Here is a 72,089-nt window from a genome sequence, read left to right as displayed (position 1 = left end):
TTTTGAATCATCTGGATCCAACTTAAAAAACTGCCAGACTCGGGAAGACCTAACATTTGTACAGGCACCTTGTGTCGTCGTGTTGTTCCGGGGAACGGTTGCCTGACTTCTGCCTGGGGCCACCACCCTGCTTCTTACTGCCTGTTGTGATGCTACGCCTCCCTCCCCCTGTGCACTGCTGTCCTCGCTCTGCATATCCTCCTGCCAGGTTGGGTCAGTTACTGGATCATCCACCACATCGTCTTCCTCTTCCGCACCCTGCTCCTCCTCCTGACTTCCTGACAATTGTGTCTCATCATCGTCCACCACTTGTTGGGACACGTTGCCAACTTCGTGAGAACGTGGCTGCTCAAATATTTGGCTATCTGTACAGACGATCTCCTCATGACCCACTTCAATATGAGCTGGCGAGAGGCCAGAATGTGTGAATGGAAACGTGAACAGCTCTTCCGAGTGTCCAAGTGTGGGATCATTAATGTCCGAGGAGGACGTGTACTCAGCCTGGTGGTAGGAAGGAGGATCAGGTTCAGAAATGTGCGGTGCAGTATCACGGCTACTGACACTTGACAGTGTGGAAGACAGAGTGTTTGTGGTGGTGCCAATCTGACTGGAAGCATTATCTGCTATCCAACTAACAACCTGTTGACACTGGTCTTGGTTCAAGAGCGGTGTACTGCTGCGGTCCCCAAGAATTTGGGACAGGACGTGCGAGCGACTAGATGTGGCCCTTTGTTGTGGCGAAATTAGAGCTTGCCCACGACCTCGGCCTCTGCCTGCACCACCATCACGTCCACTTCCTTGTTCCTTGCCAATGCCCTTGCGCATTTTGCAATGCTGTGCACTGCTGACGTGTATATTCACTACTTGTGCGTTATATCAAAGTTTGTGGAAATTGCACACAAGTGCACCTGTACGCTGCCACCAACAGGCACACACGTGCGGTTTTAAAAACCAAGCACGGACGCAATAAGAACCTAACAGGTTTTTTTGGGGAGCGACAATTACAGACAAGTCAGACACTATCTGGACTGTTTTACACTGTGTACACCAGCCCCAGATATGATGAAGGCTGGTATACGGTCACCACTACCCTGCCTGCCTGCCTGCCTGTATACTGGTACAATAGTCCTGACAAGGACTCTTTTGGTCACTAGCCTGTATTCAGACCTGGCTATACCCTGCCTGTATATAGCAACAATTGTCCTGAGAAGGACTCTGCTACTGTACTCCGACCTGGCTATACCCTGCCTGCCTGTATACAACTAGAATAGTCCTGAGAAGGACTTTTGGTCACACTGTTTGCAGCCCTGCAACTGAAAAAGCTATAAAGGGCCGCAAAGCTTTCCCTGAATCAGCGACACTCTCCCTGCACTGACAGTCTGGATAGCTGTGAGCAGAGCACAGCGCGCCGGCCGATATAAAGGCTCGGTCACGCTGTGCAGGCCGGCCAATCACTGCAATTCCACAACTAACAGGGCTGTGGCATTGCAGTGGTCTGCCAGCCAATCCCTGCATGAGGGCTGGCTCTCAAAAGAGCGCCAACATGCAGAAATGAAGACCACGAGTACAGCACGAGTATCGCGAGATTACTCGGTCCCCGCCGAGCAGCCCGAGTACAGCGATACTCGTGCGAGTACCGAGTAGTGACAAGCATGCTCGCTCATCACTACTTGACTATAAATTTGATAACACCTTTGTACTACAGCTGGTGTTAATATACTGATTTCTGAACACAAAAAAACACTTTAAGAAACTTGTCTTCAGTCTGAATATTTATCAAGCCCCATTCATTGTCTATAGGAGTAATGCAGGTTAAAGTTTGTTAGAGGTAAGTTATATTTTTTTAATGTCAGAAATGTTGTGGCAGGTGTGCAACTTTATAACACACTAAATAGTTCAAATGAAGGTGAAGCAAATTGGCTTGCGCAACTGTTCTAAGCCAGGTGGTAAAATATGTCATTAAGGATTTCACCAAGTAAAAAGAATTGTAAATCTAAGGAAGAATTACATTGGTCTAAGTTATTAAAAATATGTCCCAGATTCTTCTCAAGTAGATATGTTGCAAGAAATGTTAGTCATTCTTAGCTTTTAGCAAACATGCATACCTTTCTTTCTTCCTAAAGGAATTATAACCAGTCAGACCTTTATAAAGGTGGTAACATATTTTATTAATTAGTATTTCAAACCTACTTATGTAAAGCTTAGTAAAAAAGAAGGTTTTCTAAAGTTATCTTGAAACTGATCTTTCATTACAGTATAATGTCCTATGTATGGGGGCAGGTTCACAATCCTATAAGATAAAAGAACTGTAAAACATATTGTGCTATCTTCTAATGGGAGACATCATGGTTTATGAGACAAGTATATATATGAGGAAAATACCTCCTGCCCTCCTCACTGGGAAAAAAAGAGAAATGTGTAGGAGCGCTCCCATCATAAATGCAAAAAGTGAAGTGTATCAGCTGACCACCATATCTAGGAAATGTTCATGTGTTCCAAAGTAGATGGAAGGATCTTCATGGCCGGTGTCCACAAAATCTCACAGGATACGAAAAAGAAAGATGTATGATCCAGCTTCAAAATTGTTAAAAAATTGTTTCTGTATTGAAACATGAAATGGGAGGGGGGAGGAATCCAATGCCATGCATGTATATATTCCTTAGATTACTCAATCACATTGTACCTATGAATAAGGGCAAGTGTGTCCAAAATGCATAAGGTTGGCTGTCAATGATTTTTTTCATGGAGTTTTGCACTTTTAAATTGATCACCTTTTACTGTTTCAGCAATCAAGAATATTTTAACTATTTAGGTGATGGATCACACTATTTTATTATTATTAATATTTATATAAAGAGCACCATTGATTCCATGGTGCTGTACATGAGAAGGGGGTTACATAGAGAATACATATACAAATTACCATAGACAGACTAGTACAGAGGCAAGAGGACCTTACCCTTGCGGGCTTACATTCTATAGGATTTTGGAGAGGAGACAGTAGGTGGGGTGTAGGTTGGGCGGCAGCTCCGCACGGTGGTGAGGCAGTGGGGTCATCGAGGATTATAGACATTTCTGAACAGATGAGTTTTCAAGTTCCGTTTGAAGCTTGCAATTGTAGTAGTCTGACATGTTGAGGCAGTGAGTTCCAGAAGACTGGGGATGCTCGGGAGAAGTCTTGGAGGCGGTTGCATGAGGAGAAAATGAGAGAGGAGGAGAGAAGGAGATCTTGGGAGGACCGGAGATTACGTTTTAGAGTGTAGTGAGAGATTAGTTCAGAAATATACGGAGGAGACATTATGGCTGGCTTTGTAGGTCAGTGTTAGTAGTTTGAATTGGATGCGATGGAAGATTGGGAGACAATGGAGGGATTTGCAGAGAGGAGAAGTGGGGTGGTATCGAGGAGAGAGGTTGATCATTCAGGCAGCAGAATTAAGGATAGACTGGAGAGCGTGATAGCAGGGAGGCCAGAGAGGAGGATGTTGCAGTAGTCGAGGTGGGAGATTCTGAGAGCATGCACTACTTCCTTTCTACTTTCCTTTAGGCCTGCGCCACACATCCGTGCCTCCGGCACGTGTTTGTCATTTTTTACACGTACCGGCGGCACGGAGACATGTACAGCAATGCTACCCTATGGTAGCAGGCACACACACGTAAAACCACACGGAACGTGTGTCCGTGTGCGTTTGTACGTGTGTGCGATTTTCAAAGCGCTGACATGTCAGTGTTTTCTCCGGCAGCACGGGTGTTACACGGCCCGCACCCGTACCACACGGGTGTAGTGTGGATGCGGTCCCGTGTGACACGCGCCGGAGTAAACACACATGTCAGGGAAAAAAATAAAAAACATTAACTCACCTTCTCCAGCCCTCCTGTCTCTTCCGCTGCTGCCTCTTGCTGCCGACCGCCGCTCATTATTCTCATTGAATATTCACTTCACTGCCTGGCAGCAGCAGCAGCGGGGAGTCAGGAGGGCTGGAGACCGAGGATCAGCACCACGGACAGCAGCGCGGACATCAGGAAGGACCAGGTGAGTATAATAATTACCGGTTCTACGTGTGCTATCGCGGATAGCACACGTAGAACACACGTGTCACGCACGTACCAGAGACACGTACTTACCTGCACGCAACACGCAGGGGAAATACGTGTCTCTCGGCACGTGCGTGAAATTCACGTGAGTGTGGCAGAGGCCTTATCTTGTGAGATTTCATGGATACCGGCCATGAATGTCCTTGCATGTACTTTGGAAAACATGGACAATTCACAAATATGGTTGCTAGCTGGTACACTGTTTGTTTCACTTTTTGCTTATTTTACATACAGGTTTGATGTTGTGCAATCAAATAATTTCCACTTGCTTAGTGCTCTGAGAAAGTATTTTGATTGACATATTTGTAAACATATAAAAAGTGAACATATAAAAAGTCCAAACTTCTCCTATGCATGGATCTCACATTGTGCTCTCAACCTATTTCCAATGAATGCAGACTTAGAAAAGCAGCATCTCTTTTCACGCATAATAATCAGGAGCCAACCATAATCTCACATCGTAAAACATGTTGGGATTCTACTACCTTACAAAACACATTGATTATAATATGATCCCGATGTTGCCGATGTTCGATTTTGTTCATGAAGTTTTTCACTTTTCAATGGATCAGTTTTTAATGTTAAAATAAGGCAGGTATATTTTAACTATTTAGGTACTGGAGTACACTACCCCATCAGAAATGCACCATACTCAAACTATATACCCTTTCCATTCTTTACTTGTTCTTTTTAGTCAAAATGTACAATAGTTTTTATGCCACATAAAGGAGAGTGGGCTTGTTTCCATATTATGCATCCCTTTAATGGGTAGTCTAATGAAAGACCTACACATTAACAGCAAAAGTGCAAAAGAAAAATGTTTTTCAAGCTCATTAGTTCTGCAGTTGCAAGTATGGAGTAATCAGGATTCCAGTTCAATCCTGGTAGTGCCTAGAAGACTTGAAGATAAGCGAGTTGAAAATAGACAGCCAATAATGTGAAGTAAAATCCTATAGCACATACAAATTCAACCCTTTGGCCCCAATTTATGATGCTGTTTATACCAGTTTTCTGAGTATAAACACCTTCAAATGTCACTATATTTTTACACAAATCGGAAGTTGCACAAAATGTTGTTGTCGCGGACGGGTGCCGCCTCTGCTGCGGCAACTGGGGCTACTCGAGTGGCGCTCGGATCCGGGATCGTGTCCTGGGCTCAAGTGGTGACCGAACCCGGGGCTCGTGCAACTGCCCGTTCTTGCACACAGTGAAAAAAGGAGGTATTTACAGGTGAGATTGTCTGTGACGCCACCTGTGGGTTGCGGTGATGGGATGGTGACTAGAGTTGAGCGCGGTTCGTGGTTCGTGGTTCTCCAGTTCTAGGCTCGAGTGATTTTGGGGCATGTTCTAGATCGAACTAGAACTCGAGCTTTTTGCAAAAGCTCGATAGTTCTAGAAACGTTCGAGAACGGTTCTAGCAGCCAAAAAACAGCTAAATCTTAGCTTGGTTTCTGCTGTAATAGTGTAAGTCACTCTGTGAATCAAACTATTATCACATTTCAGTGTATAGTGTGCGTGAACAGCGCCTTCAGATCACTGCTGTTTCTATAATGGCGATCGCCATTTTTTTTTTTTTTTTCTTGTCTTCCTTCCCTAAGCGCGCGCGTCTTGTGGGGCTGGCCAGCATGTCAGCCAATCACAGACACACACACACCTAAGTGGACTTTGAGGCAGAGAAGCAACGGCATGTGTGATAGGATCTGCATGTCACATGTCCCTGCATTATAAAACCGGACATTTTCTTCACGATCGCCATTATCTGCCTTCTGCGTCTTTGGTGTCAGACATCACTGTCGCAGTTCCGTCCTTTGTCCTATTGCCGATACAGCTGTATGCGCTGCATACACAGCGTTAGACAGCTTAGGGAGAGCACATTCTAGCAGTCCTTTTAAGGGCTCGTACCGGCAGGGTCAGAGAGCCATAGGTGACAGGTCCTGCAAACAGCAACAGCGTCTGTGTAGCCCAGGTCAGGGATTTCCTCCCTGCATTTCACCATTAGGAGGGAATAGAAAGGCAGGCTTCCATTCCTCTACCCAGAGCACCACAATCCTGCCACTGTACCCTCTTGTCCTCTGCACACTCCAACTCATTCTAAGTAAGCCATTATACTAGCAAACACTCAGTGTACCTAGTGGCATCCTATCTGTGGCTATTGGACTTTGCTATAGTCCCACTAGTGCAAAGACATTTGCAGAGCACATCTGCCTGCATTGCACACTCCAAGTTTTTTAAACTAAGCAATTTTACTAGCAAACACTCAGTGTACCTAGTGGCATCCTATACGTGGCTATTGGACTTTGCTATAGTCCCACTAGTGCAAAGACATTAGCAGAGCACATCTGCCTGCATTGCACACTCCAAGTTTTTTAAACTCAGCCATTATACTAGCAAACACTCAGTGTACCTAGTGGCATCCTATACGTGGCTATTGGACTTTGCTATAGTCCCACTAGGGCCAAGACATTTGCAGAGCGCATCTGCCTGCGTTGCACACTCCAACAAATTATAACGAAGCCATTATACTAGCAAACACTCAGTGTACCTAGTGGCATCCTATACGTGGCTATTGGACTTTGCTATAGTCCCACTAGTGCCAAGACATTTGCAGCACGTCTGCCTGCGTTGCACTATCCAACGAATTATAACTAAGCCATTATACTAGCACACACTCATTGTACCTAGTGGCATCCTATACGTGGCTATTGGACTTTGCTATAGTCCCACTAGTGCAAAGACATTAGCAGAGCACATCTGCCTGCATTGCACACTCCAAGTTTTTTAAACTCAGCCATTATACTAGCAAACACTCAGTGTACCTAGTGGCATCCTATACGTGGCTATTGGACTTTGCTATAGTCCCACTAGTGCCAAGACATTTGCAGAGCACATCTGCCTGCATTGCACACTCCAAGTTTTTTAAACTCAGCCATTATACTAGCAAACACTCAGTGTACCTAGTGGCATCCTATACGTGGCTATTGGACTTTGCTATAGTCCCACTAGTGCCAAGACATTTGCAGCACGTCTGCCTGCGTTGCACTATCCAACGAATTATAACTAAGCCATTATACTAGCACTCAGTGTACCTAGTGGCATCCTATACGTGGCTATTGGACTTTGCTATAGTCCCACTAGTGCAAAGACATTAGCAGAGCACATCTGCCTGCATTGCACACTCCAAGTTTTTTAAACTCAGCCATTATACTAGCAAACACTCAGTGTACCTAGTGGCATCCTATACGTGGCTATTGGACTTTGCTATAGTCCCACTAGGGCCAAGACATTTGCAGAGCGCATCTGCCTGCGTTGCACACTCCAACAAATTATAACGAAGCCATTATACTAGCAAACACTCAGTGTACCTAGTGGCATCCTATACGTGGCTATTGGACTTTGCTATAGTCCCACTAGTGCCAAGACATTTGCAGCACGTCTGCCTGCGTTGCACTATCCAACGAATTATAACTAAGCCATTATACTAGCACACACTCATTGTACCTAGTGGCATCCTATACGTGGCTATTGGACTTTGCTATAGTCCCACTAGTGCAAAGACATTAGCAGAGCACATCTGCCTGCATTGCACACTCCAAGTTTTTTAAACTCAGCCATTATACTAGCAAACACTCAGTGTACCTAGTGGCATCCTATACGTGGCTATTGGACTTTGCTATAGTCCCACTAGTGCCAAGACATTTGCAGAGCACATCTGCCTGCATTGCACACTCCAAGTTTTTTAAACTCAGCCATTATACTAGCAAACACTCAGTGTACCTAGTGGCATCCTATACGTGGCTATTGGACTTTGCTATAGTCCCACTAGTGCCAAGACATTTGCAGCACGTCTGCCTGCGTTGCACTATCCAACGAATTATAACTAAGCCATTATACTAGCACTCAGTGTACCTAGTGGCATCCTATACGTGGCTATTGGACTTTGCTATAGTCCCACTAGTGCAAAGACATTAGCAGAGCACATCTGCCTGCATTGCACACTCCAAGTTTTTTAAACTCAGCCATTATACTAGCAAACACTCAGTGTACCTAGTGGCATCCTATACGTGGCTATTGGACTTTGCTATAGTCCCACTAGGGCCAAGACATTTGCAGAGCGCATCTGCCTGCGTTGCACACTCCAACAAATTATAACGAAGCCATTATACTAGCAAACACTCAGTGTACCTAGTGGCATCCTATACGTGGCTATTGGACTTTGCTATAGTCCCACTAGTGCCAAGACATTTGCAGCACGTCTGCCTGCGTTGCACTATCCAACGAATTATAACTAAGCCATTATACTAGCACACACTCAGTGTACCTAGTGGCATCCTATACGTGGCTATTGGACTTTGCTATAGTCCCACTAGTGCAAAGACATTAGCAGAGCACATCTGCCTGCATTGCACACTCCAAGTTTTTTAAACTCAGCCATTATACTAGCAAACACTCAGTGTACCTAGTGGCATCCTATACGTGGCTATTGGACTTTGCTATAGTCCCACTAGTGCCAAGACATTTGCAGAGCGCATCTGCCTGCGTTGCACACTCCAACTAATTATAACGAAGCCATTATACTAGCAAACACTCAGTGTACCTAGTGGCATCCTATACGTGGCTATTGGACTTTGCTATAGTCCCACTAGTGCCAAGACATTTGCAGAGCGCATCTGCCTGCGTTGCACACTCCAACAAATTATAACGAAGCCATTATACTAGCAAACACTCAGTGTACCTAGTGGCATCCTATACGTGGCTATTGGACTTTGCTATAGTCCCACTAGTGCCAAGACATTTGCAGAGCGCATCTGCCTGCGTTGCACACTCCAACTAATTATAACGAAGCCATTATACTAGCACACACTCAGTGTACCTAGTGGCATCCTATACGTGGCTATTGGACTTTGCTATAGTCCCACTAGTGCCAAGACATTTGCAGAGCACATCTGCCTGCATTGCACACTCCAAGTTTTTTAAACTCAGCCATTATACTAGCAAACAGTCAGTGTACCTAGTGGCATCCTAAACGTGGCTATTGTACTTTTGTCAATTCACAGTATTGGAACGTTATTTGCAGCACGTCTGCCTGCATTGCACACTCTAACTTTTTTAAACTCAGCCATTATACTAGCAAACAGTCAGTGTACCTAGTGGCATCCTAAACGTGGCTATTGTACTTTTGTCAATTCACAGTATTGGAACGTTATTTGCAGCACGTCTGCCTGCATTGCACACTCTAACTTTTTTAAACTCAGCCATTATACTAGCAAACACTCACTGTACCTAGTTGTATCCTAAACGTGGCTATTGTACTTTTGTCAATTCACAGTATTGGAACGTTATTTGCAGCACGTCTGCCTGCATTGCACACTCTAACTTTTTTAAAATCAGCCATTATACTAGCAAACACTCACTGTACCTAGTTGTATCCTAAACGTGGCTATTGTACTTTTGTCAATTCACAGTATTGGAACGTTATTTGCAGCACGTCTGCCTGCATTGCACACTCTAACTTTTTTAAACTCAGCCATTATACTACCAAACAGTCAGTGTACCTAGTGGCATCCTAAACGTGGCTATTGTACTTTTGTCAATTCACAGTATTGGAACGTTATTTGCAGCACGTCTGCCTGCATTGCACACTCTAACTTTTTTAAACTCAGCCATTATACTACCAAACAGTCAGTGTACCTAGTGGCATCCTAAACGTGGCTATTGTACTTTTGTCAATTCACAGTATTGGAACGTTATTTGCAGCACGTCTGCCTGCATTGCACACTCTAACTTTTTTAAACTCAGCCATTATACTAGCAAACAGTCAGTGTACCTAGTGGCATCCTATACGTGGCTATTGTACTTTTGTCAATTCACAGTATTGGAACGTTATTTGCAGCACGTCTGCCTGCATTGCACACTCTAACTTTTTTAAACTCAGCCATTATACTAGCAAACAGTCAGTGTACCTAGTGGCATCCTAAACGTGGCTATTGTACTTTTGTCAATTCACAGTATTGGAACGTTATTTGCAGCACGTCTGCCTGCATTGCACACTCTAACTTTTTTAAACTCAGCCATTATACTAGCAAACAGTCAGTGTACCTAGTGGCATCCTAAACGTGGCTATTGTACTTTTGTCAATTCACAGTATTGGAACGTTATTTGCAGCACGTCTGCCTGCATTGCACACTCTAACTTTTTTAAACTCAGCCATTATACTACCAAACAGTCAGTGTACCTAGTGGCATCCTATACGTGGCTATTGGACTTTGCTATAGTCCCACTAGTGCCAAGACATTTGCAGAGCGCATCTGCCTGCGTTGCACACTCCAACTAATTATAACGAAGCCATTATACTAGCAAACACTCACTGTACCTAGTTGTATCCTAAACGTGGCTATTGTACTTTTGTCAATTCACAGTATTGGAACGTTATTTGCAGCACGTCTGCCTGCATTGCACACTCTAACTTTTTTAAACTCAGCCATTATACTAGCAAACAGTCAGTGTACCTAGTGGCATCCTAAACGTGGCTATTGTACTTTTGTCAATTCACAGTATTGGAACGTTATTTGCAGCACGTCTGCCTGCATTGCACACTCTAACTTTTTTAAACTCAGCCATTATACTACCAAACAGTCAGTGTACCTAGTGGCATCCTATACGTGGCTATTGGACTTTGCTATAGTCCCACTAGTGCCAAGACATTTGCAGAGCGCATCTGCCTGCGTTGCACACTCCAACTAATTATAACGAAGCCATTATACTAGCAAACACTCACTGTACCTAGTTGTATCCTAAACGTGGCTATTGTACTTTTGTCAATTCACAGTATTGGAACGTTATTTGCAGCACGTCTGCCTGCATTGCACACTCTATCTTTTTTAAACTCATCCATTATACTAGCAAACACACAGTGTACCTAGTGGCATCCTATACGTGGCTATTGGACTTTGCTATAGTCCCACTAGTGCCAAGACATTTGCAGAGCGCATCTGCCTGCGTTGCACACTCCAACAAATTATAACGAAGCCATTATACTAGCACACACTCAGTGTACCTAGTGGCATCCTATACGTGGCTATTGGACTTTGCTATAGTCCCACTAGTGCAAAGACATTTGCATAGCACGTCTGCCTGCATTGCACACTACAACTTTTTTAAACTAAGCAATTTTACTAGCAAACACTCACTGTACCTAGTTGTATCCTAAACGTGGCTATTGTACTTTTGTCAATTCACACTACTGCAAATCTATGTGCAGCACCTCTGCATGACAACCTCGTGCTCTGTTTTTAATAAGCTATAATGATAGCACAAAATACTGCCATTTTGTGGCATCATAGAACTGGCTGTTGTATTCCATTAGTGCCCCACTGGTGACAAGCTATTTCTAGCACCTCTACATCACACCCTCATGCACATTTTGCTACGCTAATGTTATAGCAAACTCATGGAATTCATTGCTGCATTTCATAATTCGGAGGGATAGAAAGTCAGGCTTCCTTTAGCTTTTCCTTCTGTTCATAGACAGCATCTCCAAGACAAATTTCCCCTCCACGTCTAAGTGTGGAGAGGCAGCTAGTGCGCATGCGTGTGCCGATGTACCCCAGCTGCAGCATAATTACAGTGTTTCGCCTAGTGAGTATGCTCAGCCTGACTGTGCCATTCCTGACGCTAAGTTTTCATTTCGGGATACAGCGCATGCTCCCACACTAAGTGTGAAAAGCCTCTTTGCACAGGTGCTTGCATTCCGTGCCGGGTCTAAGTCCTGTTTTGGGCATAGACACCATGCTAAAGCTGATAGTCTTTTTTCAGAGACTGTATTTCATGCTACTGAGCATGCTCAGGCACTTCCTGCATCAGAGACTAGGTCCGGTAATGAACTCTTTGGCCCTGGCCCTGATGTGGGGGTCCCATATAGACCACAGGGCATCAGGTGTCCTCCCAAATGGCTTGCAGAGGCCCACACCTATGACTTGTCACCGCATTATTGATGCTCAGACGATGACTGGTGAGGTGTTTGGGTCATGGCAGCCATGAGGTCATCATTGAAGTTGCGTTTCCAAATAGGACGCTAGTTATGCCACTCATGACGTGTCACTCTACTTTTGTCTCCAGGAGGTGCATTGTGGTTCACCCTGGTTTGGGGCGGACCCAGGTTATAAAAGGGGCTGGAGCCAACAAGGAGGTGCGCAGTCTTCTATTATGCTCCGAAAGAGCACACCTCCATGTGTTGAACCCATTGCGGCTTTAGGCCAGAGGTAGGCAGGGATCGGGTGGTGGATGCAGGCCACCACCACAGTTGGTAACGCAGAACGGTTAAGACCAGCTCCTGTCCTAACAGTCCTGCTTGTGCAGCCCAGTGGCATTAACAGGCCTGCTGCTGCTGATGCGCCTGCTGTCCACAGGTGTGGCCCCTACGCACACGGTCAGCGTACTCAATGGCCCCTGTGTTGTTAACAGGGAGTTCCTGGGCTGGGTGGGCATGTGGACCCTGTGACGCTAACAGGGCTCACAGTCTCCAGATCCGAATGGCGTCTAACTCGGTTCAGGCTACTATTAGTTTCATAGCCACACAGCTCTGTATCCTCCACCAAACCTTCAAGTTGCCAACCTCTCCTTTTCCAACTGGGAGCACGGTGGACACTGACTGCTGATGGGGATATATACCTTTCTCTTTCTTTTCTTATTAATTTTCGTTATATAGCGGTCACAGATTATATACCACTTTATCCAAATCTGCCAGTCCCACTGTAACAGATGTTGTTTCTTCAGCAAATGTTACAGTTGCTTAACCACCAAATCCACGGACCAAAACTTTTTTCCCCTTTCCAACACACCTGTTCCCCTTTCCAACAGCATCTGTCCTTTTTCAACTCATTTTGGGATATGACCAAAAGTGCAACTGTGCAGGGACACCGTACTCAACGCCATCTCAGCACAGCAGCCATCCCTCGGTCCCTCCGATGTGGACAAGTAAAAGACCATTTCCTCCTATCCATGACAAAGCGTTGAGATTCACTCTGTGCAGCACTGGTGTTTAGTGGACAAGTAGATCTAAGATTGCGTACCACATTCTGCAGATACTCCTGTATACGTGCGTCTATTTCTATGGCAGGAATTAGTTCGCCAAATTTTGTCTTGTACCGGGGATCTAACAGTGTGGCAACCCAGTATTCAGGATTAGTTCAAATTCATACAATCCGAGGGTCATGTAGGTAGTGCAGCAAGAAGGCGCTCATGTGTCTTGTGCATCCAGGAGGACCAAGTCCTTGGTGTGTTGGTGGCAGAGAGGTGAGAATCGTGCATCCTTCCTCTGCCCTCTACCCACAACCTCGCACAACCGAAATGTGAGCAAGCTCTCACTCATCTGCTGAGTCTTCCATGCCCATCGCCAGTTCGTCCTCCATTTCTTCATGGGCTCCTGCACTTTCATCAACACTTTTTGCTGATACTATGCGCCCTTGTTAATCCCTCTCCCTCACCATGAATGCCGCATAGGTGCCGCTGACCATCTGGACCTCGTAGATCTTGTTATCCCTTCCGCATATGACTCCTCCTGTACTTCCTCCCCTTCCTCTTGTCCCAACACCTGACTCAGAATAATAATTACAGTGTGCTCCATCATGTAGATGACCAGAATTGTCACGCTGAGAATGACATTGCCAGTGCTAAACATCTTCGTCGACATTTCAAAACTGTGTAGCAGGGTGCATAGGTCCTTGATCTGACACCACTCCAGCAGCGTGATCTGCACCACCTCTGGATCAAGTTATCCCAGGCTATATGTCTTACCGTATTTCAGCAGGGCTCTGCGGTGCTGCCACACACGCTGCAACATGTGCAGATTCCAATTCCTGCGTGTCGAAACATCGCATTTACGGCGTTTAACTGCCAGACCCTAAGACTTCCGGAGTGATGAAAGTTGTTGAGCTGCTGTGTGCGCACGATGGAAGTGAGCACATAGCGAGCGTGCCCACTGCACAAGGCCATGTAGGCCGTGATGGTGTTTTAAAAATTGCTGGCGAATTCGGTTCAACACGTGAGCCCTAAAAGGCACGTGTGTCACATTGCCCTGAGGATGGCCCGCAGCCAGGTTTGCATCATTGCCGCACACGGCTGTTAAGTCACCAACGTAGTCCGCTCCGTCAATTTGTACTCCGGTTGCCAGGTGACAACGTGTTCCTTTCATGAATAGTGCTGATGATGTGAGAGTAGTCGATGCCAGCGGCGCAGGTGGACGCAGGTTATGCTCACCCACTGGGCTGCATTACCTTGACAGATGCAGAATCTCTGGCTGAATGTAGCTGGTGGGTATCTCACAGATGAAATACCATCATTCAGCTACAACCAATGGGAAGACACCACACCCTTTTTTATGCCCATCCTGTCTGCAGACCACTGCCAGACATAGCTATGAACCTCTGGTTAATTTTACCCCCAGTTCAGTTTTATGATTTTGTGTGCTTGTTACCTGACTACTTTTCCTGCTTGCTGTTTATGTACCTTGTTGGCCGATACGCATTTCAACTCTGCTTGTTTTCTGATTCTTTCCTGGCCGTCCCATTCTGTTCCTGTTCCTCAATTAATGTTTTGACCCTGCCTGACTACTATTCTCTGTAATAGCGGTGTGACTCACATTTCCCATACATTTCAAAGTAAAGCTTTGACCGCCTGATGGCATTGAGCTCTGCTGCCAGCATAGTAAGGAGGTGTGTGGTAGTCCTTGTGCGCAGTTGCAAGGAAGGGTGGCCTGACCACACAGGGTTTGCGCCAAGGTAGAGGACCCACACGAGGTTGAAGAGGCAGAAGCAGTGTATTAACTTCTACATACAGAACAAGGATTGAAACAACTCGTGGGGACGGCAAGACTTGTACAGCAGACCCTTCTCCATCTCTCACCATAGTTTGCCAGTGCCCAGTCAGTGACATGTAATGACCCTGTCTATGCTTACTGGTCCAAGTATCTGTGTTGAAATGCACCCTGTCGCACACAGATTTTCTCAAGGAAGTGGTGATGTTGTGTGCGACATGCTGGTGTAGCGCGGGCATGCTTTTCTTGGAGAAGCAGTGGTGATTGGGCATGTGGTACTGGGGCACAGCGACAGACATAAGGTCTGTAAAATCCTGTGTGTCCACTACGCGTAAAGGCAGCATTTCGGTAGCCAACAGCTTACAGAGGGATAGAGTCAACCACTTAGCTTTGTCATGGGTCGCAGTAAGTGGCCTTTTATTTGACCACATCTGAGGGAAAGAGATCTGGCTGCTGTCTGTAGACGGTGTTGAGTAGGGTGTCCCTGGAAAAATGCAGGTTTGTGAGAAAAGTGCAGGCGGAGACATGATGCTGCCTTCATCTTGCCTTCAGATCTGTTCATCTTGTATCATTTTTAAAAAACACATCAAGCAAGGGTTACTCCAAGCGGAGTCTACCTTTTTTCCCAACATTGGGCACACAGACACCCCATCAGTGGCAGCACTTGTGCCCTAGTTGCAAACAGGATGTTTTGATTTGCATCAAGCACATTCCAAATCCACAAGCATTTACTCTCCCCAGGATGACACAGGGGTAGTAAATTCCTTCTGGATCCATGACTTGTTCATTTTGATGAACGTCAGTGTGTCCACATTGTCACTGGACAGACGCGTGCGCTTATCTGTCAGCACACACCCAGCAGCACTGAAGAAGACACGGTCAGAGACAACGCTGGCAGCTGCACACGACAAAATCTCCAAGGCGTAACTGGAGAGCTCTGTCAATTTTTCTAGATTTGAAGCCCAAAAGGAGCAAGGCTCCATTTGCAAAGTCATTGCATCGATGTTCATTTGGAGATACTCCTGTATCATCCTCTCCATCCGTTGACTATGTGTCAGACTTGTTGTCTCTGGTGGCCTTGCAAAGGAGGGTCTAAAAAAATTATGAAAATATTCCATAAAATTGCTGTTACCAGCACCAGATACGGTCCTACTGGTACGGGTAGACTGTTGAAGATGACGATGCCGTCCCATGTTTGTCAAGTTACAACTGGGAGAATCACTCCCTTCACCTGCACGGTTGTTTGGTGTAAAAGCCGAGCTAAGATCGAGTAACAGCTTATGCTGATACTCCAGCATACGTGCGTCCCTTTCTATGGGTGGAATTATGTCACAAAATTTGGACTTGTCCCGGGGATCTAATAGTGTGGCAAGCCAGTAGTCATCATCACTTCTAATTTTGACAATCCGAGGGTCATGTTGGAGGTAGTGCAACAAGAAGGCACTCATGTGTCTTGCGCAGCCATGCGGACCAAGTCCACGCTGTGTTTGTGGCATAGAGGTGCTAACCGTTCTTTCTTCCTCTGACATCTCCCCCCAACCTCTTTCAACTGAATTTTGACCAAGGTCTCCCTCATCCGCTGAGTCTTCCATGTCCATGGACAGTTCGTCCTCCATATCTTCATGTCCTCCTGCACCTTCCTCAACATCTCGCCTGCTACCATGCGCCCTTGTTGATCCCTGTCCCCCATGGTCCCATGCCTGCCGCGTTGGTGATGATGAACGTCTGGACCTTGGTGATGTTGTTGTGTCTTGCGCATATGAATCCTCCTGTAGTTCCTCCCCTTCCTGTTGTCCCACCCCCTGACTCCGAATAGTGTTTAGCGTGTGCTCCAGCATGTAAATGACTGTAATCGTCATGCTGATAATGGCATTGTCAGCGCTAAACATATTCGTCGCCATGTCGAAACTGTGCAGAACGGTGCATAGGTCCTTGATCTGAGATCACTCCATCAGGGTGATCTGCCCCACATCTGCATCTCGTTGGCCCAGGCTATACATCATGACGTATTGCACCAGGGCTCGCCGGTGCTGCCACAGTCGCTGTAACATGTGGAGAGTTGAATTCCAGCGTGTCGCCACATCGCATTTCAGGCGATGAACCGGCAGGCCGAAAGACTTCTGGAGCGATGCAAGTCGCTCAGCTGCGGCGGTTGAACGGCGGAAGTGAGCACTGCAGACAGTTTACGTGCCCTGGTCAGAAGGCCATCTAGGCCGGGATAGTGTGTTAAAAATTGCTGGACAACAAGGTTCAACACGTGAGCCATACAAGGCACGTGTGTCACCTTGCCCAGGCGAAGGGCCGCACCCAGGTTTGCAGCATTGTCGCACACGGCCTTACCAGGCTGCAGGTTGAGTGGAGACAACCATTTATTAAACTCGGACCGCAGAGCTGACCACAACTCCTCAGCTGTGTGACTCTTATTCCCAAGACATGTCAAGCTAAAGACCGCCTGATGCCGTTGCGCTCTGCTGCCAGCATAGTAATGAGGGGTGCGTGATTCCTTCTGCGCAGTGAGAACGCTGGTGGCCTGACCAGGCAGGCTTGGGGCGGAGGTGGAGGACCCAGATGAGGTGGAGGATGCAGAAGCAGTGGCGGAACTTGGACAGACAGAGGATTGACACACAAGTCGTGGGGACGGCAAGACTTGTGCAGCAGACCCTTCACCATCTATCAACATAGTTACCCAGTGCCCAGTCAGCGACATGTAACGTCCCTGTCCATGCTTACTGGTCCAAGTATCGGTGGTGAAATGCACCCGTTCACACACAGAGTTTCTCAAGGAAGCGGTGATGTTGTGTGCGACATGCTGGTGTAGCGCGGGCACACCTTTCTTAGAGAAGTAGTGGCGACTAGGCATCTGGTACTGGGGCACAGCGACAGACATAAGGTCTCTAAAATCCTGTGTGTCCACTAGGCGGAAAGGCAGCATTTCGGTAGCCAACAGCTTACAGAGGGATAGAGTCAACCTCTTAGCTTTGTCATGGGTCGGAGGAAGTGGCCTTTTATTTGACCACATCTGAGGGACAGAGATCTGGCTGCTGTGTGTAGACGGTGTTGAGTAGGGTGTCCCTGGAAAAATGCAGGTTTGTGAGGAAAGTGCAGGCGGAGACATGATGTTGCCTTCATCCAACGTAGGTGCTATCGATGTCTGAGAGAGCTGTACACACTCACTTGTTTCCCCTTCCAAACCAACTGACGACCTACCAAGCAAACTGCCTGTTGCGGTTACAGTGGTGGAAGTTTTGCGTGGAAAAACAGGTGTGACAGCTGTCCCCACAGTCCTAGAAGATGAAGAGCGCGCGGATGCACTGGAAGGGGCGGGCGGTGGATGGTTCGCTCCGCTAGGCCGCATTGCAGCACAGTGAGCTTCCCACCGGGACCTATGATATTTATTCATGTGACGATTCATGGAAGAAGTTGTCAAACTGCTGAGGTTTTGACCTCTACTAAGAGAATCATGACAAATTTTACATATCACATGATTTGGGCGATCTTTTTCTATGTCAAAAAAGGAACAGGCTAGGCAAGGCTTAGAGGCCATGCGACCTGTTGATGCACCCCGAATAATGCTCATAGGCAGAGTGGTGGCTGAGGATGCAGTTGTAGACGTGCTACCAGTGCTCCGACTCTGTCCAGGAAGGCGCAAGGTAATTTCGTCGTCGGTTGCATCCTCCCCCACCGCCTCTGTTGACCTCCTCGAGTGCCTGACTGGGGGTTGACAGTAGGTGGGATCTAGAACTTCATCATCAATTGTTGTGTTTGCACTCCCCTCCCCCTCAGACCGAGCCTCTTCTTGCCCTGACCGAATATTTAAGTTGTCATCCCAATCGGGTATCTGCGTCTCATCTTCATCAGTATGTTCCTCATTGCCTATAACCACAGTTGTTGGAAAGGCAGCATTTTGGTAGCCAACAGTTTGCATTTTATGAAAGTCAACCTCCAAGCCATGTCATGCCCTTCTAAAAGCATGTATAACACAGCGAGGGGACTCCAACCACAGTCTCCCTCGTTTCCACTCACTGGGCCACACACACCCCACTTGACTGGCATCGGTTGAGCTCCCTTTTGAAAAAGAAAAAGATGCTTTGCATGAAGCACTCTCAAAAATACGCGTGCCTTTCCCGTCCCCTGGCTGACCCAGGGGAAGAAAAGTCCTCTGAGAGCCATGACTTGTTCATCTTGGTTCTTTTAGAGACACAGCGAGGGGACTCCAACCACAGTCTCCCTCGTTTCCACTCACTGGGCCACACACACCCCACTTGACTGGCATCGGTTGAGCTCCCTTTTGAAAAAGAAAAAGATGCTTTGCATGAAGCACTCTCAAAAATACGCGTGCCTTTCCCGTCCCCTGGCTGACCCAGGGGAAGAAAAGTCCTCTGAGAGCCATGACTTGTTCATCTTGGTTCTTTTAGAGACACAGCGAGGGGACTCCAACCACAGTCTCCCTCGTTGCCACTCACTGGGCCACACACACCCCACTTGACTGGCATCGGTTGAGCTCCCTTTTGAAAAAGAAAAAGATGCTTTGCATGAAGCACTCTCAAAAATACGCGTGCCTTTCCCGTCCCCTGGCTGACCCAGGGGAAGAAAAGTCCTCTGAGAGCCATGACTTGTTCATCTTGGTTCTTTTAGAGACACAGCGAGGGGACTCCAACCACAGTCTCCCTCGTTTCCACTCACTGGGCCACACACACCCCACTTGACTGGCATCGGTTGAGCTCCCTTTTGAAAAAGAAAAAGATGCTTTGCATGAAGCACTCTCAAAAATACGCGTGCCTTTCCCGTCCCCTGGCTGACCCAGGGGAAGAAAAGTCCTCTGAGAGCCATGACTTGTTCATCTTGGTTCTTTTAGAGACACAGCGAGGGGACTCCAACCACAGTCTCCCTCGTTTCCACTCACTGGGCCACACACACCCCACTTGACTGGCATCGGTTGAGCTCCCTTTTGAAAAAGAAAAAGATGCTTTGCATGAAGCACTCTCAAAAATACGCGTGCCTTTCCCGTCCCCTGGCTGACCCAGGGGAAGAAAAGTCCTCTGAGAGCCATGACTTGTTCATCTTGGTTCTTTTAGAGACACAGCGAGGGGACTCCAACCACAGTCTCCCTCGTTTCCACTCACTGGGCCACACACACCCCACTTGACTGGCATCGGTTGAGCTCCCTTTTGAAAAAGAAAAAGATGCTTTGCATGAAGCACTCTCAAAAATACGCGTGCCTTTCCCGTCCCCTGGCTGACCCAGGGGAAGAAAAGTCCTCTGAGAGCCATGACTTGTTCATCTTGGTTCTTTTAGAGACACAGCGAGGGGACTCCAACCACAGTCTCCCTGGTTGCCACTCACTGGGCCACACACACCCCACTTGACTGGCATCGGTTGAGCTCCCTTTTGAAAAAGAAAAAGATGCTTTGCATGAAGCACTCTCAAAAATACGCGTGCCTTTCCCGTCCCCTGGCTGACCCAGGGGAAGAAAAGTCCTCTGAGAGCCATGTCCACATTGTCAGTGGACAGACACGTGTGCTTATCTGCCAGCAGACCCACAGCAGCACTGAAGACAGGTTCCGAGAGAACGCTGGCTGCAGGACACGACAAGATCCCCAAGACGTACGTGGCGAGCTCAGGCAATTTATCAAGATTGGAAGCCAAGAATGAGCAGGGCTCAAGTTGCACATTAATGGAATCGATGTTTCCTTGCATATACTCATATATCTGTGTGTCCTCCTCTTTTTCCTTGTCCAGCTCTTTTGTTTTCGCATGAGTATATGTCCTTGTCACTTTCCCATGTGTTGTGAGTTGTTTGTGACCTTTTGGACACCTTTGAGGGTGTTTTCTAGGTGTTTTTCTGTGTTTGTGATTGCCTGCCATTGTTTCCTATGCAGTTCGAGTTCGGTTCGTCGAACGTTCGACGAACCGAACTCGAACGGGAGGTCCGTTCGGTGAACCAACCTCGAGCCGAACCGCGACCGGTTCGCTCATCTCTAATGGTGACACCGCCGCTGCCTCTTGGGGCCGGCGTCCGGGACCGATGACCGATGGTGTGAAGGCAGCAAGGTGGTATCCCCTCCACGGGTAGGGGGAAGTGTAGTCCCGGGGCCCAGGTGTAGGCAGGGAGCAGTGAAGGGGCTCCGTTGGCAGGTCGGACCGGATGACACCGGTGTACTCACAATTAGGAAGAATTTGCACAGAGTATGTCTTGTAAACCAAGGCCGGATGCCGGTTGCCTCTGGAGGGGTGTGCTGGTCCCGCACATGGGTTGGCAAGGTATGGACCCTTCCTCCTGCACTTGTGTCTTGCTGTGTGTTGATTAAACCCGCTTAGAATGGGAGAAATCTGCTCCCCTGCAGCTTTGTATGCAGAGGGAGCCGTTGCCTGCAAACTCTGACCCGTGGGATCTCAATGGGTTCGTGGCGGACACCCTATCCTTGCGTTGGGCTGCCGGTCTGCTCTATCTAGGTTCTCTCCTTGGAAACAAGGCCTGGTGCCTTGTCCCACTGGGCAATTAACAAGGGGCTTGAAGATTGCCTCGTCCTAGGGTCAGGTACCCAGCCTGTGCACGGTCTCCGGACTGGATTCCAGTTGTCAGTACCGGCGGGCTACAACCCTGCCCCGGTCCATTTCAGGTCTCCCGTGACCGGATCTCTATCACCTGTGGCCCTACAATGCCGTCTGCCACCTACTCGGTCCTCCCGTGGTCCAAGGGCTCCAACCCTGACCACACTGCATTTCAGTTCCTGTCACCGACTGCTCACTCTCCAAACTCCAACTCAAACTGAAACCTGAAACTTAAAACTGACTGGTTCCCACCCCTTGTCACCTCAAGACCCCTAGGTGGGCGTTCCCATCTGCCTGGTCCCGCCCACTGGTGTGTCCTGGCTGTCATGGGGGGCAACTAGGATTTGTGGCTGGTGTTCCTATGTGTGGGATGTGTGGTGTTAATTCCCAAGGAGGAGGCGATTCCTGTACCCTTGGTGGGGGGGTACAGTCATCTGTGACTACCTGGTTTTGCCAGGGCGTCACATTGTGACTTTTCTATTTTCACACCAGTGTCGGCTAGCTATGACAAAATGGGCAGAGCATGGGTAAGATAAGGTAGAGCCAAACCTTTCTAATTTATTAATGTATGAATAATTAAGCAAGTCTTGAATCAGGAGTTTTGTGTCTTCATCTGAAAAACACACTTAAACATGTGTGACACTCAGCAGTACCAAACTCATCAGTATTGATTTTAGTACAATCTCTAATTTTAAATATGAATAAAGGCAACTTGTCATGTCCCCAAATGTTACTGGTCTGCAGATAGAGGACTGCAGGTTATTAGCGTTAAAATGCTGTCCTACCACCCTTTATTCCTCCGGCTAAAGTCATCACTCACAGTATACTTAAGGTCCAGTCACACTAAGCAACTTACCAGCGATCCCAACAACGATAGGGATCACTGGTAAGTTGCTAGGAGGTTGCTGGTGAGATGTCACACTGCGACGCTCTAGCGATCCCACCAGCAACCTGACCTGGCAGGGATCGCTGGAGCGTCGCTACACGAGTTGCTGGTGAGCTCACCAGCAACCAGTGACCAGCCCCCAGCGCCGCGTGGAAGATGCTGCGCTTGGTAACTAAGGTAAATATCGGGTAACCAACCCGATATTTACCTTGGTTACCAGTGCACGGAGCTACAGAAAAGAGCAGAGAACAGGGAGCAGCGCACACTGAGCGCTGGCTCCCTGCTCTCCTAGTTACAGCACACATCGGGTTAATTACCCGATGTGTGCTGCAGCTAAATGTGCACAGAGCAGGGAGCAGTGCACAATGCTTAGCGCTGGCTCCCTGCTCTCCTAGCTACAGCACACATCGGGTTAATTAACCCGATGTGTCCTGCAGCTACATGTGCACAGAGCAGGAGCCGGCACTGACAGTGAGAGCGGCGGAGGCTGGTATCAAAGGTAAATATTGGGTAACCAAGGACAGGGCTTCTTGGTTACCCGATGTTTACATTGGTTACCAGCCTCTGCAGAAGCCGGCTCCTGCTGCCTGCACATTTAGTTGTTGCTGTCTCGCTGTCACACACAGCGATCTGTGCTTCACAGCGGGACAGCAACAACTAAAAAATGGCCCAGGACATTCAGCAACAACCAACGACCTCACAGCAGGGGCCGGGTTGTTGCTGGATGTCACACACAGCAACATCGCTAGCAACGTCACAAAAGTTGTTCGTTAGCAGCGATGTTGCTAGCGATGTTGCTTAGTGTGACGGGGCCTTTACTGAAGGTTGTAAGCACACCCCAGCACTTTGATTGACAGCTCCCCCTGCAGTGCATCTGTGCAGAACAAGCTGTTAATGAAAGTGTCAGGGTGCAATTCCAGCTGCAGCTTACAGTGCTATGAGTGGTGTTTGTAGTTGCTCCAGTCACACCTTATAACTGAAAGTCGGCAGTTTCCATTAGGTTAAATTTTCCAACTACCGCTACTTTCATCTAGGAGTCCGGACATTATTGTAGCAGTACTAACCTGCAGATTAACCCCTTTATCTGCAAGGAAATAATATTTGGGGACAAAATAGAGTCTCTTAAAGGGTTGTATTAACCAGAAATCAGGAATATGGAAGCCAGGTACTGCTGATTGTCACGTATGGTCAAGTGCATTTTTAAAATTTTTTTATATGATTTTATTTTTAGGTCAATGCTAACGCATAATCCACCATTAATATCCATAGTGACTACACTATTCTTCATATTTTTATCTAGTGCATTTTGCTCTGGAATTATATATATATATATATATATATATATATATATATATATATATATATATATATATATATATATATATATATATATATATATATATTTATCTGTATGCATATTTATCTGTCTTTATAAGTAAATATTTTTGAGAGATGTGGTGGTAGTTGTGAAGTAATATTTTAACTTTTTTATGCACCTCTCAACTTTTGGGCTGGGCTCCACTCCCTTCTCTTTGGACTGTTACTGATTTGTTAGCTGCATGTCAGGGTTTACAAGTTACCTCTATTATATCATCACTAAAGGCCTTTTAAGGTCCCATTAAAGACAAACCTGAGGTGTCAGAGTATTCAGACAGTGTAATGTTGAGTTTGTTTGTTGTGTCTTGGACCATCCACTATCCAGTTCATTCAGCTGCATCTTCACATAGCTGCTTCTCTGACCTTCTAGTTAACCAATATTTGCTGTAACCATTACAAACTGTTACCAGAAACTATTCACATTATGCAGAGATGCAATTAGGTTTTATGGCATACTGGGTAAGAGTTCCATTTGGCGCCCTCCCACCCACTCCTCATGTGGTTTGCATAGTTGTCATGTTATTTATATGCGATTTACACACTTAAGTGGGCTTTACACGCTACGATATCGTTAATGTTTTATCGTCGGGGTCACGTTGTTTGTGACGCACATCCAGCGTCATTAACGATATCTTAGCGTGTGACACTTATGTGCAACCTAAAACGATCGCAAAAGCGGCCAAGATCGTTTGCCGCGGAGAGGTCCTCCTAAAACAAAAAATCGTTTACTTCTCATTAGCGATGTTGTTCGTCGTTCCTGCGGCAGCACACATCGCTGTGTGTGACACCTCAGGAGCGAGGAACATCTCCTTACATGCCTCCACAGGCAATGCGGAAGGAGGAGGTGGGCAGGATGTTTACGTCACGCTCATCTCCGACCCTCCGCTTCTATTGGCCGCCTGCCATGTGACGTCGGTGTGATGCCACACGACCCGCCCCCTTAGAAAGGAGGCGGATCGCCGGCCAGAGCGACGTCGCAAGGCAGGTAAGCCGTGTGACGGGGGGAGCGCAATTTTGTGCGCGACAGGCAGCGATATGTCCGTGTCGCACAAACGATGGGGGCAGGTACGCACGCTAGTGATATCGGTATCGATATCCCTACCGTGTAAAGCTCCCTTTACAGTCACATGCCAAGAGCTACTCTTCCTAATTCTCTCGATGTTCAGTGTAAACTAGAAATTATGCTTCATTGAGGGAAGCAGGAAGAAAAGCTAGTTGTCACAGTTGTCACATGACCATAACCATGAAAATCGCATAAGTGTGCAGCAGCCATGTGATGACTGCTGGAAGAAAAACTGAATTCTGACAGTGAGTATATTACATACTGTTACTATTGGGCATGCAGAATTGCCTAATATTTTAATTAAATGTCAACGTAAAGTGCTGTTGAATATGTTGGTGCTATATAAATACAATTTTTATGATTATTAAAATGGTGTAAAATTTAAAAAAATACAAATTTTATCATTTGTGGTTGAATCTTTAAAAATATGATTTTCAATTAATGTATTTACAGCTATTAAAATTTTAGCACAAAGTCCCTAAAATAATTTTAATATATTCCAGAGCCACAGGTTGTTCTTTACAAGAACACTGTCATAGCATTTAAGCAAGTCTTCCGCATGCCCTGATCTATCATGATAACCAACAATCACCCAGTAATTGCATTGATGGAGGGATGGGTGGGGCAAATGGTGCATGGAGCTATGCGCCATCCATATTGCAAGACTGGCAGTTGCATTTAAAAGATTTATAGTATCACTTGCTGCTGTAAGAAGCAGATGTTGGTTGCACAATGCAGTCATCATCTGCCTGGAATAATGCAGGCTCAGCTTCCGAGCCTGCATCACAGACAAGGAATGAATATTTGACATACCAGTACTTCCAATGTCTGGAAGAGGTTAATTAGTAGTATGCACCATATCCAGTGACTCTGACAATTGTTTTATTGTTCTGTTCAAAAATATAAATGACAAATTATTGACTTTTAGTCTAGCTATAAGTTTGCTTGAGCACTGTTTTCATTGAATCATTGACATTGGTTTCCTCCTTAAGTACAAACAAAATCTATCAATGAACAATTTGCCTGTAGACATGACATTCCAGAACATACTTATGACTGAAACATTTTAGAGAGATCATAGAGCCCTTAGAGAGGTTTATTAGGACATGAAATGATGTGAAGAATGTATGCATCAACGTTTAGGTGTCAATCACTCAAATATAGTCATGCACTATCCAGTGGATAATTTTCTTGAAATTAAATTAAGAAAGGGAATAAACTCATGCAGATAACAGGGCTGAACATGCCATGAGGTAAGATGAGTATCTTGCCTCAGGTGGCAGTCTGCTGTAGCAGTGAAGGGTGGCACCAGAAGGACATCACTATTCTCAGATATTGAGTTGTAAATAGTCATACTACTGGTATATGCCCAACATCTGTGGAGAGCTAAACATTAGCTCCACCTCCCTCTTACTCTTTGGCTATGTTGGTCCAACCTGTGGAGGAGAAAATTCAGCAGACTTTACAATAAGTAAAGTAGGGGTGCATAGAGAGTGATGTAGTGACATGCATGTAATGTGTAAGTGATATGTGCCCCATATACAATGTGTAAGTGATGTGTGCCACATTCATCTAAATTATAAGTGATTTGTGTCATATGTATGTAATCTGTAAGTGATATGTGCCACATGCATGTATTATGTAAGTGATTTGTGTCATATGTATGTAATGTGTGACACAAATAATTGAGCAATGCACATCTCGTGTTTAATGCATATGCCACTCCATAAAGGACTTTCAGAAAGAATTGGAAACAGGAGTTTTAGGGCTGAATATCAAATATAACAACTTTATTGGATATGAAAAGGTTAAAAAATTTCAGTTTATATAATTACAACATCACGGTGCAAAGAGATGGGTGAAAACCCACATGCTAGTGAGAAAGCCCAGGCAAAAACACCCAAGGAATGGGAAGTCCAGAAAAAGTGACTCAATAAAAAGGTATAATCCTATAATAGCTGACAAGTAATAGGCCCTCAATGCATATTCAGAAGGATAATAGGTAGAATAAATTACCACTGACCAGGGAAGGTATAAGTATACCTTCCCTGAAGAAGCTTTTAACATCCGATAATCCGCGAAACGCGCGTTGGAGGGTCTTTATGCTGCTGTGAGACGTCTAGACAACCACCCTAGCCATGTGTAAGTCCTAGGACCTCATTATTTATAACTCTATGCTGACTCACTTTGCTGCCTTCTGCATAGAAATAGTCTGACACTGGTCAGTGGTAATTTATTCTACCTATTATCCTTCTGAATATGCATTGAGGGCCTATTACTTGTCAGCTATTATAGGATTATACCTTTTTATTGAGTCACTTTTTCTGGACTTCCCATTCCTTGGGTGTTTTTGCCTGGGCTTTCTCACTAGCATGTGGGTTTTCACCCATTTATTTGCACCGTGATGTTGTAATTATATAAACTGAAAATTTTTAACCTTTTCATATCCAATAAAGTTGTTATATTTTATATTCAGCCCTAAAACTCCTGTTTCCAATTCTTTCTGTATGTAATGTGAGCCACATAAATATGCTATATAAACGTAATGTAATTGACATGTGCCACATGTGCGTAATGTATAAATATTGTGTGCCATAAGTTTGTAATATATTACTGATGTGTCACATGTATATCAATTATTGAATGTTCTCAGTGAGAGGAACAAAATTATAATCTTGTGATACCTTTTAATGGCTAACTAAAATAAAATATGATGATGTTATAAAGCAAGCTTTCGAGACATCTCAGGTCCCTTCATCAGGCATGGTATGACAAAATATCTGAAGAAACACAAATATATGCACAAACAGAGCAGAGGGATGGTATAATAAAAGACATTTATGTTTGTGTTTATGACATGTTTGGCTACAGGTAAAAGGGTTTTTTTGTCTGTAATTGTGTGGTGGTGAGATCTCATTCTTGCTCTGTCTCTGTCCTGTTTCTCCAACATAGAGGCCCCCAATAGGGGCCTCTATGTTGGAACTATATCTCCTATTGGGGGCCTCTATGTTGGAACTATATGTCCTATTGGGGGCCTCTATGTTGGAGAAACAGGACAGAGACTGAGAGCAAGGATGAGATCTCTGCGCCACACAATTACAGACAAAAAAAATCCATTTACCTGTGGCCAAACATTTCTGTGCTCCAGGACACAACATAAACCATATGAAAGTTGTCATATTAAAAGCCAACTTCAGATCACAGAACCATCGCAGGGTCTGGGAATACAAATTCATCACAATGTTTAACTCTGTGGACACAGGACTCAATCTGACAGGAGGATTCATGGCCCATTACAAAATCTGAGGAGTCATTCCAGAGACTCACCAGACCTCTGATCCTACATGGATATTGGGACAATAAAACTCTCACACCACTAATCAAAGCTAATTAAGGATTCACTTTCTAAGCTCAGTGTTTGTTTATTTAAATGTCTTTTATTATGTCATCCCTCTGCTCTGTTTGTGCATATATTTGTGTTTCTTCAGATATTTTGTCATACCATGCCTGAGGAAGAGACCTGAGATGTCTCGAAAGCTTGCTTTGTAACATCACTTTATTTTATTTTAGTTAGCCATTAAAAGGTATCATAAGATTATAATTTTGTTCCTCTCACTGAGAACATTCAATAATTTTTCAACTGGCTAACACGGTACCAAAACCTTTTCACTTGTAACATGTATATCAATGATGCACATCAAACGTATATAATGTAAGTGTGCAACATGCATGTATAAGTGTTGTGTGCCACATACATATGCCACATATATGTAATGTAAAAGTGATGTGTGGCAAATGTAATTAATGTGGAATTGATCTGTGCCACATGCAGGTAAGTGTGCCACATGAATGTAATGTACAAGTGATGTGTTTCACATGTATTTAATGTGTAAGTGATGTGTGCAATATATATGTCATGTGTAAGTGATCTGTGGCATATACTGTATATCTTTATATATAATTGTCTAATTCTGTCTGTCTGTAACGGAAATCCCGTGTCACTGACTGGTCATGCCAGCCGCCCGCGACCAATCAGTGCCTCCAGCACACCTACTCCTATTTCCTCCTCGGCATGTCCTGCCCACCTCTCTGCTCAGCTGCCTCTGGATTGGATGTGGGTGTTGCTGAGGGAGTGGTGCGGGCAGGCCCCTTAGTTACCCGACTGCAGCCGTAGCAACGTGACACAGACTGTCACAGAACCTGTGTTAGAGAGCAAATGGAGGGGAGATGCCTTTACAAGGAAAGTTGTTTTTAGATAGTCAAAAGGTATTAACAAGAAATGTGGTGTACAAAAATATTTTAGGTTGACATATTTAACTAATATATTATAGTGTCGATGTACTTCTTTAGTCCAATGATTTATTTAAATACAGTTAGATATTCATGTAATAGTTTATATATTTTGATGATCTGTTTAATAATTTCTTTCAGTTGTATTAAGTTCTATGAACATTAACATTTAATGATAATGTATATATTTTACCCTGTATATTCATTGCATTATTCTTAAATCTTCATAAATAACCTACATACATATTCATACATATAAATCCAGCTTCTCCACCATGACAGAAAACAATCTTTTCACTCTACTCTCAAGATCACATCTAACCACCTGTGCACTTGACCCGCTTCCATCACACCTCATCCCCAACATCACCGCAGTCCTCATTCCAGCCCTAACCCATCTTTTCAACCTATCACTAACAAGTGGTGTATTTCCGTCATGCTTTAAACATGCCTCCATTACACCCATCCTCAAAAAGCCCTCCCTTGACCCATCCTCTGTGTCAAACTATCGCCCCATATCCCTTCTCCCCTATGCCTCAAAACTACTGGAGAAGCATGTCCATCTTGAATTATCCTCAAACCTCTCCTCCTGCTCCCTCTTTGACCAGCTACAATCTGGCTTCCGACCACATCACTCTACTGAAACTGTCCTAACCAAAGTCACCAATGACCTACTAACCGCCAAAGTCAAGCAACACTACTCTATCCTCCTCCTCCTCCCTGACCTATCCTCTTCGACACAGTAGACCACTCCCTCCTACTACAGATTCTCTCTTCTCTGGGCATCACAAACTTGGCCTTATCTTGGATCTCCTCATACCTAACCGACCGAACTTTCAGCGTCTCCCATTCTCACACCACTTCCTCATCTCGCGCCCTATCTGTCGGTGTCCCCCAAGGCTCAGATCTTGGACCACTGCTGTTCTCCATCTACACCTTCGGCCTGGGACAGCTCATAGAGTCCCACAGCTTTCAGTATCATCTCTATGCCGATGACACACAGATCTACCTCTCTGGACCTGACATTACCTCTCTACTAAACAAAATTCCACAATGTCTGTCTGCTATTTCATCCTTCTCTGCACGATTCCTAAAGCTTAACATGGACAAAACAGAGTTCATTGTCTTTCCTCCTCCTCACTCATCTCCTCCAACAAGCCTTTCCATCAAACATGATGGTTGCTCACTCTCCCCAGTCTCACAAGCTCGTTGCCTTGGAGTAACCCTCGACTTTGCTCTATCCTTCAAGCCACACATCCAAGCCCTCTTCACCTCAACTAAAACTCAAAAATATTTCCTGGATCTGTGCTTTCCTTAACCAAGAATCAACAAAAACATTAGTGCATGCCCTCATCATCTCCCGCCTCGACTACTGCAACCTCCTGCTCTCTGGCCTCCCTTCCAACACTCTTGCACCTCTCCAATCTATCCTAATTTCTGCAGTCCGCTTAATCCACCTCTCCCCTCGCTATTCCCCAGCCTCGCCACTCTGCCAATCCCTTCACTGGCTTCCTATCGCCCAACGATTCCAGTTCAAAACATTAACCATGACATACAAAGCCATCCACAACCTGTCTCCTCCTTATATCTGTGACCTTGTCTCCCGGTACCTACCTGCACGCAACCTCAGATCCTCACAAGATCTCCTGCTCTACTCCTCTCTCATCTCCTCTTCCCACAATCGCATACAAGATTTCTCCCGTGCCTCCCCCATACTCTGGAACGCTCTACCTCAGCACATCAGACTCTCCCCTATCGTGGAAAGCTTCAAGAGGAACCTCAAGACCCATCTCTTCCAACAAGCCTACAACCTACAATAACCCTCAGTCCAGTACACCACTGCCCAACCAGCTCTGTCCTCACCTATTTTACCATCACCCATTCCCTGTAGACTGTGAGCCCTCGTGGGTAGGGTCCTCTCTCCTCCTATACCAGTCTGTTTTGTACTGTTAATGATTGTTGTACGTATACCCTCTTTCACTTGTAAGGCGCCATGGAAAAAATGGCGCTACAATAATAAATAATAATAATAATAATAATACATATTCTAGAATACTCGATGCGCTAGAATCGAGCCACCATCTAGTATATATATAATGAAGGTGATGTGTAAGTGAATGTGCCACATGCAAATAATGTGTAAGTGATATGTCCAACAAGTATGTAATGCTTGAGTAATATGTGTCAGATGTAAATAATTTGAGATGAGTAACTCAATCCTCAGAGGACAGAGTTCCAGTCGAGTTTCTTGAATATTGCAGTTCCATGCGAATTCAAACACCTAAGTTCTTATTCGGGATTCGCAAAGAAAATAAAACTTCGCCCTTTCTGAAGCTGTTAACAACAGGGAAGAGGATGCAACAGCGCAGATAATGAGGAGATAGTGGTAGCTAAACTAATAACGGTTTATTCATTTAACATAATATTAGCAAGGAAAACAATATACTGCAAGCAAAATACAGCAATTCAAATTAACCGGATATCAATACAATGCTTTTTACTCAGTATAGTTCTATTTTAATCATAAAGTAATGGTTACTATTTCTAATGTTTTAGGCTTAACACCCCAACCCAGGAAACGTCAGCTTTGCTATTGTACCCGTAACTGTTCTCACTCTTTAGGCTACACAAAATGTCACACTGGCCACAACAGGGTTGACAATTCTATTTGCTAGGCCACAATTCTCTATAGTTCAGTCAGTTTGCACCCTCGGCACACTGATCACCTTCATTCTCTGAAGATCGGCCTCAATCCATGCTTGGTACTATTGCACTCTCTGCAAGTCCCTCCACTGGCTCCCAATCCTCCACCGCATCCAATTCAAACTACTAACACTGACCTACAAAGCTGTGCATAATCTGTCTCCTCCGTATATCTCCGAACTAATCTCCCACTACACTCCAACACGTCACCTCCGGTCCTCCCAAGATCTCCTTCTCTCCTCCTCTCTCATTCGCTCCTCACGCAACTGACTCCAAGACTTCTCCCGAGCATCCCCAGTCTTCTGGAACTCGCTGCCTCAACACATCAGACTATCTGCTACCCTTGCAAGCTTCAAACGGAACCTGAAAACCCATCTGTTCAGAAATGCCTATAATCTACAATGATCTCACTGCTTCACTATCGTGTGGAGCCGCTGCCCGACCACCGAGCGGAGCCGCTGCCCGACCAACCAGCAGAGCCGCCGCCCGACCACCGAGCGGAGCCGCCACCCGACCACCGAGCGGAGCCGCCGCCCAACCACCAAGTGGAGCCACCGCCCGACCAATCTACACCCCACCTACTGTCTCCTCCCCAAAATCCTATAGAATGTAAGCCCACAAGGGTAGGGCCCTCTTCCCTCTGTACTAGTCTGTCTTCTGTAACTTGTGTATGTATTTTGTATGTAACCCCTTCTCATGTACAGCACCATGGAATTAATGGTGCTCTATATATAAATAATAATAATTCATGCAGGAAGTGATGGCTCCAACAGATGATCATCCACTAAGGCCTGGTCATCTCTACCCCTTTTGACTCTGGCTCTATCTGGTCAAATTTTCTTTAGTATCTGATCTCGGATCTTATTTTGGATCTGGTCTTGGCTCTTCTCTGGGAATTGGTCTCTTGTCTTTTCTGGGATCTGGTCTCAGATCTTCTCTGGGATCTAGTTTAGGATCTTCTCTGGGATCTGTGGCAGTAAACCCACTCTGCTGCTCATAAGACTATCCTGCTACAGGTGCAGGCACGACTCCTTTCCCTCTCGGCCCTTCCCTCTCGGCCTTTTATATTTAGTAATTGCGCAACAGTTGTTACCTGACCTAGCATCACTTCCAATTTCTTCCCTGAAGACACATGCACTTCACTCTTTGGTTCCTACTTGTCCTCTCTCTGAGCAGCAGATAGAGATGTTCACTTGCCGACACTGTGCGGTATTAACTCAGTGCATCTTCTGCTTTGTCTACTTCCTTACAAAGTATTAAAGAGTGGGTTAATGTTGTTAGTCAAATCCGGGTAGGGGTCTCCATAATGCCCAGCAGCTTTGACATAACATCCCAGTTAATCCTTGCGGATCATACTTTGTACAATGATGGGAAGCACACTTATCGGTAATTGGAGATAAGTGTTTCCCAGTGGAGCACAGTCTGATGCAAGACTGAGAATATGTACAGCTACAGATGAGCTGATCGATCTACAGAGGATAAAATTTGTTTTAAATTTCATGAAATCTGCAGTTCCACATGAATTTGAACAATTTGAAATTCAATTTGTAAGGATCTTTTACACATACTGCATACTTCAGTGAAGGATTGAGTAGTGTCTGGCGCGTAACAGGCTTTTCTATAATACCCTGCATCAATCTGATCACATGGCATTGTTGCGGGCAGGGGACAGATCACGGCAGGGGGCTGCTCGAGACGCTCGGATCCGGGGTCGTTGCGGTGGCTCGAGGGCAAGCTGGACCCGGGCCTGAGCACCCGTCTGTCAGCCGTAAGTGAACAAGGGGATTTATATATACAGGGGAGGTTTGTCAGTGACGCCACCCGTGGGGTGATGGTTGGTGAAACCGCTGCTGCCGCTGGAGGTGATACCCAGGACCGATGGAGTGGGGCAGCCGGATGTTATCCCCTCCACGGGTAGGGGAGGTGTTGTCCCGGGGCCCCAATACAGGTGGGATGGTGCTGCAAAGCGCAATCTGCAGGGTTGGACCGTGTGGTGTTGGTGTACTCACAGTTCTAAAATAACTTCACACAGAGTCCATATGGTAAACCAAACTACCGGCAACCGGTAGCCTCCGAAGGGGTGTGCTTGAGTCCCACACCCTGGTACAGCAAACAGGGGTCCCTTCCTCCTGCACTTTAGGTTTGTGTCCTTGATTTTGACTACTCCGCTTGGAACGGGGAAGTCAACTCCCAGTGTGTTTGTCCGTAGGAGCTGTAGCCCACGAGAACTGACCTGTGGGATCTTAGCAGGCAATTGCGGAGCCCTATCCCCCTCATTGGGCTTCCATATCGCTCTATCTGGGCCTCCTGTGGGACAAGACCTGAAATCTTGTCCCCGGCTGGTCAATTAGTTAGGTGCGTGAAGCTGTCCTTGCTCTAGGGTCCAGCTACCCTGTTGTGCATGGCCTCCGGACCGGATTCCCGCTGTTAATACCGGCGGGCTACAACCCTGCCCCGGTCCACTTAAGGTCTCCCACGACTGGATCTCCATCACCTGTGGCCCTGTCTGCCAACTGCCACCTAGTCAGTTTGTCAGTAGTCCGGTAGTCAAGGAGCTCCAATCCCTGACTACCCTGTCACTTCACACTCCTCTCTTCACTTCTGTCCCTTTCTGACTCTCTGTCTGACTCTCTGGCCACTCGCCCCTCCCATCACACCTCAGAACCCCTAGGTGGGCGTCACCATCTGCTTGGCCCCGCCCATTGGTGTGTCCCTATTGTGATGGATAGGGACTAGGCTTTGCTGGCTGATTTTGTGTACCTAGATGTGGGGTTTGTGTTGGAGGGTCAAAGAGGAAGGAAGCCTGCACTTGGAAGAGGGGTGCAGTCATCTGTGACACCCTGATTTTGTCAGGGCATCACAGCATAACACAGCCAATCAAGATAGAGACCCAGTTTTATCTGGTACAAAAAAGGCCTAATTCGATTGTGGTGTACTGCTCAACTGTTGATGTACAAGATTGAAAATGGAAGTGATAGTCTCAGTCTGGGAATAGAAATGCAAATTTCAACTGATCTCCAGTGAACTGTTGTAGCAACTCATCATCACCACTCAGAGCGTGACTGTGAATTAATACAACTGTTATATTCTGAGGCAACAGCACCATAATAGCTGCTTATTTATTTATTTTATTTTCCCATAGTGCCAGCACACAAAGGCTAATGTTAAACCACTCAACACTCATTTCAGAATTTGCAACTAAATCCACATTCTAAATTCAAAACGTAACAAAATGAATCAGGTATTATTCAGGGCAACAGTCAAATAGGGGTAAATAGCAGTCAAAAAGCTCAATTTTGTCTCATCTGACCACAACACCTTCTACAAATCACTCTCAGAATCAACCAGGTGTTCACTGGCAAACTTCATGCACCTTCATGCACCCTTTTTTTGGTACCCCAGGGAGGTTCCTGCATTGGTTGTTTACCCCCTGGTTTTGTCCCCTGATGAATCCCTGGCATCTTTGGGAGGAAACACGTCGGGACTGCATCTTTGGACATTTACAGATAAGTGATTTACTCTGATTCTCCATCACACCTTGATGGGAGTTACTTTCTGATTTTATGGTGTTTGTTTTGGCCTTTACAGGGTTATTTAGGGTCATTTAGGGTCTCCCGTCTGTGAATTGGGGCGCCATAACCCTAGGGCATCATACCCTCCATTGCTAGGTAGGGAGAGATTGGGTAGGGCTTATTTAGGGCCAGTTGATTCTATCTCCGATCTAGCATTTGTTATTATACACCCTGCAATTACCTTATTGTTTTGTTTTTTTGTTTTTTTTGGTCTTTGACTTTTTAATCTTAGTATTTAAAGTTAATTTTTAAAGGGTATGTTTTTCTGACTACGTACCCCTACTATATCGGCTGTAGCCTGGTTTACAAACTTCAGATGGGCCTGCACATGTGCCTTCTTGAGCAGTGGGACTTTGCGGACACTGCAGAATTTTCCTCCATTACAGTGTAATGTGTTATCAATGGTTTTCTTGGTGACAGTGGTTCCATCTGCCTTGAGATCATTAACAAGTTCCTCCCCGTGTAGTTTTAGGCTGATCTCTCACCTTCCTCATGATTGTTGCCCATTCCAGCCTTATGTAGGTCTATGATATTGTCCCTGATATCCTTAGAAAGCTCTTTATTCTTGCCCATGTTGTAGAAGTTAGAGTCTGACTGATTGAGTCTGTGGACAGGAGTCTTTTATACAGGTCACAATTTAAGACAACTGTCTTTAATGCAGGTAATGAGTTAATTAGGAGCGTCTAAGTGGTAGGAGCCAGAGCGCTTAAAGAAGTTGTCCAGTTACCAAAACTGATTTTTTTTTCTCATAAATATTGCTAGTATGTGCCTCTCCACACATCTCTTATGTTATTTGAGCAATATTACCTTTTATTATGCTCTAGCAGCACATCCTCATTGCTGGCTCCAGCTCAGATGGGGTTAATCTCTCTCCTGACTTCCTGAGTTCAGTTCCTACAACTCCCATAATCTTTTGCAGTGGCTGAAATGGTAAGTTTATGATAGAGACAATAAAAAAAATGGGTGAACCACCCCTTTAATGGTTAATAGGGGATCAAATAATTATTTCTTTCTGCAAAATGCAAATAAATTTGTATCATATATACAATGTGATTTTCTGGATTTTATTGTGGATATTCTATCTCTCACTGTTAAAATTAACCTATCCCTTAAAATTATAGACTGATAAATCACTTGGGTGATTGTTAGGTATTGTGAACAAATGTATGAGAGTTAATTATCGGATCTGTAATTAGTGTTACAGCTGCGCGAGAGACTCAGTAAGTATAACTGTCCTGCTATTATCCGCCTATCCCTTTCTATCACCAGTTTAAAGCACAATGTTCAGGTACACATGGACTTATATGGGGTTCGGTGTCTAGGCAGATGTTTGGGTTCATGTCCAGTCCGGACTGGATTTTTTTTAAAAAATCTGACTGGACCCGCCAAACCCAAATATCTGTGGGTTTGCCATCTCTATTTGTCTAAAACAAAACTACCCCTACTTATTCATTATAATTATTGGCAACACCCAAATTTTAAGGCAAGACTGTCATGCCGGCATACTAGGGATGTCGGCGTCCCTCTGTACCTTGTGCAGTGTACCTGCTTATTGCTGGGAGGCACCAGCTATTTAAGGTTCCTCCCCCTAATTGGGGGGGCAGAGCATTTTGTTTGTGTTTTTGTATGTGTTCCTCCTGAAGGGCTGGTGTCTTCTGTTCCTGAGTCCAGTATTCTGGCAATCCACCTGGACTCCAGCCTGGTCCTGTTTCTTGTATTCCTGAAGGACTGGGGTCTTCTAATCCTAAGTCCAGTTAACTCCCTGAGTCCGGTCACCTGTCTGAAGCTGGTATCCTTTTTGCAGTCTGGTTAATCATTGTCCCAGCGTGCTCAGGTATCTGCATATTCTGGGACTGGCGTATCTGGTTACTAGCATTTCCCCTGGATTCCAGCCTGATCCTCTGCTTTTCCTCTGCATTTGTGTTCCTGCCATGTGATGTACCCTGATATGCTGCCATGTGATGTACCCTGATATCCTGCCTTGTGATGTACCCATAGCCCTGCTGTGTTTCTTGTTATCCTGCCAAGTGATGTATCCGAAGTCCTTCCATGTCCTGTGAATAAAGTCATGTTTTATAAACGTGTTTTATATGAAGTCTGGATGTATCTGCTGTGCCGACATTACTCTGCTGTGGTCCATGCCTGTGTCTGCACTCCCCTGTTGCGGTCCGTGCTTGCTATACCTGATGTCCAGTGTCTGATGAGCTCTGATTGATGTCTGGAGCCTTACCTGATGTCCGGTGTTTGATGACTTCTGCCTGATGTCTGGAGCCTTACCCGATGTCTATGACCTATGCCTGTGGACCCATGCCTGACGTCCTACACCTGGTGTCTTGTGCCTGATGTCTGCTGGTGCTTACCCTGCCTGTTCCTGTTCAGGTCCCTGCTGTGTGTTCTACTTCCCCAGTCCGGCTGTCACCCTGGCCCACTCAGCTGCCACAGTTCTGGTCCCTTGCCCTGGGAGCAGAGGTGTATCTAAGCTTTCCGGCACCCGGGAAAAGAATTACATTTGGCGCCCCCCCCCTCATGTGATCAATTATTTATATGTGATTTGCACACTTAGTCACGTGATAACGAGCTGCTCTTAATAATTCTTTTGATATATAAAGAGGCAAATCATAAAAGTCTGTGGAGCCTCTGTTAGGAGTCTCAACACAGAAACCAGCCAGATATCCCTCCGGGAAGGACCCAGCCAAGGAGTGGCTCTTTTTAGGAGACCACCATAACCACCATATTAAGTGGCCCTTTTGGTCAATATCCAACTTTTTGACAAGTTAAAAGATATGACAAGGGAAATACAAAGGCCAGGTATCCATCCACAGACAGCTGTTTCAGGGTATTGCCCCTCATCAGTGCGGAGTAGGACTCTGGCCAGGTGGGAGTAATGTCTTGTTGATATATAAAGAGAAACATAGGAAGAAAAGCTAATTGTCTTAAATCAAGTATCAAAATCACATATGAGTGGAGAAGCCATGTGGTGTCTGCTGGAACCAGAAGCAGACCTGAATTATGACAGTGAGTATATTACATGCTGTTTTGATTGGGCTACAGTGCTTAATTTTATAAGTAAAGGGCTTCTCCAGGTTTAAGATAAAAATCTCCAGTCACTGTGTGTCACTCTATGTGACTACAGACTTCTGAATTCTCACACTGCACACTGTCAGGATTCTCTGGTGCCGGCGGTGAGAGTGGGAGGTCACGAAACTGCAAGTATGTGATTTACATACATGTGGTCATATGCTGACTAGACATGTGTGGGCTCTCTCAATGAAAATGAATTGAGTGAGGCTAGACACGTCAAATCAGAATGTGACCAGAAATATAAAAATCTCATACTTGTGGTCACATGACGTTACTGGCATCGGAGAATCCTAATAGTGTGGAGAGCATGTATTGTAAGAATTTAGAGGCCTGCAGTCACCTAGAGTGACTGGAAACTTTCATCTCAAACCTGGACAAGACTTTACTTATAAAATTAAGCAGTGTAGCCCAATTCGAAGTAAAGGGGTTGTCCAATCTCACAATTTATGTATTGTTACTTGTGTAGAGGATCAGAGCTAATAACAGCACCAGAACCACTAGAGGTATAGAAATACATAAATAGAACCCCCATCAATACAGAAGCACAGCATCACAACCACCAGCAGCACAGAAATTCATCATCAGAACCACCAGCAGTACATAAATACATCCATATAACCCCATCAGTTCAAAAACACAGCATCAAAACCCTCATCAGTATAGAAATACATAATCAGAACCACAAGCAGTACATGGTACATGAATTGTAATGTCAGCTCAGACATATACACATTTGAATTGCAGGAATCTACAACTTCCAGTACATCCTTAAAGGGAATCTGTCACCAGGATTTTAACACCTAATCTGAGAGCAGCATAACATAGGGGCAGAGATCCTGATTCCAGCGGTGTGTCACTTACTGTGCTGCTTAGTGTAGTTTTGATAAAATCACTGTTTAATCAGCAGTAGATTATCATTACAGGACTGCTTGGCATTTTGCCATGTAATCCAGCATATTCATCAGCTCTGTATGACTGCTAGATCTGCAGCAGAGAAAAGATTGATTTTATCAAAATAACAGCAAAGAGCTCAGTAAGTGACACATCGCTGGAATCAAGGTCTCTGTCTCTATATTATGCTGCATTCATATAGTGGAACAATAACCTGGTGACAGATTCCTATTAACAATGGTAAGGAGATACTTGGGAGTTATCAATCATCATCAGACTGCGGACTTTACAGGAACTACAGTAAGGCCTCAGTTCCACTTGCGTTTTGCACAGACGAGTGCAATCCGATAAAACATCGAATTGCACTTGCACCAATGTAAAACTATGGGGCAATGTCCATCTGCGATTGATTTTTCATGATATATTGGCATGAGAAAAGAATTGCAGCATGCTGCATTTGGCAGCGAATCTCAGCTCACACACCCATACAGGTCTACGGGAGCGTGTGAAACATCGCACTGCACTTGGATGTCATCAGAGTGCAGAACGATGTACGCAGAGACAGGCCGTGGAGAAGGGGTAGAATTACCCCCTCTCTTCCTCTTGTCCGTACCTGTGATCCGATCACAAGATCGGATCACAGGCTCGCAGCATAGCCTGAGCCAAGGGTCATTAGCACATTGCATCTGATGCTCTTGCATGGGAAGCAATGCACAAGTGAAACTGAGGCCTAATAATGACAATTAGTCACTATCACAAATAAAGGCTGGAGCCTCATTAGCGTATGGCATGGTGGCAGGATAGACTGTTCTGGGGGTATACAGCACTGGGGTGGGAGGATAGACAGTTCTGGGGGTATACAGCACTGGGGTCAGGGAATAGACAGTTCTGGGGGTATACAGCACTAGGGTCAGGGGATAGAGAGTTCTGGGGGTATACAGCACTAGGGTCAGGGGATAGACAGTTCTGGGGATATACAGCACTGGGTGGGGAGAATAGACAGTTCTGGGGGTATACAGCACTGGGGTGGGGGGATAGACAGTTCTGGGGGTATACAGCACAGGGGTGGGGGATAGATAATTTTGGGGGTATACAGCACTGGGGTCAGGGGATAGAGAGTTCTGGGGGTATACAGCCCTGGGGTCAGGGGATAGACAGTTCTGGGGGTATAGACAGTACTGGGGGTATACAGCACTGGGGTCAGGGGATAGACAGTTCTGGGGGTATACAGCACTGGGGTGGGGGAATAGACAGTTCTGCAAGGTATACAGCACGGGGATCATAGACAGTTCTGCATGGTATACAGCTCTGGGGTGGGGGGATAGACACTTCTGCATGGTATACAGCTCTGAGGTGGGGGATAGACAGTTCTGCAGGGTATACAGCTCTGGGGTGGGGAGATAGACAGTTCTGCATGGTATACAGCTCTGGGCTGGGGGGATAGAGACTTCTGCATGGTATACAGCTCTGGGGTAGGGGGATAGACAGTTCTGCAGGGTATACAGCTCTGGGGTGGGGGGATAGACACTTCTGCATGGTATACAGCTCTGGGGTGGGGGGATAGACACTTCTGCATGGTATACAGCTCTGGGGTGGGGGAATAGACAGTTCTGCATGGTATACAGCTCTGGGGTGGGGGATAGACAGTTCTGCAGGGTATACAGCTCTGGGGTGGGGGATAGAAAGTTCTGAAGTGTATACAGCACTGGGAGGACAGGACATACAGCTCGTCGGGATGTTAATGCTTCGGCTCCTCTCTTCATCTGTGGGTTGAGCCTAGAATGTATGGGCTCCTTCCAGGTTAGTGGGCGTGACCAGCTTCATGATGCATGTTAGCTCCGCCCACAGATGAACTTAGACCCTACACGCGATGGTGAAAGCTGGGTGCAGGTGAGGATTTAAGAGCCTGCAGCCATGGAACTGCGGCTGCTGGCATGAGCGCTACAGTCACCGGAACTCGGCCCAGGGGCCGCAGCATACATCACCGCCCTTCCTGATGTGTGCTGAAGCCGGCCCTGGCTGCCCTGGAGACTCAGTGCTGCATCAGTTGGCCAGACAGCCCCCCCTGACACTGCGCCCGGGCCAGATGCCCCGCCAGTTCCCCCTAGATACGCCTCTGCCTAGGAGTGGCACCTGGTGTCCCGCCTTGCGGCAGGCGCTTAGTCAAGCCCCTCCATCTGCTAAAGGGTAAGTCCGGGTTCCCCCTGTGGTGCAGTGGGTCCACTCTTCTCTAAGACACTCGCCGCCTCCCCTGGATCCACTGGCGGTGAGGTCGTGACAAGGACAAAATAGTCAGCGCAGACTAAAATAAATCACATAGAAAGGTATGCTAGGTGACTGATTAAAATTCAAACACCTTTATTGTATTTGCAAAATTTAAAATCAATGGACAAGTTTGCTTTTCAAAGGATTTTGAATTTTAATCAGTCGCCTAGTGTACTTTTCTATATGATTTACCCATCTCTATTTGTGTATCCTCCTTGCTGCCAAAGGAGCAAAGAGAGAACTTTATGATCATCACATGTGAACCATCCTTTATCCTTGTAGTTAAGTTTCTTGAGAATAAAGTAAAACTTCTCATATCTTTCCTTCAAGTGCACAGAATGCCCTCCAAGTACTAAGTCCTAAAACACACTTCCGCATAAAAAACGTAAGTGTAACATGGTCCATTTTTCGGGTCCGTGTTCCGTTGTTTTATGGGTGTTTCTCCGGTACGTTTGTCATCCGTGTGATGGCGTATGCTATCCGTGTGCGCGTGTAAAATGTCCGTGTGTGCGTGTAAAATGCCCGTGTATGTATACGTTGAATGTCCATGTGGAATGTCCGTGTGTGTGATGTAAAATGTGGTTGATACATGTCGGCTGACAGCAGACAGAGTTGCGCGATGAGAATGAACTCGGGTGAACTTCACCCGACTTCATTGTCATACCACGGCTCTGTCTGTGTCACGTACTGATTAGCGGTCACCTGTGAAGGACTCACCGGTGACCGCTAATCCCCTGAGTGACTGAATTGAGCAGCGCAATTAGTGCTGCTGTCACTCAGGTTACCCGTGGGTAGCTGGATCCTCCCCCCAAGACCGCAATTCACCTGTGACTTCATCGCTGTCACTCGGGCGACTTGCTGTCACAGTTGGAGGATCCAGCGGTGGCCGCGAGTAACCTGAGTGACAGCTCAGCTGATCGCGCTACTCACCTCAGTTGCTGCGTGGAGGTGACAGGAGCGGCGGTGTTCTTCTGCAGCTCCTGTCACCTTCATGTAGCTGAGCTGGAAGCGACGCGGGACCTCCGTGGATTACGCCGGACATGGATGGGTATTTGGGACATAATAAATTGGTGAACGAGGGTATTTGTTATTGTTTATTATTTCAAATAAAGGATTTTTTCACTGTGTGTGTTTATTAACTTTAACTTGCCGGTTAATCATTGGGGGTGTCTCATAGATGCCTGCAATGATTAATCTTGGACTTATTGTCAGCTATGGGCTGCCATTAACTCCTTATTACCCCGATTGCCAACGCACCAGGGCAAATCGGGAAGAGCCGGGTAGAGTCCCAGAACTGTCGCATCTATTGTATGCGGCAATTCTGGGCGGCTGCTGGCTGATATTGTTAGGCTGGGGGGCTCCCCATAACGTGGGGCTTCCCATCCTGAGAATACCAGCCTTCAGCCGTATGGCTTTATCTTGGCTGGAATCAAAATTGGGGGGGACCGCACGCCGTTTTTTTTTAATTAATTACTTATTTCACTGCACAGTATAGACCCGCCAACCGGCTGCTGTGATTGGGTGCAGTGAGACAGCTGTCACTCAGCGTGTGGGCGTGTCTCACTGCAACCAATCATAGGTGCCTGTGGGCGAGGGAAGCAGGGAATAGTAGATTGATTAATGAGCGGCCGGCATTTTCAAATGAATTGAAGCCGCGTATTTTCGGCACAGCTGGTCCATCGCAGTGCTGGTGATCGGGGATTGGTAAGTATGAGCCGGGGGAAGAAAAAGACCGAGCGCCAATGTAAGTATGACTGAGAACAGCAGAAAAAAAGGTAAGTAGACTGACTTTAATAATAAAGAAAAAAAAATAGATCGCTCGTTTAAAAACGCACACAGACGAAACGTGCTGAACACGGACATACTCCGTGTGCGGTCCGTGCAGGCACGGACCCATAGACTATAGCGGGTCCGTGCCTGCGTGCTGCCGGCCAAAAACGGACATGTCGTCCGTGTAGAAAACCGCACACACGTACTTACCACACGGACACACGTTCCGTGTGATTTTACGTGTGTGTGCCATCACCCATAGAGTAACATGGGTCTCCATGTCTCCGTTATGTGCAAAAACGTACCAAACACGTACCGGAGGCACGGATGTGTGTTGCAGGCCTAAAGCATACTTGCTGCCATTGTACAATAGCACAGCTTTCAGACTTTTTTTGGGTTGAATCAAGAGTCTCAACTTGCTTACATTGTACTCATTGTCAAATTTTTTCAATCAGTGCAGGAACATCTGTCAAACAATGTTTGCGTCTAAACTTACCAAGTGTCATGGCGTCTTCTGACTCTGTTCACACTGCAGAGTATGACACACACCCTGGTGCTTTTTGAGTTGCTCAGTTAGAGCTAGGCGATGCAAATTTGTCAGTTTACTCGTGATCAGTCTAGCAGGAGTTAATTCCTACTGGCCAGTGAATTGCTGCTTGGGTTTCTGGAGACCTATCATGGCCACTTCCACCCTTCAAAAGATGATGGAAAATGCTCTTCCATGCTGATAATAGCTTATGCGATTCCAGTCATTGTGCATGGTGATCCAGCTTCTGGGGTACTGCTGTATGCAAGTCTGGTGTGTTGTGGAAATACTTTTGTCATTTATTATTTCCTTCCTTTTCTTTATCTCCTGAGCACATTTTTGTCTAAACCTCTGTGAGTGATTGCTGTGAGTATGTCTTTGGCTATTCCTCAGCCTGTCTTTTGTGTGGGATTAACCACTCCAATTTCGGCCCTCTCCTAGGTGGGTGGTTTCGGGGTTTTAGACCAGGGCTATTCAGGAGTTAGGGCTACACTGGTGGTCCAGACCTCATCACCATCAGGTGTACCTCTGTGATAAAGGACAGTTAGAGACTCCTCTAGCCTGAGGGCCAATTTAGTCATTCCATTCCCAATGCTACATCACCCACCATAACAACTTCACTGCAAAACACTGCAGCACCATCTTTAAAAAAGTATGGCAAGTATTCCATTTGGAATCCTATGGAATTCTATTCTTTTGGAATTCTATGGAGTCAGTGTTTGTGAAAAACTGCATGTGATGGATTTTTTTTCTATATTTTTACTGAGTTCAGCAATTTAAAGTACCGAATTTTTCGCTTTATAAGATGCACTTTTATTCCCCCAAATTTTGGGGGAAAGTAGGGGGTGCATCTTATAATCCGAATATACGGGTCCAAGGGAGGTGGGGGCAACTCTGGAGCGGTGCTGGGGGCTGCTGGGGGCTGGTGGAGGCTGGTAGAGGCTGGTGAAGGCTGCAGCGGGAGATCTCCTGCTCCCGCTCATATAATATGCACTGCCGCTGTCCATCACCGTAGTGCTGAAACCGCAACGTGGCAATGAGCTTGGGGAGCGGCGCATATTATATCTGCCTGCGCCCCCCTTTGATCGCACATACCCCCACCTGTGTTAGATATGGCCCCCATGCTGCTGCCCATCCTAAAATAAAAAAGCTTTACTTACCTGCTCCAGCGTGTCTCCTGGTGTCTCCCCGATCTCACTGCTGCCGCTGTGATCAGGCATGCAGAGATCATGTCACTCTGCTGTGCCGATCACATGAACGGCACCGAGAACCAGGAAGTGCAGGAGCTCAGCAGCAAAGAGGGAGATGCAAGGGATTACAGCGCTGGAGAAGGTAAAGTAAAGTGTTTATTTTACTATGGGCAGCAGCATGGGGGCCATATCTAACACAGGGGGATGTGTGCCAGCAATAGGAGACCTGTGCCAGCTGTATGGGATGTGTGCCAGCTATAGGAGACCTGTGCCAGCTATAGGAGACCTGTGCCAGCTATAGGAGACTTGTGCCAGCTATAGGAGATTTGTGCCAGCTATAGGAGACCTGTGCCAGCTATAGGAAACCTGTGCCAGCTATAGGAGACCTGTGCCAGCTAAAGGAGACTTGTGCCAGCTATAGGAGACCTGTGCCAGCCATAGGAGATCAGTACCAGCTACAGGAGACTTGTGCCAGCTATAGTAGACTTTTGCCAGCTATAGGAGACTTGTGCCAGCACAGGGGGACATGTGGCATCACAGGGGGATGTGTATCAGCACAAGGGGGCTATATTCAATATAAGGGAGCCATATCCAGATTAAGGGGCTAATTATAGGATGGGGGGCTATAAGAGACATATACCCTATATGATTTGTTAGATGGACACTGGCATTATAAGACGGACCCCATTTAACATTAAAAAAAATAATCTCTTTTTCTTCAAATTTGGGGGTGCGTCTTATAATCAGGTGCGTCTTATAAAGCAAAAAATACGGTATATAAAAGTTATCTCTTACTTTTCTAAAAAAATTTACTTTTGCAGACCTGTGTTTAGAATTATTGCAGTTCCTGTCTCACTTGCCAGCTATCAGCTCCAGTCGTTAATTCCCATAGCCCCTTAGTGCCATTACCCATCATTGAGATCCCATTTGATCGTATTGCGATGCATTTAGGGCACCAGGTCAAGCCTGCCAGAGTGTATCAGTATATCTTAGTGGTCATGAAGTATGCTACTCGGTAACCGGAGTTAATACCATTGAGAAACTCTTCTGCTTATAGTATAGGTGGAGAACTGGTCCAAATCTTTTTCCAAACCTTACTGCTGAAAGAGATCTTGATGGACCAAAGGACCCCATTCATGTTGAAGGTTAAGAGAGAATTATGCAAAGCCTTGAAAATCACATAACTCAGGACCTCGGTATACCACCCACAGATGGAAGGATTCATGGAATGGTTTCATAAAAACTTGAAGGCCATGCTAAAGAAGGTTATAGAAAAGGATGGTCAAGACTGGGACTGTCTAATTCCATACCTGTTATCGTCCTTCAGGCATCTATCAAGTTTTCACCATTTGAGCTGTTGTATGGCTGACAAATCCGCTGAGCCCTTAAAACAGCAAAAAAAGACCGTGGAAGCAGAGGTTACACCTTACATGAGTATAATCGAGCATGTGGCAAAAATGCAAGAAAGAATTGCTGAAGTGATGCCCATCATGAGAGAGCTACTTCTCCAGGTGGAAAAGGCCTTGTCGAGAGTGTACAATCGTCCAGCAAGAGTGAGACAGCTCAGCCCTGGAGATTGTGTACAGGTGTTCGTACTCACCGCAGAAAGCAAATTTCTGGCCAAGTGATCCAAAAGATTGTTGAAGTTAATTATAAAGTTCACCAACCAGTCAGAAAGAAGCCCTACCATGTGTATCACGTCAATTTGATCAAGCCATGGCAAGGTAGGGAACTCATGGAAGCTCAGTGTTTGAGGGCTAAGTCTGAAGCCAACATGGAAGAAGTGAAGGTGTCAGAGACATTGTCACATACTGAAAAGCAGCAGTGTCGAAAATTGCTTAATCAGAACAGAGACTTGTTCTCAGAACTGCCAGGTTGTTATTTTCCATAACACTACCCTTCTTTATACTGTGCCTCCTCTCTATACTGTCCTCTCTCAATACTATCCTCTCTCTATACTGTCTCCTCTGCACTTTCTTTCTATACCATACCTCTTATCTATACTGCCTCAACACTATACTGTCCCCTGACAGTCCCTCTACACTGTGCCCATCTCCATACTGCCATTTTCTTTACTATGCTACCTCTCTATACTGCTCCTCTCTATACTGTGCCCTTCCTAACCTCTCCACTTGCCTATAGTTAGCATCCAGTTCCTACAAAGCACTTATTTTTCCTACCATCTTCTGTGGTACTATGGTGACTTAAGTAGCATGATAATATCACCTCATCCTGCCACTTAATATGTCTTGATGGTGGATGCTCTGGGCTGTGCACCGGACTCCCCCAGTGAAGCAACCCGGAGCTAACCCCTGTACAGAGACTGTCCGGTTACCCCACCAGAGGGCCTAGATGCACGGTAGCTGGAGTACTAGCGGTGCAGGGACAGCGTCCCTCAGGGGACGGGTGGAACAAAGTCTCTGGGACCACAGAGTTCCTGGAGACAATGCGGGAATCCGGTGCAGGTGCCGGGTTGGAGCCCCAGTCGGGATCAGGATGTAACTGGGCGTGAAGGTTGAGGTCGCCGGGCGAAGTCGGGGATCAGAGACGGGCACTGATTGATGGAATGGTGGTGGTATTCCCCGCCGACAGTCACTGGAAGCCCGCCTGGGCAATCACGTGGTCAGGACCAGGTTACGGTAGCAAGACAGGCTCTGCGGAGGAGACAGAGTTAGATATATGCACGGCACAAGGGGACCTGAATACCTAGCTTACGGAAACTCATTGAACAGGCACCGCCCACATGGAAGGAAGATCCTAATATACCTTGTATCTGATTTAGGCAATATCCTGTTTCTGGGACGCTGGCCCTTTAAGAGGAGGTCAATGACCGCGCGCGCGTCCTAATGCGCATGTGCGAAGCCCGAGTGCCGGAGATCAGAGCAGGAAGCGGTGCCAAGGATGCAGGAGAGCCTGACAGTGTGTCCTTGGTCGCAGAGGAACGCCGGGAGCGGGGGACAGGAAGCATGGAGGACGCAGAGGAAAAAGAGAGAGCTGTGTGACAGTGGGCAGGAGGACCAGGGACCGGAGCGGTGAGTGAGGGATGGCGTCGAACCCCGGGGAGCGTGACACCACTGCATGTCGACACATTGGGACAATGAGCTAATTAGCGCTTTTCTGCCCCTGTGGTGCCAGAATTCTGCTAGTTTTTTCAATTGTATTCACATCTTAAAATAGTGAATACAATATTGAACGCAAAATGTAGTGAAGTGACTGTATGTCAATCCAATGGGTTGGAAAATGCTGGCCCCCTGAGCATAACCTCAGATCCCCTATTTTATGGCAGAAGCAGTCCTGACATAGGGTCAAAGCAAAATTAGCTGGTCATACATTAAATGGCATTTCTGACCAGTTGGATGTAACTGGTTGACTATCAAAAATGTCCAGTAAAAATTGTTGCTTTGGATAACAGTGTCATAGGTTGAAATATGCAATCACGGACCTATCTGTCCCATCATCTGTGGCCTGTTCTGTTCTTCTGTGGATGAGATGGCAATCTGTCATTTGGCATGAATGACCTTTTTGGTTATTCAAAATTTCTGCTATATAGAGAGCTTTACTTATACAATCTAGCACTGCCTTAGGGTAACTGTGTTCTTTTTCCATTGGTAAAGATAAAAAGTTAAAATACTTGAAACAGAATTAGGAAATTGCTGCACTGTACAATATTCAAATTATTATCCATGAACGTCACAGGACATAATTTATTTTAACAGTATTTGACATTGTGCTAATTATATGATCTGTGATGTGTGCAAAATATGAATCAATATACATAGATCTTTACCACATCACAGACTTTTTAGGTTAGCGGGGGAATTTACAATTTACTGGATTTTTTCTTTTGCTAATTCCACAGAAAAAAAAGCAGATTTTTATGATCACTTCCTTAGCAAGAAATGATTTTTCTCTTCAATAGCTACATGTATCATTTCCTGTGTTTCTTTTACTTAGAAATGTCATCACACATAAGTAAAGGGATTAGACGACTGTGCTTCACAGCGAGTGTTTGAATAAAATGCATTCCTTAAGAACTATTTACCATATCATCTAGAAAACAGTTGCAACTGCCTGTTAAATGTTTGTTTAATTTGAGACTATAGTTTCTGCTTTGTTGGCTTTAGTTAATTCTTCAAAAAGATGAAAAACAAAAAATACCCTCATTTTAAACATTATTATCACCTTATATTTGCTCCTTGAAGTGTTTTACTATTTTTTATTGCTGATGAGCTATGTTTGGGAGCGTGCTTATACAGCCATTTCCAGAACATCCCTAAAATAATGCAAACAGTTGAATTAACAATATGCTACAAAAAATTATTAAAGGAACCACAGAATATAAAATACAGTCTGTTTTCTTGAAATATTTTATATAAAATAAATATTGATATAAAATATGATGTTTCTAAGCAAACACACTAAAGCTTTGGATAAAGACAGTGTTAGTACCTCTAACTGAGAATATGGATAGTCTTGCACTGTTAAACCAAGTTGGAAAATATGCATGTTCTAGAAGCATTCAGGAGGAATAAGTAAATGCTCCGGTGGACTGAACCCAACAGTGCATTACATGATGATAAACCATTTTTTTAATGGTACGCACAATGCTACTGTAATGCTTGACACTACCTTATGGGGTCGCATGAACGGAAGGGTAGTCAGGAAAGCTGGGGTCTGGAAACAGGAGGTCACATATAATCATAAGGTGTAAACGTAGTCAGGGCACAATTCGAGGGTCACAATACCAGAAGAGCACGCAGTAGTAAAAGGTAGCAAGCAAAGACGTAGTCAGTAGTGATGAGCGAGCATGCTTGTTACTACTCGGTACTCGCACGAGTATCACTGTACTCGGTCTACTCGGCGGGGACTGAGTAATCTCGCGATACTCGTGCGGTACTCGTGGTCTTCATTTCTGCATGTTGGCGCTCTTTTGAGAGCCAGCCCTCATGCAGGGATTGGCTGGCAGACCACTGCAATGCCACAGCCCTGTTAGTTGTGGAATTGCAGTGATTGGCCGGCCTGCACAGCGTGACCGAGCCTTTATACCGGCGGGCGCGCTGTGCTCTGCTCACAGCTATCCAGACAGTCAGTGCAGGGAGAGTGTCGCTGCTTCAGGGAAAGGTTTGCGGCCCTTTATAGCTATTTCCGTAGCAGGGCTGCAAACAGTGTGACCAAAAGTCCTTCTCAGGACTATTCTAGTTGTATACAGGCAGGCAGGGTATAGCCAGGTCGGAGTACAGTAGCAGAGTCCTTCTCAGGACTATTGTTGCTGTATACAGGCAGGGTATAGCCAGGTCGGAATACAGGCTAGTGACCAAAAGAGTCCTTGTCAGGACTATTGTAGCAGTATACAGGCAGGCAGGCAGGCAGGCAGGGTATATAGCCATTCCTAGTGGTGACCGTATACCAGCCTTCATCATATCTGGGGCTGGTGTACACAGTCTAAAACAGTCCACATAGTGTCAGAGTTCTCGTCATTAATTTTTGCTCCTAAAACCTGTTAGGTTCTTAGTGCGTCCGTGCTTGCATTTAAAAACCGCACATGTGTGCCTGTCGGTGGCAGCGTACAGGTGCACTTGTGTGCGTTTTTACCAAACTATTATATAACGCACAAGTGTAGTGTATAATACACGTCAGTCAGCAGTGGCTGATAGTGTCAGAGTTCTCGTCATTAATTTTTGCTCCTAAAACCTGTTAGGTTCTTAGTGCGTCCGTGCTTGCATTTAAAAACCGCACGTGTGTGCCTGTCGGTGGCAGCGTACAGGTGCACTTGTGTGCGTTTTTACCAAACTATTATATAACGCACAAGTGTAGTGTATAATACACGTCAGTCAGCAGTGGCTGATAGTGTCAGAGTTCTCGTCATTAATTTTTGGTCCTAAAACCTGTTAGGTTGTTAGTGCGTCCGTGCTTGCATTTAAAAACCGCACGTGTGTGCCTGTCGGTGGCAGCGTACAGGTGCACTTGTGTGCGTTTTTACCAAACTATTATATAACGCACAAGTGTAGTGTATAATACACGTCAGTCAGTAGTGGCTGATAGTGTCAGAGTTCTCGTCATTAATTTTTGCTTCTAAAACCTGTTAGGTTCTTAGTGCGTCCGTGCTTGCATTTAAAAACCGCACGTGTGTGCCTGTCGGTGGCAGCGTACAGGTGCACTTGTGTGCGTTTTTACCAAACTATTATATAACGCACAAGTGTAGTGTATAATACACGTCAGTCAGCAGTGGCTGATAGTGTCAGAGTTCTCGTCATTAATTTTTGCTCCTAAAACCTGTTAGGTTCTTAGTGCGTCCGTGCTTGCATTTAAAAACCGCACGTGTGTGCCTGTCGGTGGCAGCGTACAGGTGCACTTGTGTGCGTTTTTACCAAACTATTATATAACGCACAAGTGTAGTGTATAATACACGTCAGTCAGCAGTGGCTGATAGTGTCAGAGTTCTCGTCATTAATTTTTGCTCCTAAAACCTGTTAGGTTCTTAGTGCGTCCGTGCTTGCATTTAAAAACCGCACGTGTGTGCCTGTCGGTGGCAGCGTACAGGTGCACTTGTGTGCGTTTTTACCAAACTATTATATAACGCACAAGTGTAGTGTATAATACACGTCAGTCAGCAGTGGCTGATAGTGTCAGAGTTCTCGTCATTAATTTTTGCTCCTAAAACCTGTTAGGTTCTTAGTGCGTCCGTGCTTGCATTTAAAAACCGCACGTGTGTGCCTGTCGGTGGCAGCGTACAGGTGCACGATTTGCACAAACTTTGATATAACGCCCAAGTCTAGTGAATACACGTCAGCACAGCATTGCAAAATGCGCAAGGGCGTTGGCAAGGAACAAGGAAGTGGACGTGATGGTGGTGCAGGCAGAGGCCGAGGTCGTGGGCAAGCTCTAATTTTGCCACAACAAAGGGCCACATCTAGTCGCTCGCACGTCCTGTCCCAAATTCTTGGGGACCGCAGCAGTACACCGCTCTTGAACCAAGACCAGTGTCAACAGGTTGTTAGTTGGATAGCGGATAATGCTTCCAGTCAGATTGGCACCACCACAAACACTCTGTCTTCCACACGGTCAAGTGTCAGTAGCCGTGATACTGCACCGCACATTTCAGAACCTGATCCTCCTTCCTACCACAAGGCTGAGTACACGTCCTCGGACATTAATGATCCCACACTTGGACACTCGGAAGAGCTGTTCACGTTTCCATTCGCACATTCTGGCCTCTCACCAGCTCATGTTGAAGTGGGTCATGAGGAGATCGTATGTACAGATGGCCAAATATTTGAGCAGCCACGTTCTCACGAAGTTGGCAACGTGTCTCAACAAGGGGTGGACGATGATGAGACACAATTGTCAGGAAGTCAGGAGGAGGAGCAGGGTGCGGAAGAGGAAGACGACGTGGTGGATGATCCAGTAACTGACCCAACCTGGCAGGAGGATATGCAGAGCGAGGACAGCAGTGCACAGGGGGAGGGAGGCGTAGCATCCCAACAGGCAGTAAGAAGCAGGGTGGTGGCTCCAGGCAGAAGTCAGGCAACCGTTCCCCGGAACAACAACACGACACAAGGTGCCTGTACAAATGTTAGGTCTTCCCGAGTCTGGCAGTTTTTTAAGTTGGCTCCAGATGATTCTAAAAAGGCCATTTGCAACACCTGCTGTGCCAGCATCAGCAGGGGTACCAAAACTAGCAGCCTGACCACCACCAGCATGATCAGGCACATGTCAGCCAAGCACCCGACTTTGTGGGAAGTACAACAGAGTCGAGGAGCAGTGCTTGCTAATGTCACTGCTACGTCTTCGCTGGTTGTGCATGCGAGCCAATCCCCTGTCCATGCTGCCTGCGAACAAGCCTCCTCCGGTCCTGCACCTGCAGTTGCCTACGCAGAAATAACACCATCATCAAGCACGTCCTTGTCCCAGCGCAGCGTTCAGTTATCCATTCAGCAAACCTTTGAACGCAGGCGCAAATACACTGCCAACACCCCACATGCCACAGTTCTAAATGCTAACATTTCGCGACTGCTTGCGCTGGAAATGTTGCCTTTTAGGCTGGTGGAGACAGAAGCATTCCGCGACCTGATGGCGGCAGCTGTCCCACGTTACTCGGTCCCCAGCCACCACTATTTCTCCCGGTGTGCCGTCCCCGCGTTGCATAACCACGTGTCACAAAACATCACACGTGCCCTGAACAACGCTGTTTCACCCAAAGTCCACCTAACCACAGACACGTGGACAAGTGCTTGTGGGCAAGGCCACTACATCTCGTTGACGGCACACTGGGTTAATATTGTGGAAGCTGGGACCCAGTCTGAGCGAGGGACGGAACACGTCCTTCCCACACCAAGGTTTGCAGGCCCTACCTCAGTCAGTGTTTCACCCACACTCTACAGCTCCGGAATGTCATGCTCTTCAGCCTCCTCCTCCTCCTGCGCATCCTCATCCACTGTACCCTCCACACCAGTCTCAAGCTGGAAACACTGCAGCACTGCCTCGGCGAAGCGGCAACAGGCTGTGCTGAAGCTAATCTGCATAGGTGACAAACCCCACAATGCAGAAGAGCTGTGGACAGCTCTGAAACAGCAGGCAGATCACTGGCTCACACCTCTGAACCTAAAGCCAGGAAAGGTCGTGTGTGACAATGGCCGGAACCTGGTGGCGGCTTTGAGGCGAGGCCAGCTGACACATGTTCCATGCGTGGCCCATGTGCTCAACCTCGTGGTTCAGCGGTTTCTAAAGTCATACCCAGAGCTGTCTGATCTGCTGGTAAAAGTTTGCCGCCTGTCTGCACATTTTCGAAAGTCACCTACTGCTTCAGCCGGCCTTGCCGGCTTTCAGCGCAGTTTGCATCTTCCGGCTCACAGACTGGTGTGTGATGTCCCCACGCGTTGGAATTCAACTCTGCACATGTTGGTCAGGATATGTGAGCAGAAGAGGGCAGTTGTTGAGTACCTGCATCACCTAAGCCGTCGGGAAATGGGTCAAACTCCACACATAACACCTGAGGAGTGGAGATGGATGTCCGACCTATGTACCATCCTCCAAAACTTTGAGGACTCCACCAAGATGGTGAGTGGTGGTGACGCCATTATTAGCGTCACCATACCGCTACTCTGCCTTCTAAAATGGTCTCTGCTCAAAACCAAACATGATGCATTGCAGGCGGAGCGCGATGAGTTGCAGCAAGAATCAGTAGTGGGTGTGGGTGATAACAAACAGCCCAGCCTCGTCTCATTACAACGTGCAGTGGAGGACTATGACGAGGAGGAGGATGAAGACATGGAGCAAATCTCCGGCCAAATTGAGGATATGACATGCACACCAGTCATATCCTCGGTTCAGCGTGGCTGGCCAGAGGACAGGGTAGATGAGGAGCAGGAGGAGGAGGAGGAGGAGGACAGCATGTTCAGTCAACGTGTTGGTCAGGCTACTGAAGTCCTGGCTGTTAAGAGTCTGGCGCACATGGCTGACTTTATGGTAAGCTGCCTGTCTCGTGACCCTCGCGTTAAGAACATCTTGGCCGACAATCATTACTGGTTGGTAACACTGTTAGACCCACGCTACAAGGAGAACTTTATGTCTCTTATTCCCGAGGCGGAGAGGTCAACCAAAATGCAGCAGTTCCGGAAGGTCATAGTCACGGAAGTAGGCAAAGCATTCCCCTCACAAAACGCTAGCGGCATAGGTCAGGAATCAGTGGACAACCAAGGCGTACAGCCGAGAGAGGCACAAGTCCAATCCGCCAGAGGTAGGGGAACAGTCTTTAAGATGTGGGACAGTTTTCTCAGCCCCTCACGTACCACAGCCCCTGAGGTGCGGGGTAGTGCCACAAGAAATCCTAAGTTTGCCCAGATGCTCAAGGAGTACCTTGCAGATCGAACAACTGTACTCCGACATTCCTCTGTGCCTTACAATTATTGGGTATCCAAGGTGGACACGTGGCATGAATTGGCTCTCTACGCCTTGGAAGTCCTGGCCTGCCCTGCCGCTAGCGTTTTGTCAGAGCGTGTTTTTAGTGCCGCAGGTGGAATCATTACAGATAAACGCACCCGCCTGTCAACTGAAAATGCTGATAGGCTGACTCTGATCAAGATGAACAAGGGTTGGATTGGGCCAGACTTCACCACACCACCAGCAAATGAGAGCGGAATTTAAAGTTTGTAACGGGAATTTGCCATGTACCTCCAGTCACCCATGGGTACACAGTTCTGGACTTTGGATAATCGCTGGACTGCTCCTCCTTCTCCTCATGCGCCACCATGATGACCGTTACAAGAGTTAGGCCTTTGTTTCAGGTATACCCCCAGTGGTAAATTTTTTCGCCCATTCTTTGCAGAATGGACATTACAACGACAGGAGACCCGCTCCTTTGCAATGGGAACAATGTTTTGAGGCCCTCATGCACGTCTCTATCCAGGGACAACGTGGAGCCTCCCAATTTTTGGCTGCCCTGCCAAAGGGCTATACTATAATACACCCACTTCCTGACAATGGACACTTAATGTTTTGAGGCCCTCATGCACGTCTCTATCCAGGGACAATGTGGAGCCTCCCAATTTTTGGATGCCCTGCCAAAGTGCTATACTATAATACACCCACTTCCTGACAATGGACACTTAATGTTTTGAGGCCCTCATGCACGTCTCTATCCAGGGACAACGTGGAGCCTCCCAATTTTTGGCTGCCCTGCCAAAGGGTTATACTATAATACACCCACTTCCTGACAATGGATACTTAGTGTTTTGAGGCCCTCATGCACGTCTCTATCCAGGGACAACGTGGAGCCTCCCAATTTTTGGCTGCCCTGCCTAAGGGCTATACTACAATAGACCCACTTCCTTCCAATGGGCACTTCAGGTTTACAGGCCCTCATGCACGTCTCTATCCAGGGACAACGTGGAGCCTCCCAATTTTTGGCTGCCCTGCCAAAGGGCTATACTATAATACACCCACTTCCTGACAATGGACACTTAATGTTTTGAGGCCCTCATGCACGTCTCTATCCAGGGACAACGTGGAGCCTCCCAATTTTTGGCTGCCCTGCCAAAGGGCTATACTACAATAGACCCACTTCCTTCCAATGGGCACTTCAGGTTTACAGGCCCTCATGCACGTCTCTATCCAGGGACAACGTGGAGCCTCCCAATTTGTGGCTGCCCTGCCTAAGGGCTATACTACAATAGACCCACTTCCTTACAATGGGCACTTCAGGTTTACAGGCCCTCATGCACGTCTCTATCCAGGGACAACGTGGAGCCTCCCAATTTTTGGCTGCCCTGCCTAAGGGCTATACTACAATAGACCCACTTCCTTACAATGGGCACTTCAGGTTTACAGGCCATCATGCACGTCTGTATGCAGGGGCATTGGTGAACCTCACAATTTTGGACTGCCCTGGCAAAGGAAAATACTACAAAGACTCAGTTCCTCAAAATGGGCACATTAGACTCAGAGGCCTTTATGTACGTCTCTTCTCAGGGACATCGGAGTGCCACACAATGTTTTACGTAAAATCTTTCATGTATTGATCTCAAAAAGTAACATACATTAGCTCTATCTCACTATTGGGTATGTGCCCTTAACATTTCCGCCATGAAAAATCATTTTGGTGTCATTTTGGAAGGTTTTCTGGTGAGTCCGTAAAAATGGCGTAAAACGCGGACAAAATTGTTCACAGCTGTGACTTTTGAGTGATAAATGCTTCAAGGGGTCTTCCCCATGCTGTTGCCATGTCATTTGAGCACTCTTCTAAGACTTTTGTGCCATTTTTAGGGTTTCTACATGCTGCCGGTGGTCATTTCACAAAAATACTCGGGTCTTCCATAGGATAACATTGGGCTCGTTGCTCGGGCCGAGTACACGAGTATCTTGGGAGGCTCGGCCCGAGCTTCGAGCACCCGAGCTTTTTAGTACTCGCTCATCACTAGTAGTCAGCTAACGATCAGGGATCCAAGACAGGAATGCATTACAGGAATAGGGAGCGGGCAGAGGGAAGTCCAATAACAGTCCGGGTCAGAATACCAAGATCGGAATACTAGCAGGTATACAAACTATGGCAAGACAGCAGAACCAGAGAATACAACTGTCAGAGTTCTGGGGGAGCATGCTCAGTATGGTATCAATGTAATCATGCTAACCCAAAGAATAAAGCTATCTTTTCACTGTTACCGCAAGATGAACAATGTAAAAAAGAAAAAAAAAACAAGTCCTGAATTGATGTTTCTCCTTGAATCTGCCTCACGAAAAGCAGAATAAAGCAATCAAAAAATATTATGCGCCCAAAATGGTACCAATAAATGCTTCAACTCATACTGCACGGAACAAACCCTCACATGACTCTGATGCAAAAAAACCCCTTTATTTTGTAAAAAAGTGTCGCGGGCGGAGGAGGGGACGCTGCGCTCACCCACTGCTCGGGTCCGGCTACTGCTGCTGCTCGGTGGTGGCTCGAGCGGTGGGCCGGATCCCAGGGGACTCAAGCGGCATTCCTCGCCCGTGAGTGAAAAGGGGAATGGTTTTGGGGATTTATTGTTCGTGACACCACCCACGGTTGTGGTGAGGTTGTGACACCACCGCTGCTCTGGACGGGGATCCTGGGAGCGATGACTCGGAGCAGCTTGGATGTTGGTTCTCCCCTCCGTGTGCAGGGGGTTGGTTGTCCCGGGGCCCGGTGAAGGAGGTAGGGATGGATGGCAGGCGGGTTACGGGGCCTAACGAGGTGCAGGGTCGCGGGGGCAACGCTGTGCCGCACGGCACGGTAGTACTCACTCAGTCAATCACGAAGATGGGGCCCACTGACGGCTGCGGTGGTTTCTGCTCCCGGTAGGTTGATGGTGACTGCCTTTCCCTGCACCTGTGTAGTGTGTACGGTTCCAATGGGTTCCCACCGGTAACCCGCTCCCCAGAATCTCGCGTGCACGCACTTACCATCCTCGCCGCCTCATCCTGGTGTTTGCTGGTCGGCTTCTGACATGCACTGCGCATGACAGGAACCGCATGAGTCTTCTTACCATGCTTAGTGCGCGTCAGAAGCCGACAAGCAAACACCAGGATGAGGCAGCGGCTAGAATGGTAAGCGCATGCACACGAGATTCTGAAGGAGCTGACGGTGAAGTCGCTCATGTAAATCCATGGTATCACGTCCACAGGGGCGTGATACCATGGAAACCATGCAAACACCCACAAGGCAATGCGACGCCTATGGGGATAGAGACCTGCTCATTAAGATAGGGTATATGTAAGTAATAAAACGTATTACACAATATTACAAGAAAGGGATGGGTAGGAAGGAGTTAATAGCTCATACAGGCTCATACTTCTAGTTTATAACGCTTTTTTGACCTGACAGGTTCCCTTTAAAAAAAGATATAAACCTGATATCGCTGTAATCGTACTTACCGGAGGCATGAAGTCACCCTATCACTTTTTATGAAAGGTGAACTGCATAAAAAAAAATTAATGAAGCCAATTCTTCAAATTCTGTTGATTTATTCATTCTGCTTCCCAAGATTGCAGTTTGGCGGCTCACATTTATCATGTGCTCTGCACTGAGCACTTACTCCAGGGATTATGTGTACATTTCTGAAAAATGCGATTCAGTCAAAAATCCCAATGGAAAATGCGATGTAATTAGACATAGAGACAGAGAGTCATTTTGTACTATTGTCTGGCCTTTGGCCTGGCGGTGACCATCTTTTAAGGTGTCGTTTTAAGCGTGCCCAAAAGTGCAATGTTAGGGGTGTGGCATGGTTACAGACAACATTGTAGTGTTGGGCTGCTGATGGTCACTGCGTTTGGCTGCACAGATTGCTCCTTGATATTTAATTCTTTCTTCTCTGGTGTGTAACAAGTTTCATGTATCTTTAATGTTAACTCTTTCCCTTTTAGGACCCTGTGGATATCTTGGCAGTTCAGTTGCTAATCTTCATCCCTATTCCCTATGGGGAAAGCAAATGGATAACTTATCTGTAATATGACTTTGGGAGAATGACAGCAACATACAACAACGTGGTTCTAGGAAATTGCAAGCCGACTTTGCAATCTGAACACGTCAAGAGTAAAACTCTATCACCAGCAACACCCTATTTATTTTCCCTGTGTGTTTTTTAGGACTTAGTGGGGCTGACAAGTGCTCATCCCATCATCTCTTCTGTCACTACCTAGGGCCCAGTTCAGGGTCAGCCATCGCCTAGGTATACCGCTCAGCGCATACATGTGAAGCCTATCTAGGGAAGTCAGGGGAGCCAGGGGCCAGTTGTAGGTTTTACTAGGGGTCACTATCTTCTTTTTCCCAAGAGGCAGAAGTTATTCTATCATCCTCTTTTGCTGTTCATTTGGTATTTCCCCATACAAGGTGTGTCATGCAGTCAACAACCATTTTGTTTACCTTTGAAAAGATAGACACCTTTGAACGGAGACCAAATGGAGTCCAGAGTAACTCTGCTGCCTCATTAGTGAATAAATCTATTGGGATTTCATCTGAATCACATATTTCAGAGATATAGATGGAAACCCAGATGTAAGTGCTTAGCATAGAGAATGGGATAAATGGAAACTAATGCATAATGTTCTGTACCCAAAATCACCACCAAATAGCATTCAACTTAACCCACAAAAACACAAGTCCCCAATCAGTTCCATAATTTGTTAACAGAAATATTGGGGACTTCCTTGTTACTGGTAGCATAAACACTCTAGAAAAGTGCAATTCATTCCCCTCCCCTAAAAAAAGAAATTCAGCAAAATCTGTGCTCTCAAATCCAAATGTCCCCTTCCCTTCTGAGCACCACAATGTGCCTAAACCACAGTTAGTGTCCATATGTTTGTCATTGTTGTAGTGAGGAGAGCCCGCCTAATTTATGGGGTGTCCATAAGCACAAACTGGACATCATGGATGGGCACTAAGATGTACTGGGCACAACAAGGGCTTATTTGCAATTTTTAATTCTGCAATATTCACTGCGTTTGACTCCATGGGTGTTTTCCAGAGACTAAATCGTCACCACACTTGTAGATGAACTCTCAGAGGAGTGTAATTTACAAAATGTTGTCACTTGAGGGGTTTTCTGATGTTCTTTCACTTAGGGGCTTTGAAAATGGAGTCTGCAAACTATTCTAGGAAAATCTGTACTCCATAAATCAAATGGGGCTCCTTCCCTCTTGAGCCCTGTGGTGCAGCCAAACGTACTGTAAAGTCATATGTGGAATATTGCTATATTTATGAGAAATTATTAATCAAAATTCCGTACAAATCCACCTTGAATTATAATGTTAATCAAAAAATACCTTAAAAAGGAATAGGTGTCTTTTTATCTTTAAAAAGAATTTTTATTCAGAAGTTTTAGTTAAAATTACATCAAATACTTATTCATGAACACTAATATAAAGGACAGGATCAAATACCCATAATGGAGCAGCAGCGGTAAAACCAAAAGTTGCAACCCCTTAATTTTAAGACCAAATCATATATAATACCATAAATTTAAGGCTTACAAAAAAATCGAGCATAAAGTGCAAAGTGCTTTTTCATTATGTATACCGCTAAATAATTATGGTAAAAAAAGGCATTGAATGAGATTGGCTGTTATAATGAAAGTGCCGGTAAATTACAATATGTATTGCTAAATTCAATATACCTTAGAGATGGTCAGGGTTATTCAGTGTGCCGCATATATTCCGACGCGCGTTTCAGCGTACTTTCTTCAGGGGATGCTGAGAGGGAATGAGACTAGGGTTCTTAAATACCCTGTTTGATTCACTAGTGACCGCCCGTAATGGAGAACAGCTGCTAGTTCCGACTGCGAGGTTTTGACGGTGCATATACAACATGACATCCATCACTAAAAGTGATCACTGCCCACCGGACATGAAGCACGTGGCAAGCCGCGTCGTCAAGGTAACAGACGACTCGAGATGTCAGCGCTCCCACTCGCCGGCGGAGAGCAGAGATCAGTGAATGGAGCATGTATATAATGCACACTCTTCCGTAATCCAGAAGACAGCATGTTGGAAGTTCGTGCTACATAGTAGGACATATACGGATTGCTCAGAACAATATATAAAATTTATAATATGTGAGAGATATTACCTAGCTATTAATTGTGAAGAGTGAAAAGTGTATAATATAGTGAGGGAAATACATATTTTATGAAGTGTGGAATAACTTTGGTCTTGGTGATAATTATTTAAATATTTCCTAATGTAAAAAATTGGTGGTAACGATAATATGCATGTCAAAGCATAAAAGTGCCAATGTATCACCTTTGCGATACATTCTAATCTTTAACAAATGATTAAATGTTTCCTGAAAGGAAAATTAGTGATAACAATAATGTACATGTTAGTGCATAAAAGTGCAAATATATCTATTTTGTGATGCTTTACAAAGAATGATAAAAATAAAAATAAAAATAAAAATAAGTGAAATGTCCATATTTGCTTAAGGAGCCACAAAAATAATAATAAAAAGCTTCCTGCTGTCCTCAGATTATTATTGATGTCTTCTTTTTTATTCTTTTCTTTCTTTTTCATTGTTGGTTGCAAATTTTCTTGACACATAAACAGCCGGAAATTCTATTCAATAGCGAGTCACCCAAAGAAAAAGGGCGGTAAGTGAATTCTATAAATAAATAAAATCAATTAATTTTTATTCATTAAAAATTGCATAATAACGCTAAAACCCTATAAAGAATATAAATAACCCCCCCTAAAAGAATGTCTTATCCAAAACAATTTAGTTATGTTATATGGTTATGTGAATCATTCTGTATTTCCAAACATAAATGCATATGTGCATGTGCAGAATTGCGCCTCCAATTGAAAGCGCCCATGCAAATGCACATATACAAATGCGCACATATGGAGCCTATACCAACTATAAAAATGTATTTAGTTCCTACAAAAATGCCCCGAAACCAAAATTCTCATTTAAGCCCCGCGGAGCAACACTATTTAGTCTGTAAATCCATTTACTCTCTGTAAGGGCTAATATTTTTTTCATGCAGTCCCCTCTATCTCCCATACTGACCTGATCAATTGCCTTTGCCTTAAGAAGACTCGAATCTGAATTGTGATGGTAAAAAAAGTGCTTAGCAATTGTTTTGAGCTGTTAGGGGGCCTCTATTTCTTTCCCTTTTTCGATGTCCCTTATGTGTTCACGTATGCGAATGCGTAGCTCTCTGGATGTGAGGCCGACATAAATCTTTTTACAGGGGCACTCTGCTACGTACACAACTCCTTTTGAGGCACAATTCAAAAATTGTCTGATTTGAAAAATTTGGGAAAAATCCGTATTATGAAAATCTTTGCTTTTCATCATATTGGGACAAGCTTTGCAATGTCCGCAAGGAAAAAACCCTGTGGTCGTCAGCCAATTGCTCTGTTTTTTATTCTTATTGGGATCAAAGTGGCTGTGCACCAAAATGTCACGTAAATTCTTCGATCTGCGAGCCGTGATTTGTGGATGAGGGGGAAGACACTTATTTAAAATGGGATCTCTAAGTAGAATGGGCCAATGTTTTTTGATTATAGAGCTGAAATCCCTCCATTGTTTATTATAATCAGCTATTAATCTGACTCCATTCTCAGGGGTTCTAGTTTTAAGAGATGGTTTATAAAGAAGATTATTCCTGTCCATTCTTTTTGCTTTATTATATGCTTCCCTAATCCTCTTCCTACTATATCCTCTTTCTTCAAATCTTTGCTGTAAACTTTCGGAATGCTTTTCAAAAAATTGGTTACTGGAGCAAATTCTTCTGACACGTATAAACTGCCCAGTGGGGATTCCTTTTATAGTAGCCGGAGGATGGGAGGAATCAGCCTTAAGGAGGGAATTGATTGCAGTGGGCTTACGGTAGATCTCAGTAGCTCTGTCACCATTATCCAAAGTGGATATGCTTATGTCTAGGAATTCAATCTTCCTTCCAAAATGGTAAGTAAGTTTCATATTGATGGTGTTACTGTTGAGGTTCAACATGAATTTTTCAAGATCAGGAATTGTACCTTCCCAAACAAAGAGGACATCATCAATGTACCTCATCCATTGATGCACCTGTTCACTACCCGATAATGGTTCGCTAATGAATATTTCCCTTTCCCAGGCCCCCAAAAATAAATTTGCATAAGAAGATGCACAAGAAGCACCCATGGCGGTACCTTGTTTTTGTAAGTATACCTGTTTATGAAAATAAAAACAATTGTGTGTCAAAATAAATTCTAGGAGTAAAAGAATCAATTCCGATAAGCCAGGGTCTATGTTGCCATTGTTGAGAAACCAGGCAATTGCTTTAAGGCCATCATGATGCCGTATAGAGGTATAAAGAGCCTCAATGTCAGCCGTGACCAAGATCATATTCTCTGTCAAATTCAACTGATCTAACCGTTGGAGGGCCATGGTGGTATCCCTCAAATAAGATGGCAAAGTATTGACCAGCGGTTTAAGAAAGTGGTCTATTGTTTGGCAAATCACTTCATTGAGACCATCATTACCCGATACAATGGGCCTGCCCGGGGGATCTTGTAAATTTTTGTGCACCTTGGGAATGATGTAAAAAGTGGGAAGTTTAGGGTTTAATAGACGGAAATATCTGACCATCTCCTCAGGAATTAACCCTGCTTCATGGGCTTTTTGAAGTATATCCAATAATTCTGTCTTAAAAGATGGAAGGGGATTTTGTGGTAATTTGGCGTAACAATCCCTATCCTCTAGTAAGGTATGGGCTTGTTTCATGTATAGATGGTTAGGCCAAATTACCACATTACCCCCCTTATCCGCCTGTTTGAAAACAACATCATCCCAATTCCTCAACTCTTTGAGGGCTTGTTGTTCCTCTTTCTTTAAATTGTGTGACCACGAGGGTTGTTTGGCTAGATCCTCTATATCATTAGTGACCATTTTAGTGAAAATATCTATCAAAGGACAAATACTTAGTGAAGGGAATGTTTTAGATTTATGGAACAAATGTGTGGGAAATTTACTGACCTCAGTAGTAGATTCATTTTCATCAAGAAGGGATTCCAAAGTAGCCAAGGCTTCCAATTCCTCTCTAGTTTGAAATATATGCACACGAGATTCTGAAGGAGCTGACGGTGAAGTCGCTCATGTAAATCCATGGTATCACGCCCACAGGGGCGTGATACCATGGAAACCATGCAAACACCCACAAGGCAATGCGACGCCTATGGGGCTAGAGACCTGCTCATTAAAATAGGGTATATGTAAGTAATAAAACGTATTACACAATATTACAAGAAAGGGATGAGTAGGAAGGAGTTAATAGCTCATACAGGCTCATACTTCTAGTTTATAACGCTTTTTTGACCTGACAGGTTCCCTTTAAAAAAAGATATAAACCTGATATCGCTGTAATCGTACTTACCGGAGGCATAAAGTCACCCTATCACTTTTTATGAAAGGTGAACTGCATAAAAAAAAATTAATGAAGCCAATTCTTCAAATTCTGTTGATTTATTCATTCTGCTTCCCAAGATTGCAGTTTGGCGGCTCACATTTATCATGTGCTCTGCACTGAGCACTTACTCCAGGGATTATGTGTACATTTCTGAAAAATGCGATTCAGTCAAAAATCCCAATGGAAAATGCAATGTAATTAGACATAGAGACAGAGAGTCATTTTGTACTATTGTCTGGCCTTTGGCCTGGCGGTGACCATCTTTTAAGGTGTCGTTTTAAGCGTGCCCAAAAGCGCAATGTCACGGGTGTGGCATGGTTACAGACAACATTGTAGTGTTGGGCTGCTGATGGTCGCTGCGTTTGGCTGCACAGATTGCTCCTTGATATTTAATTCTTTCTTCTCTGGTGTGTAACAAGTTTCATGTATCTTTAATGTTAACTCTTTCCCTTTTAGGACCCTGTGGATATCTTGGCAGTTCAGTTGCTAATCTTCATCCCTATTCCCTATGGGGAAAGCAAATGGATAACTTATCTGTAATATGACTTTGGGAGAATGACAGCAACATACAACAACGTGGTTCTAGGAAATTGCAAGCCGACTTTGCAATCTGAACACGTCAAGAGTAAAACTCTATCACCAGCAACACCCTATTTATTTTCCCTGTGTGTTTTTTAGGACTTAGTGGGGCTTACAAGTGCTCATCCCATCATCTCTTCTGTTACTACCTAGGGCCCAGTTCAGGGTCAGCCATCGCCTAGGTATACCGCTCAGCGCATACATGTGAAGCCTATCTAGGGAAGTCAGGGGAGCCAGGGGCCAGTTGTAGGTTTTACTAGGGGTCACTATCTTCTTTTTCCCAAGAGGCAGAAGTTATTCTATCATCCTCTTTTGCTGTTCATTTGGTATTTCCCCATACAAGGTGTGTCATGCAGTCAACAACCATTTTGTTTACCTTTGAAAAGATAGACACCTTTGAACGGAGACCAAATGGAGTCCAGAGTAACTCTGCTGCCTCATTAGTGAATAAATCTATTGGGATTTCATCTGAATCACATATTTCAGAGATATAGATGGAAACCCAGATGTAAGTGCTTAGCATAGAGAATGGGATAAATGGAAACTAATGCATAATGTTCTGTACCCAAAATCACCATCAAATAGCATTCAACTTAACCCACAAAAACACAAGTCCCCAATCAGTTCCATAATTTGTTAACAGAAATATTGGGGACTTCCTTGTTACTGGTAGCATAAACACTCTAGAAAAGTGCAATTCATTCCCCTCCCCTAAAAAAAGAAATTCAGCAAAATCTGCGCTCTCAAATCCAAATGTCCCCTTCCCTTCTGAGCACCACAATGTGCCTAAACCACAGTTAGTGTCCATATGTTTGTCATTGTTGTAGTGAGGAGAGCCCGCCTAATTTATGGGGTGTCCATAAGCACAAACTGGACATCATGGATGGGCACTAAGATGTACTGGGCACAACAAGGGCTTATTTGCAATTTTTAATTCTGCAATATTCACTGCGTTTGACTCCATGGGTGTTTTCCAGAGACTAAATCGTCACCACACTTGTAGATGAACTCTCAGAGGAGTGTAATTTACAAAATGTTGTCACTTGAGGGGTTTTCTGATGTTCTTTCACTTAGGGGCTTTGAAAATGGAGTCTGCAAACTATTCTAGGAAAATCTGTACTCCATAAATCAAATGGGGCTCCTTCCCTCTTGAGCCCTGTGGTGCAGCCAAACGTACTGTAAAGTCATATGTGGAATATTGCTACATTTAAGAGAAATTGTGTAATATATTTTTGGGCCTTTTCACTTGATGCCCTTGAAACATGTTGACCTGTGAAAATAAAGAAAAGGAATTCACGATATACCTTTTGAATTGTGGTTTTTAGCGCAGAATTTAACCTGATTTCTTTTGATCATCCCCTATCTTGCTTTTAGGGCAAAAAATTTCACATTTTGAAAATTGCTAAATTTTCAAAGTTTTCACCAAATTTCCGATTTTTTCCACAAATAAAAGCAAAAAATATCGTTTCAAATTTGCCACTAACTTGAAGTACAATATGTCACAAAAAAACAATTTCTGAATCACTGAGATCCAGAGTTCCAGAGTTATAACCTCATAAAGCGGCACTTCACAGAATAAAAAAAAAATTGCCTGGTCATGAAGGTGAAAACAGGCCAGGGGGTGAAGGGCTAATATGGGTACTATTTATTTTATTTATTATAAATAAAAGAAAATGAAAAATGTATGCAAAGTCTAAACTAGTATGTATGTAATCCAACATTTTATGCTGTAAACTCTTATAAATGTGGAATATTTAGGAATACTAAAGTTTCATCTTTAACTGACAGGTACGGCCATGTGACAACTGCTATATTTTCTGTACTCTGAGTACAGAGCGCAAGGTACAGAAAGGGAATGCTACCAAAACATTACTAGAGCGATCTCACGCAGATTCTACTCCAGCAGGATCTCCAAAAGCACTGGATAGCTGTCTCCACCAAAAGATTTTTCCATCCGGTCAATTGGAGGTGAATGTAATAAGAGATTGCCAACTAAAGGACTATTAAACATTTAACTGTGGATGAAATGGTAACTGTATTCTTATACGCTTCATATGGATTCTTACTCAAATTAATCATATAAGCATAATTTTAAAAAATTAGACATTGTTGTTGCATCCTTTTGTTTCTATTAATCTTCCAAATTTGCTATCACATAATTCAATTTGTAACTAAGTAAGTTCAAATTAATTTCTCATAAGTTTAATAGAAACTTCAAGGAAACATTACCATGGAGCAAGATGTGAGACAAAAATGGATAGTGATAGAAAGAAGAAAGCAATAAAACAGATATAATTAGTATCTTATAAAATGACTAAAATGAAGATTTATATAGTGATTTTTCTTTCATAATTCATCCTACCGCTTTCTGTTTGTTTTACTTTGAAGTGGGTGAGAATATCAAAGCTCATACCAGTAAAGGATGTGTGTTAATGGAAAACTTTAAGCTACTCATTTGTGTAACCAAGTCACAGATAGCAAGTGTGCATATAAGGCCGGGGCCACACGGGGATCTACTGCGATCTTCGCATGACACTCGGCTCATGCTGGCAGCACAGCAGGAGCCACGTGTCATGCGAGTGTCACTGCGACTGAGGTCCAATCATGCGGGGGGCAGGCCGGCTCTGTGGAGCAGAGGGAGGGATTTATCTCCCTCTCTCCTCCGTTGTCGGCTATTTCCATTCTCGCCCTCCACTCGCGGTACACCGGTGTACTGCGAATGCAGTGCGATTTTTCTTTCGCCCCACAGACTTGAATGGGTGCGCCAGAAACAAGACTTACATTACAATCGCAGCATGCTGCGATTGTTTTCTTGGTCCGAATAAGGCTGAGAAAATAATCGCTCATGGGTTCTGTGGCATAGGGTAATATTGGTCCGAGTGGAATGCGATAAAACATCGCTTTCCACTCGCTCCGATTTTCATGCCGTGGGGCTTAGGCCTTACAGAGATTGCAATGAGTTGACTGAGCAGAAGAAAAAAACCTCATAGTTAGTGATGAGTGAGTGTAATCGTTATTATTTGCTACTCGCACAGATACCACAGTATTCTGGTTACTCATTACATTACGAGTTTTACATTTGCGATTGCGATTACATTGCGAGTCCCGCCTAGCAGCCACTAAACATGCTGAGAACCTTAACCAATCACAGTAATGCCTCAGCCATCTTGGTTGTGGCATTACTGTGATTGGCTGACCGGGCTTCATACTTACCAATCACGGGAGCAAGAGCGGGAGCGGGAGAGAGATAAAGAGAGAGATATTAATTAATAATAAATAATAATAATAATAATATTCTCCAGGCTCTCCTCATTCAGTTTCATTACTTTCCCATTCCCCAGACCTCTTTGTTGGGTCCAGCAGAAAATTTCTCGCACTTCCCATTGACTTGCATTGTACTTGCTATTCAGAACGAATATGCGAGTATTACAAAGTATTCGTTATGAGTATAGTGATTATAAATATTTCTGTACTCAGTCATCTCTACTCATAGTATTGAAGTAGAATCAAGGAAATTGACATGTATGTGGGGTATAAACAGCAGGTCTGAGGGGCATACTGTATGTTGTGATCTCTAATAGGTTTGTTCTTGACTTTAAAGACAGTTCTTGACACTGAAGGGGTTGCTCGTTCATCTTAGCTCTGGCAGATAAAAATATTTTTAAAAGAGCTGATACAGCTACAAAAATAATAAAAAAAAATGATACCTATCCAAAATGATCACTGCAGCTCATGTTTTTAGGCACACCTGATCCCCGCTGGTCTCTACGTCCCATCTCAACGACAGGTCATGCTATCTTTGCCAATCCCTGGCTGAGATGAGTGACCACTGAGATTAATGATTGGCTGAGCAAGAATTTCCTGGCATTTTCTGTGTGTAGAGAAAGGATCAGCTGAATGTAGGCATGGGAGCTATAGGAAACTGGAAAGCATGAACCTTAATTCTTTCCTTATTTAGCTGTGGTCTGAGCCTTTTGGAAAAGAAACAATAATAAAAAAATGACCTATCAATTCAATTAAGTTTTTACGTTAAGATTTTACATTTATAGTTATACTAACATAAAATGTATATGTTTTGTGTTAGCATTTTTTTTTGTTTAACTATTTTTTTCAGATCACAAAATATCAAAATCTTATTTTATTGCAAATTTCTAGTTATCTTGTAATTTTCACACTAGCTATTTTAGACTAATACTTCCTGTTGTTTTAGGAATAGTTTTCAGCAGGCTCTTATCAGCAGAGGATTTAATACACTAACAGGTAAAACCTCTGTACACAGCTGATCACACAGGATCTACCAACCAAAATAGGTGACCCTACTCCTTTCCCTTCACCATATCCTTTGCATAGCTTTTTTGGATGTTTCAATTTAAATCATAGGGTTCGTGTATGTTTATTGGGACTAATGTCTACATGTCCTAGAAACAAATTCGCCACAGAGTCTAAAAAATCCCTGGAGTGAAAACTGATAAATTTCTAATTTTTTATTTAAGACTAAGAAGAGAGAGCGCAAATAGGGTTTTACCAGATAAGAATAGTGTTCAATAACACTCACCTGGCATAGTTGTGAAAGTCACAACCCCTATGAAGGCTTGAAATAGGTGGCGATTGCCGCAGCCCCATGTGGGTTAATATTCATTGCTGGATAGAAAGAAGCAGGGTTAATTCTGCGCTACCGCCAATAACGGAAAATTGTTGATAAATAATATATTCTGTTATTCCATAGGTCAACGCGTTTCAGGGATCCAGTCATTTTTTTCTTGGTCCTGAAGAAGTGGACTGGATTCCTGAAACACGTTGACCTATGGAATAAAAGTATATATTATTTATCAACAATTTTCCATTACCGGCGGTAGCGTGGCATTAGCCCCACTTCTTTCTATCCAGCACCGAATATTTTTTATTTTTAATAAAGATTGTGATATGGAAAAAATCTATGACATAATTTAAAAAAATATATATTTAAACACAAAATCCTGATTTAAGGAATAGGTCATGTTCTGATGATAGATTCCCTTTAAAGATCCAACCACGTTAAAAGAACTAAGATAAATAGGGCTTTTGTCATGACACAATACCCTTCTGCTTAATTCAAATAGACACTGGAAGCAACTTAAGCTGGGTTCATACATAGCGACAGCGACAACGACATCGCTGTTTCGTCACCATTTTCTGTGACGTAACAGCGACCTTGTAAGTCACTGTTATGATCGCTGCTTAGCTGTCAAACACAGCGACGCAGCAGCGATCATAATGTCGCTACATGTGCAGAGAGCAGGGAGCCGCGCACACTGCTTAGCGCTGGCTCCTTGCTCTCCTAGCTACAGTACACATAGGGTTAATTACCCGATGCGTACTGCAGCTACATGTGCACAGAGCAGGAGCCGGCACTAGCAGCAAGAGCGGCGGAGGCTGGTAACGAAGGTAAATATCGGGTAACCAGGGAAAGGTCTTCCCTTGGTTACCCGATGTTTACAGTGGTTACAGCTTTCCGCAGCTGCCAGACGCCAGCTCCTGCTCCCTGCTCACTTCATTTTGTCGCTCTCTCGCTGTCACACACAGCGATGTGTGCTTCACAGCGGGAGAGCGATGACGAAAAAATGAAGCAGGACATTCAGCAACGAGCAACGACCTCACTTCAGGGGCCAGCTCGTTGCTGGATGTCACACACAGCGACAGCGACGGGACGTCGCTGCAACGTCACAGAAAATGGTGATGTAGCAGCGACGTCGTTGTCGTCGTCGCTGTGTGTGGCACCACCTTTAAACCTTTGAAGATCAGGTCTATTTTGGCCTTTTTTACGTTTTACTCTTTGCATTACAATGGTCATAAGTATTTTTCTTCAACATAGCTGTATGAGTCCTTTTTTAGGGATAATCTGTAGTATATGTCAATTATATGTTTGGTACATGTAAATTAGAATTCAGTACTAAATGTCTTTTAATTTGACAAAAGTGTTTCTGCTGGAGTATTTATTTAATCATTTTAAATATTTTTTTTATAAATGTATTGTGTAATTTTAAAAATTCTATAATGTTTTTAAGCGTCTATTTAATATACAGTACATTCATATTTTATCCTTTAGAGCCACAAAGGAAATATGGCTCTGTTAAATTATGCTGCTAATAGGACCAAATGCTAAACATGCCATGACTTTTGTTCTTTTTTTCTTGGTAAATATTCTGTAAGGGGGTCATAAGAAGAAATTCTACGTGAACTTTACTATGTGGCATAATTTTCTTGGCCATGATGTGTGGTCATACTGTTTTGTATTTGACACCAGGGCCGTGAGGCACTCAGAACTGAACCAGTTCTGTTGGGGGATCACGGTGGCAGGGCCCAACTCAGTGACCCTGGCGGTGTCATTTAAATGAGGGATATTTACAGGGGGTTGAGTTCTGATGCCACCTGTGGTATTAGGCAATGTATGGCCGACGCTGCTGGATGGGACCGCCGGGGCAGATGGTGAAGCAGCAATGATGGTACAGCTCCCAACAGGTGGAGCTGGGCCCAAGGGCAACCGGTATAGTCTATGACGGAGGACTTAACGTTGCGGTGCAGGACCAAAGACGCAGGCAGTAACTGGATGCCACAGGGATTATAGTTTCCTTACCTTTTTACTTGGTATTGAATAGTGCAGGTCAGGGAAACTGGTTTGGATGGTAACATAGTTCTGGGCAGCCTGGAAGCAATTGGGGATCCACCTAGTCAGGTGGGTTCGGAGGCCTTCCTTCTGCGCTGTTCTGTACAGGTCCCTGCTGCTTAAAGCTATGCTGCAGCCCTTTTCCTGGTGTTTGTACTGTTTCTCACTCGTATGGCAGGCAGCGCGAGACTTTTTACAGCTGCTGCTCCTCTGGTAGCAGCTCAGGGCTCTCATATGCTGCTGTGCCACCAGGTGTTCTGTGTGGCCAGAAGACATGCAGTCTCCTGTCCTCTGAACTCAGCTGCCAGGCCTTCAGTACCTGAACAACCTCTGTCTCTGCTGCTCTGTTCCCCAGTCTTTTTCTCTAGACTCTATTCACTTCCTTGTCTTCTCTCTTTCCTT

The 72,089-nt window shown here is 45.1% G+C and overlaps 1 long non-coding RNA gene across 1 annotated transcript; it reads left to right on the top strand.

Moving 5' to 3' along the window:
- The first annotated feature begins 28,963 nt into the window (after window positions 1–28,963).
- LOC142301573 (uncharacterized) lies at window positions 28,964–63,211 on the top strand. The gene is made up of 3 exons (XR_012752837.1): window positions 28,964–29,046; window positions 61,620–61,663; window positions 63,155–63,211. It is a non-coding gene; the product is annotated as an uncharacterized LOC142301573 (long non-coding RNA).
- The last annotated feature ends 8,878 nt before the right edge of the window (window positions 63,212–72,089 follow it).

The sequence above is a fragment of the Anomaloglossus baeobatrachus genome, chromosome 4, assembly GCF_048569485.1.
Source record: "Anomaloglossus baeobatrachus isolate aAnoBae1 chromosome 4, aAnoBae1.hap1, whole genome shotgun sequence".
Classification (NCBI taxonomy): domain Eukaryota; kingdom Metazoa; phylum Chordata; class Amphibia; order Anura; family Aromobatidae; genus Anomaloglossus; species Anomaloglossus baeobatrachus.
The sequence above is the reverse complement of the archived record's forward strand: the minus strand, read 5'-3'. Positions and strand labels throughout refer to the sequence as shown.